Below are 72,089 nucleotides of genomic sequence, written 5' to 3' on the forward strand. Positions count from 1 at the left end.
ACTGATTTGCAAAAATAGGGTGCAGGGGACACAGGGCCATTCCACACTCCCGTGGGACAAACTGTGTGTTACACACGGCTTAGACACATGCCTGTGTGTCTACCCGTGTGGACAATTTGTAGGCTATTTTCCAAGCTAATTGCCACCCTTAATCACTCTTGCACTTAAGAAAATTTCATAACATGCAACATGTCATACTTAGACACTTAATACTCAACACCATAGCACATCACATCTTTATAATTTCATCCTATTGCACCTTTCCTTAATCACACCATTTGGAAACATTTTATACAAACTTCATGCAAATCAACTTAATTATCAAAATTTCAAGTTGCACATTTATAACTATTGTCATCTTAGGTTATTAAACCATTATTTATCTCATAGTATTTAATCCATTCATCTTCGTACATCTATCAAGAAATCATATTCCATAACATCAAGACAATATCTCATCATATATCCATCATACAACCATATAGAACATCATCAATGCATCAACACATGCATGCATGAACAATTAGATATTACAACCCAAGAATCAATCAAGAGCCATATCACATGACTATTACAAAATGAATCATCAACATCATAGGCCATCACAATTTGGCCAAATAGCATTACACATACCACAAAATGACCAAGTCCCTTACACATGCCATAATCAAAATAACAAATTCACTATACCCAATGTTCTTTTGATAGTGTGATCGAATGCTTTGACAACTTCCGATCCCCGAGCTAGCTTGACAGAGCTACAAATGATGGAAAAGAGAAGAGAGTAAGCATTTAAGCTTAGTAAGTCTACATGCAAATAATATGCAATATTAATAAACCATAATCATGCAAGACATAATAGCATAACCACAAAGATTATTCATCATTCAAGCATTCTAGCTCATTTATCAAGTGGTCATATATATATATATATATGAATATACTTTCTCGTCACATACCATCCTTTCACAAGGCATCCCTAATGAGTATAACGTACGTACCTGTACATATCCGTAACATATCAAATAACTTTACCTTCATTACAATATCATCTTGGGACTTTCATTGTGTCATTTATTATAATACCTATTGAACACTCGGAATACTATTAGATACATGGAGCCTTGCACATAAGTGCCACATAAACATATGTAGCCGAAGCTACCTCATATCATGCAATGCTCACCATGGAGCTATTCACGGGCTTGCTCATATAACCTATCGATCAAGGTGTAACTACACGGGCTGCTCACAAAAGTTGTCAGGTATCTGATCACTTAAGGATTACCTAGCCACTGGTAGGACACACAAGACCATTGACCGAAGCTCAATCAAATGTATCGCATCCATTATGAACTCGGACCACTCAACAAGCTCAGATGCTCGCATCCATAATGAACTCAAACTACTCAACGAGCTCGGATGCCACATATATCATGAAACTAGACCACTCAACGAGCTCAGACTTTTTAATTCCTAGTGACATGTACCTTGCATCCTAAACTATTCTTAAGGTTCAAACGGGGTTTTTCTCACTTGCACAATGCACCTCTATTGCACTTGCTCGTGACATCGTGGATAGTGACCATAAAATCATTCATGCTTACAATAGCACCATTAAACATAGCATACATAATAGCAATAGAATAATTATCACATAATGTTAACACAACATAACATACCACATTGTCACATTATTTACACATGTACTTACCTCGGTACAAAAATGATGGTAATCGAGCCTAATCGTTGTATACTTTATTCTTCCCTCGATCAAGACCCAGTTTACATTTTTCTTGATCTATAACACCAAATTTAACTTGTTTATTAATCACATTACGCAAATCAATCCATAATTCATGCTTTGGTAAAATTACCTTTTTACCTTATCTTTCCATTTATTTATAATTTAGTCCCTAAGCTCGTAAAATGAAATGCATACATTTTCTTGGTTACCCAAGCCTAGTCAAACCTTTACTATCTCATATCAGCCCATATTTTCTTTTATTTCACATTGTTACTACTCACTTTTACACTTTTACAAACAAGTCCTTTTTTTGGGTGTTTTCACTAAAAATCACCTAGTAAAAGATGTTTATCATGCATCAAACATTCATATTCCTCCATTAATCAACAAAATACATGCATGTCACACATGGTTCAAATTTCATACATGAACCCTAGCTCAAAATATAGCTAGAAATGGGTAGATCATGCTTCAAAGACTTCAAAAATACAAAGAACATTAAAAACGGGGCTAGGGAGCACTTACAATCAAGCTTGGAAATGTTGAACAAAATCCTAGCTATGGCTATTGAGAAATTTGGCTAGCACATGGAGAAGATGGATACATTTTTGCGTTGATTTTCCCTTTTTAGTCTTTTAATTACCAAATGACCAAAATGCCCTTAGGGTTTTTCTTTCAAGTTTTTCCTATGCATGCCATTTTTGTCCAAAATTATAAAAATTGGTCAAATTGCTAATTAGGACCCTCTAATTCATAATCTAAAGCAATTTCATGCTTAAAGCTTCTAGAATGCAAGTTTTACGTCTTATTCAATTTGGTCCCTAAAGTTCAATTAGAAATTTTATGCATAGAATTTCTTCATGAAACTTTCACATAAGCATGCGTTCATATCATAGACCTCATAAGAATCATATAGTAATTATTTCTATCTCGATTTTATGGTCCCGAAACCACTGTTCTGACAAGGCCCTAATTCAGGATGTTACATTACCATTGATGAATATGTATGTGTTTGATGTTTGATAATAGAAATGAATCGTTTTTGTTAAATAAACAACATTTTTTAGTGATTTTTGATAAAATTGTCAACAAGGGATTAAACTGAGAAATGTGATAAATTGTGTCGTAAATGTGTGAAATAATGAAAAGTATGTGCTGCTGTGATGAGTATAGGTGAAATTTGACTAGCATGGGTGTGGACTTAATTGCATGAAATTTTATTTTTATGAGCTAGGGACTAAATTGTAAAAAAGTTAAAATATTAAGGGTAAAAGTGTAAATTTGCCATAATATGAATTTTCAGACTGAACTGAATAGAATGAGTTTTAAATGAGTTAAATTTGATTATATAGATCAAGAAAAGCAACGGACGACTCTAGATCGGGGGAAAAGAAAGTTTTGGACTAGTTGATCCATTTCGTAGTTTTTGCGATCGACGTAAGTTCGTATGTTAATAAGCATTAATATAATTGTGTTGTAAATGACTTATAATTGAATTATTGATTAATACGACCTTACGAAAATGTTTGAAAAAGATTTGGCTACGTATGAAATGCCGGTTGAACTTTAGGAATAGATTAGGATACAAATGACATGTCATTAGGGGTTATTGCGTTTTGGGTGCTTGTCCGTACGTTCTACTAGTGGTTGAGTTTTTTGGCATTTCTTGCGGATCCTCCTCAGCTTGTGTGAACAGCACAGTGTAGCTACGTCTTGACCATCAGCTTGTGTGAGCAGACTCGGTGATAGCTCGAGATGAGGATTTACATATGAGATATGAGATTGAGATGGTTTCGACCATGTATTAGCACTTAGGGTGCGAGATTCCTAAGTAACCGATATTATTTCAAATGGTTCAATGGATATATTAATGAATTGGAAGAGTATGAAATTGATACAAAGTAGTACAGGTATGTACGTGAACTATACAATCATTTAATCGAAGAAATTTATGAAATTCATGTCTAATCTTTGGATTGAATATGTGTTAGGTTTTTGGATTTAATTTGAGTTGCATTATATGATGTTTAAGTACTTAAATTGTAGTTGAATGGTAAGTTTTCCTTATTAAGCATACAAGCTTACTAAGCTTTATAACTTACTCTGTTTACATTTCTGTGTTTTATAGTGATTTTGAAGCTTGCTCGGATTAGGAGTTGTTGGAGATCTCATCACACTATCCAGTTGTCATTTTGGTACTTTTGAACTTGTGTACTTCGGTATATAGCATGTATAGGTGTTGTGGATAATATGGTTTATATGTTTGTGATGTATATAGCCAATTGAATTGGCTTGTAAATGATACATGTAAAGATTATGTGTTTAGCCATGTGATTTTGCTTATTATGGTGACATGTATATGTATAAATGGCCCTTTTGTTATATGCCTCATAATTGCTATGTGAATGCTTATTGTGAATTGATATTTTGAGTACCAAATGGTTGAATTATGAGATATGGTATGCATGTGGTTTTAGGCAAAAATAATGCATAGTAGAAAGTGACCATTTAGGTGATTATTAGATGTGAAATTGGTAAGAAAGTGAATGGTTAATTGTGATACTTATGATCCTTGTAGTTGTTGGTATTGATATTGCCTGAATTGGACTTGGTTGTGGATGTTTTGAATGCCTATTGAAGATAGAGTTATATTCTATTTGATGTGTTTAGGTTGTTGCATATTTTGGGTGAAAAATGTGGATTCAAATATAGTCTATTTTTGTCCATACGAGCAGAGAAACGGGTGTGTGTCTCAGCCGTGTGTGACACACAGTTGGGTGAGACGCTCGTGTGTCCCCTGGTACTTAATTTGAAAATAAGCCAGTAGCTCCACACGAGCCAACACATGGGCGTGTGACTTGGCTGTGTGGCATAAGTTAGTGTACCCTACAGTTTTAGCACGGCCTAACACACGACCTGGCACACGGGCATGTGAGGCCATTTCGAAGGGTACACAGGCTAGCCACACGGGTATGTGGTTGGCTGTGTAAACCAAATCAGGGAGTTACACGGGGTAGGACACGGGGTTGGGAGACAACCATGTGGTCCTATTTCGAATGTCCACACGTCTCGTGTCACGAGCGTGTCTTTGGTTGTATGAAACACACGTGCGTGCGTCCCCTATGTTTTGATAGTTTTTCTATATTTTTCCAAAAACATTTTGAGGTCTCGGTTTAGTTCTGAACCATTTTTAATGCAAGATTTGGGCCTCAAGGGCTCATATTAGGGACAATATGATCGATTGCGAATGGCTTTTATTTGGATGTGAAAAATGTATGAGAAATGTATGTTTGTTTAAGTAATAAGTCCGGTAATACTTTGTAACCCTATTCCGGCGATGAATATGTGTTAGAGGTGTTACATTTATTGGTATCAGAGCTATAATTTAGTCGATTTTTAGACTAATTAGCATATGTGATTCTAGCTGTACATGCCATATATAACCTATGATAGTATGATATCTCCTGATAGTCTTAAATCATGTTTTCATATAGTAATGTATCCCAATCGAGCAGTTGTTGATGATGTAAAAAGTAATACGCCAGCCTCCGTTCACGTAGCAACACCGTCTAAATTAAGACCTGTGTCTGAGAGTCAGGGAGGAGAGGCAAAGAAAGCTGTAGCACCCCTCGCCCGTATCCCTCAACGGAAAAGGTTTCGAGGTGTTACCCGACTTAAACTCAGTCAATCACACAAAAACCCTGCCGAAAATTTTCAATCTATTTAAAACCTTTCTTTTCACATGTAATATGTCCCATATATGGGCTTACAAGGCCCAAAACATTACTAGCCAAGATAAGCCAATTTACATAGCCAAAACACTTTATCAATACATTTAAAACCTTATACATGCCATAGACTCGAAATACTAGGATTTACTTACACCAATAGCGTGAGCTCGACAGTGTGATAATATCTCCGGCGAACTCCAACCCGAGCAAGTAACTGGAGCCAACAATCTATAAAACAAAGGAATGTAACAATGGAGTAAGCTTTCATAAGCTTAGTAAGTTTTAAGCAATGCAAACAAAAAAACGCAATTATACTTCGATTAATCAATTTTTCAAGAGGCCATATTCTAGGTATATTGCCATCTGGCCGAATACATACACACACATAATGCACGTTCAGCATTCTTATCACACTTAATCTGAATTCGTATAACATAATTAAATCACATACTTTCACATACTTTCACATACTTTCACACCCTGACCCGGTGTATCATGATCACAGATATAGTTATAACATTTATTCACGTATGTATCACATTACACACTTATGATTCACTTCAAATCAAACTCACATATGAATACATAATGTGTACCTAGCCCACTTAACATATTGAATGTATTCATTTGTCAATCTAATACGAGGTACCTTAGTCTTAGATTTTTCTCTAATCACCGGCATTTCGCCTGCTAGGCTCGAGGCCCGATTATCATTTCACCGACATTATAGCCTGCTAGGCTCAAAGGCCCGAATAATCAAATCAACAAGTTCCATATAACATATTCATATCAATTAAGTATTAACATCATTCGAACGTATATAATTATACATCTCAAACACTTTTCTTTCATCTCAATTTCACATTTAGCATTTGATAGCTTATGCATAACATTTCACTCACATTCATTTCAAACTTATCATTCGTTTATAAAAGCACATTGCATATTTACCAACATAATTATACTTGCCATTAGGCCATATAAGCATGATACAATACACTATCATTTCATCTTTAACATTCGGCTAAACCCTTATCTTACAAGGAACACGAATTCACATAACATATCATTTCACCGGCATTACGCTTTGCTAGGCACGAAGGCGAATACACATCACCAAGACGAAGCACGCTAGGCACGAAGGCGAATATAATACAGACTGGGCTGCAGGATTTAACCGGATATATTACCAAAGACGAAGCTGCGGGATTTAACCCGATATATTACAAAGACGAAGCTGCGATTTAACCCGGATATATTACCAAGACGAAGCTGCGAAATTTAACCGGATATAATTCCAAAGATATAGCTCATGGGTCTTTAGGCGGATACACATCAAATATCATGCATATTTAATCATATATTAACACATCTCATTCAACATATCACATTAGTAGTCATTTGCAACACTCGAATGTAAGCTCCATATGAACACCATCAGTTACATTTCGGTTCAAAAGTCTTACATAAATATCACATATCCATTTCACCATTCAAACTTAACCCATAGTGACCATTCGACTATAAGTCATATACATAAATTATTTATCGCACAACTTAATTCAAGTAGAACCAAAAGGTCACGATTCACCTAATATATACCTATTGCTCACTGATTCGTACACAACCTTTCAAATTAGCAATTATAAGATGGTTCCGCACATAGCCCATCCTTATCGATAATTTACGATAGTTTTACCCTTACTTACATATATGTCATAGGCATTTTTACCTATGCTTCTCAATTCACATTCATGATTCAATTCCAATCGATTTAACATGCATAAGTACATATCGCATACCGAATAATTTACTTTACTGAAGCGAATCCACGTGTCGTATTAGCCCATAGTCTTATAGCACCACACTTTTAATAGTTTACCTTGTCGAAGTTCACATTTAATCACTTTAGTGCCAAGCCATATTCGGCTACCACAAAGGACTAATAATAATAATTTTATACACATCATGGTTTCCATTAGGTATTTAATAATCACAACTCGTGATATCTCCACCAGCACATATACGGCATAGTTTATTCATTGTAACACTCATTTAGTGCATCAAATTTCCAAATCCAATTCAACTTAAGCATAATAGCCATAATCGACATAGCCTTAAATCATTACATATTCGGCACATTAACTAAATAAAATTTACATTCCTTTTCCATATTAATTTAACTCTTGGGCATGTAAAAGGAATCAAGCTTAAACACTTAAGAACTTACCTTGAATGTTGCCGAACGATTACAACGGCTATTCGATTACTTTCTCTTTTCCCTTATCCGAATTTTGCCCCTCTATGCTCTTGAGCTTAAACTCAAAGATTTTAAACTAGTCATTATTCGACTATTCGAGCATCACTTTCAAAATATAATATATATATATTTGACTTTAACACCTACTGATCATAGTAAGCTTATAAGAAATCAATAAGCAACTCATTAACAAATTTTTGTCAATGTTTACCACATAATCATAATTTCACTGCAAGCTGTCTTCCTGAGCAACAGTCACTAAATCATTTATAAATGGAGCTACGAAACTCCAAATCAAGTGCCGTTAATTTTCCCTGAAAACAGACTCATATATCTTTTATCCATAAAATTTTAAGAATTTTTGGTTTGGCCAATCAATACCAGATTTTTCTTAAAGTTTCCCCTGTTTCACTGTCTCACTAATCTGACCACTCCTCACTACGAATAAATTTTCTCATTGTACAGAATTCAAAATATGTTCTCGTTTGTTTCTTTTGAAACTAGTCTCATTAATGAGTTTAAGCATATAAATTTCATCTTATTACCGTTTTTGTGCAATTTATAATGATTTTATAAAAACAGAACAGAGGATCTAGAAGTCATTCTGACCCTATCCCACATCACTTCAAATATCTCATTATCGGTAATTCTTTTGCTTACACGGTTTCTTTTATAAATTAAGATTTAATTACATAGTTTATTATGCTTCTAAATCATCTCCCACAATTTATGGTGATTTTCCAAAATCACGTTCTTCTCATTGTCCCAAGCGATTTATTACCAAATCACTCTTTCACACATATATATACCTTGCATGCATGTTATTTAAACATGTATATCACCAATCAATCATCACATATCTATGATTTTACTTAAGTATAATCTCCATTTCATCATTTTAAAGCACAAACATTACTCAATATTATCCAAGTTCACATTCGGCCATAATACACACAACATGTTAGCCAATTTTTCCCTTTAGCATCTAATGTACATGCATGCTCATTTGTTTGGCTCAACTTCACCTATCTTCCATTATTCATTAAAAGAGCATGAAACAACAACCATTTCCTTCATTTCCATTCATGACCGAATGCTCACAACACAACCAAAAATCAAAAATATGCTTCATGGGTTAAGGTAGAATCAAGAAGAACTCAAGAACATCAAAATAGAAGCGAACTACCATGAACTTACCTTGCATCTTCTCCCTCCTTAGTGACCGAATTTTTCAAGAGTTTCCTCCTCTCTTTTTCTCTAAATTTCGGCTATGAAGAACAAGAATAAACAAACCTTCTCCTTTTTTTTCATTTTGTTATTCTTATTATTCTTTATTCCTAAACATTTTCTGACACAAAATGGCATATATTATGTAACACCCCAAACCGGCTGGACGTTATGACCGGATCGATCGCCACATTGATGCGTTCAAAACATTCCGATTACTTAGTTTGGAAAAGCTGAGTTGGTGTTGTAAAGACACTTTTAAAGGTAGGTTAAAGTGAATAGAAGTCATGCACCGTAGGAAACCAGGGAAAAAGAGGAGGTGAGTCCGTCGGACCGCTAAGTACCAAGCTCTTCCGGATCCAATCCTAGACATGCACACCACCATTGCCACACTCTAACATCTCGTATAATTTTGAGAAAATCGTTTGATTATGTCCGTCTTAAGAAAATGTTTAAGTTGAAAACGTTTGTTTAAAATATTTATTTCCTTGGAAAAACATTTACTTTATGGAAACTTTGCGCGTCATCGTGATCTTTTAAAAATCAAGTAGTTTTATAAAACGAACCCTAGTGCTAACCAGTTTAATAATCCCCAAAATAAAAATAATTAAAAAGAGCGGCCTTATTACAACTTTAAACATAATAAAATAAAATAATCCAAATTAAATGCTAAACTTATTTAAAATTGGCAATCCATCTTCATGGCCACTCTGAATCCCGCCCACTCCAAGTCCACCAACTAGGGCTCACCGCAAGGAGGGAAGAGGAAGGGGTGTGTTTGGAAAACTCAGTGTATCTGAAACCCATCCAAAGCCCAATTCAGCTCGAGCCCATTGGGCCTAAGCCCTATTCAGATAACGATTACAAGAGGTCAAGCCCTTTTCGTAATCTGATGAGCAAGGTCTTAGCCCTTTTACATAACAACGTGGCCCATAGGCCCAGTTCAAGAACATGAGTATCAACATAATAATGAATGCAAGCCCATCCGGGAGACTACTCAACCCACCAACCGTTACCTTTGCCTGCACCAGCCCTACACACCATGTGGGGAATATCTCAACCCACCCAATTTAGACACCACAGTTGCAGAACGCCGCAAATTCGATCGATTGAGGCAAAGCCTCCAAGACGTGGATGAACCGCTTCGATACTTCCTCCATTAATACCCCAACCCCATGCAAGATATTAATAAAAGCATATCATGTAAAATACAACATTGATCAATCATGCGATTCACCAATTTAAAACCCTAGGGTATATCGATAATTTTGCTCTTTAGGGTAATTTGGTAATTTTGCTCTTTAGGGTAATTTCGTAATCTCGCCATGCACAAGCTAATTCAGTAATTTTTATCGGTTTTATGCAATTTGATTCCACCATCTACCTAACGAGCTAATTTGCCCATCTCTTACCCATATTAGTCCGTAAGCCCATTGGGCCCAGCTTTTGGCCCATCAAGCCCTTTTTCCAAATACGCTAAAGCATCACGCTGACGTGCTTACCACCTTGCAGTGCGGATCTAACAATTCCTCTATGACTTGAGAGCATTCACATACTTACATGACCATGAAATGCCGAATTTGGCATTTCGCTTTTGCCGAATTGAACTAAGAAAGGGTGTTCAGACACACGATTCATGACGATCGCTTCGAGATCCCTTTCGATGTCCTACAATTTATTAGCACAGTTCTTATTTACAAACCATAATCACTAAACCCCAAAACTTACTTATCCATGATCGAACCATATCCCTAAAACCTTTGAAACCTTACCTTTTGCCAAAATCGATAGTTAGCTCAAATCCGATTGCTCCAATGAACCACGCCTTAGATTCAACGCTTAAGAAGACTCTAGTCACCGAAAGAAAACATCGTTAAAGACTCTTAGAGCCATATGCCCAAATCGACAGCCTCCCTAATTTTAGGGACTTGACTTTTCTTAACTTTGCAAAATAAGAACAGATCCGAGATGATACGTACTTACCCTTACTCCCACTTGATTTCCACGCAATCTAGTGTAGATTTATCTATCAAACGACGGTAGAACTCGATTCCCCAAAGTCTTGAAGTTTCGCTATAAGCCCCAAATCTATGGTTTTTCGCTTTTGTGTGATGAAGAAGATGATAATGTGGGGCTACAACCTTGAAGTAGAATTGCGATCGAGATCTAGGATTAAGAAAAGATAATTGCAAATTAATAAAAACAAAAGAACATAGGAGAACCTCGGCTTTGAAGAAATCGGCACAAGCAATGATCACAGGATTTCGCTTTCATGGATTCGCAAAAGTATTGATGAATAGCAGATATGATGAATAGTTTTGAAGAAGAAGAAAGAAAAATAGAAGAAGAGGAATAGGGGAGGTGGTAGTTTGACTAGAGAGGAAAAGAGAGAAAAGAACAATCCTAAGGTGTAAAAGCGAAGAAAACGGCACCAACAATACCCTAAGTGCCAAATACTACCTCATAATCCCCCGCCGATTTTCCCTCTTCAATTCCCCCATTCGGCTAACTCCTAGCCTCATCCCAATCCTTAAATCTCTCCCTTATCACTCCTTAATCCAAGCAGCTTAAACCGATCCAACTCTCCTCTAGCGTAATCCACGAACTCCAACACTTACCCTCCCGCACTAAAAAATAAATGCATCTATTTGCCAACAAAGGAATCGAACCTGTGTCTTCCTCTATGCTCCACACGCCACCTTTTTAGGAGCTTAGTGGCGTCACCCTTGCCACTTTACCGAGCTCTTTTGTGTCATAACTTACGCAGTTCTTCTTAAAAGCCCACTTAACCAAATCTCCTATTCACTTAAAAATCCCACCTTGATATTTTACCGTGTTTAGCTTAGTCTTGGGCCTTCTAAAGGTCTACTAACACATTTAAACATAATTCCAATATTTAGAACATGAAAATTTCAAGATTTACTAAAATCACAAAACCCAAAAAATCCCAAAATCGTATGCTATAACTAATATTTTTTTCCTTTCCAATAATAATAATAATTTTATAAATATATCTAATAATAAAATTTCAAATATCAATAATACAAGAAATAATAATAATTTTCATAAAATTTTCAAACATACATACAAGAATATTTTTCTAATAATAATAATTTTATCTCATAATACTAATTAAAATTTCATAAAAATTTAAAATATCCGTAATAATAAATACAAGAAAAATTTTCTAGTGGTAATTTAATAAAATAATTTTTTTTCTCAAACGATAATATTTAAAACTTCCTAATTATTCGTGTTTTCTTCTATTCAATCCTGCACTCAAAACCCAACTCTTCTAGGCCCCAAATTCAGGATGTTACAACTCTACCCTCCTTAAAAAATTTCGTCCTCGAAATTTCAAACTATCAACTAACCGTATTACTCAAGTCAAACCACTATGCTTTCATCAAGACTCGATTAAAAATAATTCTTAGTACGACCCGAACATCTAATTACCAAAATAAAGAAACGCTTTATCGTGCACGCATACAACTCGTAACATATATTTAAATAAAATAAACTTGGCAATCCCGAGCTCGATGCTCCTTGGACCCACATCTACGACATGCTCTGTCTTCCTATGGCATTCACCGAATGACGTCTGCTGCGCTCTTGCAGATTGGATAGTTTGGTCGTGCCTTAACATGTTTCACGAACGAGGCTTGGTTTTCGAGAACTAGAATCCTTCCTTTTCTTACACTCCAAGCACCCCGCTTGAAGCGCTTCCCTAATTTCCTTAATTTTGTATCCAATACTTCCTCTACCACTTTCCTTACTAACTCACCAAAGGCCTCGGTACCAAGCTCCGAGTTACCGCTACCCAAAGTTGGCGACTTCGCACCCTCGTAATCCATATCAACATTCTACATTATTAGCATGCATACAATAACTACTAAGATCTCAATTCAAAAATTTCAGACTTTTTCATATGTTCTATGCAGAGATAGTATTTTAAAGTTTTTGTTTTTATAGAATCATAGCCTAGCTACAGCCTCGGTATTCTAGAGTTTTAGGGTTACCCTAGTTATAATGTCATGATATGGTCTCATTCTATCTACAATAATATCTTAATACAATGTAATATGAGGAATGTAAATACTTACAGACTTGGTGCGGGGATTCAGGTGTGCCACTTCGATCAATCCATAAAACCCATGTTTTTGTTTATCGAAAAAAGATTTGATTTGAAAACACTTTTATTTTAAAACTATTGATTTAACCCGCTTAACAAATAGAAAAATTGAACATCTTGAAAAATCGCCCTTTCCAAAATACCCTTCTTAGGCCTAATTTTTTTTTGAAAATATTTTGGACTTGATCCACACCGAGTTGTTGCAACCTAGGCTCGATACCACTAAATGTAACACCCCAAACCCGGCCGGGGCGTTATGACCGGATCGATCGCCACATTGATGCGTTCAAAACATTCCATTACTTAGTTTGGAAAAGTGAGTTGGTGTTGTAAAAGACACTTTTAAAGGTAGGTTAAAGTGAATAGAAGTCATGCACCGGTAGGAAACCAGAAAAAGAGGAGGTGAGTCCGCTTGATTGCTTAAGTACCAAGCTCTTCCGGATCCAATCATAGACATGCACACCACCATTGCCACACTCTAACATCTCGTATAATTTTGAGAAAATCGTTTGATTATGTCCGTCTTAAGAAAATGTTTAAGTTGAAAACGTTTGTTTAAAATATTTATTTCCTTGGAAAAACATTTACTTTGCGGAAACTTTGCGCGTCATTGTGATCTTTTAAAAATCAAGTAGTTTTTATAAAACGAACCCTAGTGCTAACCAGTTTAATAATCCCCAAAATAAAAATAATTAAAAAGAGCGGCCTTATTACAACTTTAAACATAATAAAAATAAAATAATCCAAATTAAATGCTAAACTTATTTAAAATTGGCAATCCATCTTCATGGCCACTCTGAATCCCGCCAAGCTCCAAGTCCACCAACTAGGGCTCACCTGCAAGGAGGGAAGAGGAAGGGGGTGAGTTTGGAAAACTCAATGTATCTGAAAACCCATCCAAAGCCCAATTCAGCTCGAGCCCATTGGGCCTAAGCCCTATTCAGATAACAAGATACAGAGAGGTCAAGCCCTTTTGAATCTGATAGCAAGGCCTTAGCCCTTTTACATAACAAGTGGCCCATAGGCCCGCTTCAAGAATATGAGTATCAACAGAATAATGAATGCAAGCCCATCTGGGAGACTACTCAACCCACCAACCGCTACACCGCCTGCACCAGCCCTACACACCATGTGGGAATATCTCAACCCACCCAAATTTCTACACACCACAGTTGCGAAGAACGGCACTCAAATTCAGTCGATTGAGGCAAAGCCTCCGATCGTGGATGAACCACTTTCAAGATTTCCTCCATTAATACCCCAACCCCATGCAACAGATATTAATAAAAGCATATCATGTAAAATACAACATTGTTCAATCATGCGTTCACCAATTTAAAACCCTAGGGGTATATCGGTAATTTTGCTCTTTAGGGTAATTTGGTAATTTTGCTCTTTAGGGTAATTTCGTGATCTCGCTCTCGCATAAGCTAATTCATAATTTTATCAGTTTTATGCAATTTGATTCCACCATCTACCTAACAGCTAATTTGCCCATCTCTTACCCATATTGGTCCAGTAAGCCCATTGGGCCCGCTTTTGGCCCATCAAGCCCCTTTTTCCGAATACGCTAAAGCATCACGCGAACGTGCTTACCACCTTGCGAAGCGGATCTAAAATTCCTCTATGACTTGAGAGCATTCGCATACTTACATGACCATGAAATGCCGATTTTGAATTTCGGCTTTTGCCGAATTGAACTAAGAAAGGGTGTTCGTACACACCGATTCATGACGGCTTCGAGATCCCTTCGATGTCCTACAATTTATTAGCACAGTTCTTATTTACAAACCATAATCACTAAACCCCAAAACTTACTTATCCATGATCGAACCATATCCCTAAAACCTTTGAAACCTTACCTTTTGCCAAAATCGATAGTTAGCTCCGAATCCGATTGCTCCAATGAACCACGCCTTAGATTCAACGCTTAAGAAGACTCTAGTCACCGAAAGAAAACATCGATTAAAGACTCTTAGAGCCATATGCCCAAATCGATGACCTCCCTAATTTTAGGACTTGACTTTTCTTAACTTTGCAAAATAAGAACAGATCCGAGATGATACGTACTTACCCTTACTCCCACTTGATTTCCACGCAATCTAGTGTAGATTTATCTATCAAACGACGGTAGAACTCGATTCCCCAAAGTCTTGAAGTTTCGCTATAAGCCCCAAATCTATGGTTTTTCGGCTTTTGTGTGATGAAGAAGATGATAATGTGGGGCTACAACCTTGAAGTAGAATTGCGGTCGAGATCTAGGATTAAGAAAAGATAATTGCAAATTAATAAAACAAAAGAACATAGGAGAACACGGCTTTGAAGAAATCGGCACAAGCAATGATCACAGATTTCGGCTTTCATGGATTCGCAAAAGTATTGATGAATAGCAGATATGATGAATAGTTTTGAAGAAGAAGAAAGAAAAATAGAAGAAGAGGAATAGGGAGGTGGTAGTTTTGGCTAGAGAGGAAAAGAGAAAAAGAACAATCCTAAGGTGTAAAAGCGAAGAAAACGCACCAACAATACCCTAAGTGCCAAATACTACCTCATAATCCCCCCCGATTTTCCTCTTCAATTCCCCCATTCGGCTAACTCCTAGCCTCATCCCAATCCCTTAAATCTCTCCCTTATCACTCCTTAATCCAAGCAGTTAAACCGATCCAACTCTCCTCTAGCGAATCCACGAACTCCAACACTTACCCTCCCGCACAAAAAATAAATGCATCTATTTGCCAACAAAGGGAATCGAACCGGGACTTCCTCTATGCTCCACACGCCACCTTTTTAGGAGCTTAGTGGCGTCACCCTGCCACTTTACCGAGCTCTTTTGTGTCATAACTTACGCAGCTTCTTCTTAAAAGCCCACTTAACCAAATCTCCTATTCACTTAAAAATCCCACCTTGATATTTTACCGTGTTTAGCTTAGTCTTGGGCCTTCTAAAGGTCTACTAACACATTTAAACATAATTCCAATATTTAGAACATGAAAATTTCAAGATTTACTAAAATCACAAAACCCAAAAAATCCAAAAATCGTATGCTATAACTAATATTTTTTTTCCTTTCCAATAATAATAATAATTTTATAAATATATCTAATAATAAAATTTCAAATATCAATAATACAAGAAATAATAATAATTTTCATAAAATTTTTCAAACATACATACAAGAATATTTTTCTAATAATAATAATTTTATCTCATAATACTAATTAAAATTTCATAAAATTTAAAATATCCGTAATAATAAATACAAGAAAATTTTCTAGTGGTAATTTAATAAAATAATTTTTTTTCTAAACGATAATATTTAAAACTTCCTAATTATTCGTGTTTTCTTCTATTCAATCCTGGACTCAAAACCCAACTCTTCTAGGCCCCAAATTCGGATGTTACAACTCTACCCTCCTTAAAAAATTTCGTCCTCGAAATTTCAAACTATCAACTAACCGTATTACTCAAGTCAAACCACTATGCTTTCATCACAAGACTCGATTAAAAATAATTCTTAGTACGACCCGAACATCTAATTACCAAAATAAAGAAACGTTTATCGAACACGCATACAACTCGTAACATATATTTAAATAAAATAAACTTGGCAATCCCGAGCTCGATGCTCCTTGGACCCACATCTACGACATGCTCCTGTCTTCCTATGGCATTCACCGAATGACGTCCGCTGCGATCTTTGCTGATTGGATAGTTTGGTCGTGCCTTAACATGTTTCACGAATCGAGGCTTGGTTTTCGAGAACTAGAATCCTTCCTTTTCTTACACTCCAAGCACCACGCTTGAAGCGCTTCCCTAATTTCCTTAATTTTGTATCCAATACTTCCTCTACCACTTTCCTTACTAACTCACCGAAGCCTCAAGACCAAGCTCGAGTTACCGCTACCAAAGTTGGCGACTTCGCTACACCTCGAATCCATATCAACATTCTACATTATTAGCATGCATACAATAACTACTAAGATCTCAATTCAAAAATTTCAGTACTTTTTCATATGTTCTATGCAGAGATAGTATTTTAAAGTTTTTGTTTTATAGAATCATAGCCTAGCTACGCCCTCGGTATTCTAGAGTTTTAGGGTTACCCTAGTTATAATGTCATGATATGGTCTCAGTTCTATCTACAATAATATCTTAATACAGTGTAATATGAGGAACAGAAATACTTACAGACTTGGTGCCGGGGATTCAGTGTGCCACTTCCTGATCAGTCCATAAAAACCCATGTTTTTGTTTATCGAAAAAAAGATTTGATTTGAAAACACTTTTATTTTAAAACTATTGATTTAACCCCGTTTAACAAATAGAAAAATTGAACATCTTCGAAAAATCTGCCCTTTCCAAAAATACCCTTCTTAGGCCTAATTTTTTTTTTTTGAAAATATTTTCGGACTTGATCCACAGCCGAGTTGTTGCAACCTAGGCTCTGATACCACTAAATGTAACACCCCAAACCCGGCCTGGACGTTATGACCGGATCGATCGCCACATTGATGCGTTCAAAACATTCCGTATTACTTAGTTTGGAAAAGTGAGTTGGTGTTGTAAAAGACACTTTTAAAGGTAGGTTAAAGTGAATAGAAGTCATGCACCGGTAGGAAACCGGAAAAGAGGAGGTGAGTCCGTCGGACCGCTTAAGTACCAAGCTCTTCCGGATCCAATCATAGACATGCACACCACCATTGCCACACTCTAACATCTCGTATAATTTTGAGAAAATCGTTTGATTATGTCCGTCTTAAGAAAATGTTTAAGTTGAAAACGTTTGTTTAAAATATTTATTTCCTTGAAAACATTTACTTTATGGAAACTTTGCGCATTGTGATCTTTTAAAAATCAAGTAGTTTTTATAAAACGAACCCTAGTGCTAACCAGTTTAATAATCCCCAAAATAAAAATAATTAAAAAGAGCGGCCTTATTACAACTTTAAACATAATAAAATAAAATAATCCAAATTAAATGCTAAACTTATTTAAAATTGGCAATCCATCTTCATGGCCACTCAATCCCGCCAAGCTCCAAGTCCACCAACTAGGGCTCACCGCAAGGAGGGAAGAGGAAGGGGTGAGTTTGGAAAACTCGATGTATCTGAGAAACCCATCCAAAGCCCAATTCAGCTCGAGCCCATTGGGCCTAAGCCCTATTCAGATAACGATACACAAGAGGTCAAGCCCTTTTCGAATCAATGCAAGGCCTTAGCCCTTTTACATAACAGTGTGGCCCATAGGCCCAGTTCAAGAATATGAGTATCAACAAGAATAATGAATGCAAGCCCATCCGGGAGACTACTCAACCCACCAACCGCTACACCGCCTGCATACCAGCCCTACACACCATGTGGGAATATCTCAACCCACCCAAATTTCTACACACACAGTTGCGAAGAACGCTCAAATTCAGTCGATTGAGGCAAAGCCTCCGACGTGGATGAACCACTTTCATGATTTCCTCCATTAATACCCCAACCCCATGCAGCAGATATTAATAAAAGCATATCATGTAAAATACAACATTGTTCAATCATGCGATTCACCAATTTAAAACCCTAGGGGTATATCGGTAATTTTGCTCTTTAGGGTAATTTGGTAATTTTGCTCTTTAGGGTAATTTCGTGATCTACGCTCTCGCATAAGCTAATTCAGAATTTTATCGGTTTTATGCAATTTGATTCCACCATCTACCTAACAAGCTAATTTGCCCATCTCTTACCCATATTGGTCCGTAAGCCCATTGGGCCCGCTTTGGCCCATCAAGCCCCTTTTTCCGAATACGCTAAAGCATCACGCTTAACGTGCTTACCACCTTGCAGTGCGGATCTAAAATTCCTCTATGACTTGAGAGCATTCACATACTTACATGACCATGAAATGCCGAATTTGAATTTCGCTTTTGAAATTGAACTAAGAAAGGGTGTTCGGTACACCGATTCATGACGATCGCTTCGAGATCCCTTTCGATGTACTACAATTTATTAGCACAGTTCTTATTTACAAACCATAATCACTAAACCCCAAAACTTACTTATCCATGATCGAACCATATCCCTAAAACCTTTGAAACCTTACCTTTTGCCAAAATCGATAGTTAGCTCGAATCCGATTGCTCCAATGAACCACGCCTTAGATTCAACGCTTAAGAAGACTCTAGTCACCGAAAGAAAACATCAGTTAAAGACTCTTAGAGCCATATGCCCAAATCGACAGACCTCCCTAATTTTAGGGACTTGCTTTTCTTAACTTTGCAAAATAAGAACAGATCCGAGATGATACGTACTTACCCTTACTCCCACTTGATTTCCACGCAATCTAGTGTAGATTTATCTATCAAACGACGGTAGAACTCGATTCCCCAAAGTCTTGAAGTTTCGCTATAAGCCCCAAATCTATGGTTTTTCGCTTTTGTGTGATGAAGAAGATGATAATGTGGGGCTACAACCTTGAAGTAGAATTGCGGTCGAGATCTAGGATTAAGAAAAGATAATTGCAAATTAATAAAACAAAAGAACATAGGAGAACACGGCTTTGAAGAAATCGGCACAAGCAATGATCACGATTTGGCTTTCATGGATTCGCAAAAGTATTGATGAATAGCAGATATGATGAATAGTTTTGAAGAAGAAGAAAGAAAAAATAGAAGAAGAGGAATAGGGGAGGTGGTAGTTTCGGCTAGAGAGGAAAAAGAGAGAAAAGAACAATCCTAAGGTGTAAAAGCAGAAGAAAACGGCACCAACAATACCCTAAGTGCCGAAATACTACCCTCATAATCCCCCTGCTGATTTTCCCTCTTCAATTCCCCCATTCGCTAACTCCTAGCCTCATCCCAATCCCTTAAATCTCTCCCTTATCACTCCTTAATCCAAGCAGCTTAAACCGATCCAACTCTCCTCTAGCGAATCCACGAACTCCAACACTTACCCTCCTGCACTAAAAAATAAATGCATCTATTTGCCAACAAAGGAATCGAACCTGGTCTTCCTCTATGCTCCACACGCCACCTTTTAGGAGCTTAGTGGCGCCACCCTTGCCACTTTACCAGCTCTTTTGTGTCATAACTTACGCAGTTCTTCTTAAAAGCCCACTTAACCAAATCTCCTATTCACTTAAAAATCCCACCTTGATATTTTACCGTGTTTAGCTTAGTCTTGGGCCTTCTAAAGGTCTACTAACACATTTAAACATAATTCCAATATTTAGAACATGAAAATTTCAAGATTTACTAAAAATCACAAAACCCAAAAAATCCCAAAATCGTATGCTATAACTAATATTTTTTTCCTTTCCAATAATAATAATAATTTTATAAATATATCTAATAATAAAATTTCAAATATCAATAATACAAGAAATAATAATAATTTTCATAAAATTTTCAAACATACATACAGAATATTTTTCTAATAATAATAATTTTATCTCATAATACTAATTAAAATTTCATAAAAATTTAAAATATCCGTAATAATAAATACAAGAAAATTTTCTAGTGGTAATTTAATAAAATAATTTTTTTTCCTAAACGATAATATTTAAAACTTCCTAATTATTCAGGTTTTCTTCTATTCAATCCTGGACTCAAAACCCAACTCTTCTAGGCCCCAAATTCAGGATGTTACAACTCTACCCTCCTTAAAAAATTTCGTCCTCGAAATTTCAAACTATCAACTAACCGTATTACTCAAGTCAAACCACTATGCTTTCACTGCGCACTCTGATTAAAAATAATTCTTAGTACGACCCAGAACATCTAATTACCAAAATAAAGAAACTCTGATAATATTTAAAACTTCCTAATTATTCAGGTTTTCTTCTATTCGAATCCCAGACCCAAAACCCAACTCTTCTAGGCCTCAAATTCAGGATGTTACATATTAATTTGTGCCATACCTATGCCATAACTTCAATAAAAAATTTTGCACACGTTGTCTACCATTAACATCATGGCCGACCACTACACAAAAAAATGGGGAGTTTGACATGCAAATCCTCCTATTTTGTACTACCATTTATTTGGCCATTACAAATTTGCCTATAGCATTTTCAAAAATTTTCACATAGGTCCTATTTCATAATTTCACTCACAAATGGCAAAATCAAAGCATGAGATTTTCACACATGCACTTTCATATGTAATAATCACAGAATATAACATTTAATTATTTTTGTGACTCGGTTTTGTGATCTCGAAACCACTTTCTGACTAGGGTCAAATTAGGGTTGTCACAACTCTCCCCCCTTAGGAATTTTCGTCCCCGATAATCTTACCAGAAGAAATAGTTTCCCCTCTAAAAACGTTTTCACAATATTCTTGGAATCACAATTTTCCATTATTCACATGTATCTCTTTTACCAAAATCCGAACTTTGGTCTACAAGAATGATCACATCATAGATACTTTAGTCACTTCATCAAATAAAACCTTGCACATGCAAACCCCATCTTACCGATCTTTTCTCGTCAGATGATAAATCATAATCCAATAAGATCTCTCTTAGAAAATAATAAAATTTTTGATTCAATTTGGATAGAAATTCTATCTCACAACCACTTCTATAATATCACTGATTTCTTTTATTCCATATATTTTTATAATCTATTACAACTCAGATAAACAAATATTTCACAATCGGAGTTCATATAAAGATCCTTTACATAACCTTTAACCCATTTGTATACTTATTCCATATCAGAACAATAATAACATTAACAGAAATCTTATATGTCCAGATATCCAAAATCAAATAACGGTTACTCTGAACTCATTTTGAACTATCACATCTCATATACTTTTATAAGATGGAATACCCTTCAATAGAAACAGAAGAATAACATCGTATGAATTTATCCTCGAATTTATTCCGATCATACTACAATAAAATCTTATAATAATAACACTAATAAGGGGGTGGGGTCATTAAGCCTCAAAAGGAACTTTCATTTCTCTTACTCAAATTACCAATAATGTCTTATCAAGTTTCCACATTTAGTATTGATCACTGGTCAATATTTATCAAATCGGAAAACATCTTATGGTTTTGAGTACATCGCTTACTTGATGCCATAGTCCAACTATGGTCTTATACTAGCTCTGCTCTGCCCGTGTTGATGCCTATTCCCGATAGGTCTTACACTAGCACTCACTGGGCTGTGCCGATGCCTATCCCAGATAGGTCTTATGCTTAGCACATGTCGAGTTGATGCCACGTCCCCGATGGGTCTTATACTAGTTCATCTGTCTCGTGTATTGCCATGGTCCAACCATGGTCTTTTCCGTCAATTCATTAGTGAACGACCGTACTCATTCCCTTTCAATTCCATCATATCACAATATATCACAATAAGTTCAATAGCATTTTCGGATCAATTAATAATAGCTCGGTTGGAACACATCATTACCTGAGCAAAACAATTTATAAGAGCCGGGAGATATCACACTATCACGCTTTACTTACGCCATGTATAGCTAGACTCTTATACTTGCTATGTTAGTCTGAGAACCGACTAAACCATAGCTCTGATACCACTAAATGTAACACCCCTCGCCCGTCTCCCTCACCGGAAAAGGGTTCGACGTGTTACCCGACTTAAACTCAGTCAATCACACAAAAACCCTGCCGAAAATTTTAATCTATTTAAAACCTTTCTTTTCACATCTAATCTGTCCCATATATGGGCTTACAAGGCCCAAAACATCACTAGCCAACATAAGCCAATTTACATAGCCAAAACACTTTATCAATACAAGCCACCAACTTTGGCTAACTTATAGTATCACATACTCAACATTTAAAACCCTATACATGCCATAGACTCGAAATACTAGGATTTACTTACACCAATAGCGTGAGCTTGACAGTGTGATAATATCTCTGGCGAACTCCAACCCGAGCAAGTAACTGGAGCCAACAATCTATAAAACAAAGGAATGTAACAACGGAGTAAGCTTTCATAAGCTTAGTAAGTTTTAAGCAATGCAAACAAATAAACGCAATTATACTTCGATTATTCAATTTCTCAAGAGGCCATATTCTAGGTATATTGCCATCTGGCCGAATACATACACACACATAATGCACGTTCAGCATTCTTATCACACTTAATCTGAATTCGTATAACATAATTAAATCACATACTTTCACATACTTTCACATACTTTCACACCCTGACCCGGTGTATCATGATCATAGATATAGTTATAACATTTATTCACGTATGTATCACATTACACACTTATGATTCACTTCAAATCAAACTCACATATGAGTACGTAATGTGTACCTGGCCCACTTAACATATTGAATGTATTCATTGGTCAATCTAATACGAGGTACCTTAGTCTTAGATTTTTCTCAAATCACCGGCATTTCGCCTGCTAGGCTCGAGGCCCGATTATCATTTCACCGGCATTATAGCCTGCTAGGCTCAAAGGCCCGAATAATCAAATCAACAAGTTCCATATAACATATTCATATCAATTAAGTACTAACATCATTCGAACGTATATAATTATACATCTCAAACACATTTCTTTCATCTCATTTTCACATTTAGCATTTGATAGCTTATGCATAACATTTCACTCACATTCATTTCAAACTTATCATTCGATTACAAAAGCACATTGCATATTTACCAACATAATTATACTTGCCATTAGGCCATATAAGTATGATACAATACAATATCATTTTATCTTTAACATTCGGCTAAACCCTTATCTTACAAGGAACACCGAATTCACATAACATATCATTTCACCAGCATTACGCCTGCTAGGCACGAAGGCCTGAATACACATCACTTGTAATACCCCTAACCCGTTTCCATCGCTGGAATGGGTTATGAGATATTACCGAAGCAAATACTTATTCGTAAAATTTCCATGCATTTACTTCTATCATCTTCATTGCGTTAAGTTCATCTTTAATAATGCATAATTCATTATACTCCCATATACGATCCTTATTCATACATAGCCAGAACACATAGTTAATCATTATCAAGTTCAATCAAAACTATTACGTAAGTTTACATCATATAACAACCATATCATACGATTGCATGTTATGTTCAGACATAACCAGATGACCCATTATGCTATCTCAATTTAGATACTAAGATCATATAAAATAGCCACGTTGCAATTAATCACTTATATAAATGTGTCATAATCGAACCACCCCAAAAACACATAGTCAACATTTCTTAGCATTATCAACCCTCAAGCATATGTATAATTTTTATAGATATATATATGTTTATCATTCATTAATAGCATTAAACATTATAGCCAAGACAAATTATACAATGATTAAATATAACCAAATTCAAACTTAGTATTTAAGCCATATTCGCATGGCTAGAAGTATACATATCAAAGTTCAAGCAAATACATATTAGCCTATACATGCCAAAATGTTCACATAGACCAACTAAGAAGAAGGTACAAAAATGTTGCAAGCTAGTGTGATGACTTCGACAATGGTCTCGAGCACACAAAATGGATCGAAGAAATCTAAATAAAAAGACAAGTAAACACACCAAATGAGTATTCAACTCAGTAAGTCATAAGCAATATAATACATTCCATTGATAAAAGATCATAAGAAAAATAATGTAAGATCTATTACTCCATCCATACCGAACTATGCCATAATTACTTAGATTATTAGTTCAATCTTAAGCCAAGTCCTTCTACCCAATCAAATATCAAAATAACCCAATTAATCTAGATCTATTTCCTCAAAACATGAAACAATGATGCACTAGATAAATTCATACATATACATTTCATGTCTCAAATTTGATATTTTAGTTAATAGTTCTATCACTTTATTCTTTTCCTGCACATATTATATTATCAACCAAATTCGCACACATAGGGCCATACTAAACTGCACACATAGTGCCTGAAATTTTCACTCATGCATCGACATTCAAATCTGCACACATAGTGCCATTTAATTCCAGACACATAGTGCCAATGTTAACTCGTTATAGTAAGGCAATTTACTTAATTCAAATAGCATATAAAATTTGCACACAAAGTGACATTTAATTCCGCACACATAGTGCCAATGTTAACTCATTATAATAAGGCAATTTACTTAATTCAAATAGCATATAAAATCTGCACACAAAGTGACATTTAATTCCGCACACATAATGCCAATGTTAACTCATTGTAATAAGGCAATTTACTTAATTCAAATAGCATATAAAATCTGCACACAAAGTGACATTTAATTCCGCACACATAGTGCCAATGTTAACTCATTATAATATGGCAACTTACTTAATTCAAATAGCATATACGGTCACATTAAAAATATATATATCGCTTTAAAAGAACACCTAACAAAATGTATTCTTTCATGAGTCACTAGTATTATTTATGCACAAACTAATCAACCTTACAAAATGCTTAAGGACTTACTTTGTGTTGGGTAAAACAGTTCCAACTCGGCTACTCGATCTTCTTTGCTTTGCCCTTGCTTGATTCCCCTCCTTTAAGTTCTCTAGCTTAATCAAATAAATTAACTAGTTTAACCGTCTTGCTAGATATTTACATCAAAATATTAATGATTTTATATCATAAGAAACACATGGTAAAATTTTATCTTTCTACCTTATGCTTTTGAGTTATTCGACTAATAACCATATAATATCACCTTACTATCAATAATCCAATTACACATACATATATAACACATATATATTTGTATATACGGCAACCACCCTTGCTAATTTCTCACATATATAGTCTAATAAGTTTCATTACATTTTACAACTGTAATTGTTAAGACATTAAAACTTCAACAAATATTCATCTATTACCTCGAGGCTGAATGCATCGTCACTTCTCAACATAACATTATCTCAAAGAGGTTTACATTCAAATATATATATAATCATGAATCAAACTCAACTTATAAGCCAACATCACTCATTTAGTCGATTACATATAATCAAAGGTAATATCACAAATGGGCATACCTATATAGTCGAATGTGCAAAAATTAAATTCAACATCACATATGTACTTAATTAGATGGCCAAATATACAATATCAATTATAATATCATTTTTAATTCATTTACACACATAGTTTCATCTCATGAACACTTGACCAAATTTTTCCTAAACTAGCATAGCTTCACATCTATTTATAACATCATATAAATCCACATATATCTACATATCTACCCTAATTTTCTTTCACCTTTCTACTATTTCCGTTCACAACATCAAAAGCACCATACTCTTAGCATTTACCTCCCTCTAACCGTATGCCATTTAGTCACCTATTTAGGTAGAAAATTAACATATGGGATATAATAAGACATTGGCTACTAACTAGATTTTCATAAAAATTTAATAAAATTAACATGAGTCCTACCTTAATCAACCCCTTAGGATGGCCGAATGTCTTAGAAAATTTCCTCCTTCTTTCCCTAGCTTACGACATTTGCAAGAGGAAGAAGATGAATACTTTCTCTCCCTTTCTTATTTTATTCATCTTTTTCCTATTAATTCCTTTCTTTAATTTATTTTAACCATTTACTAATATAAAAAAATTACAATAAAATTCAACTTAGTGGAAGAAGCATCATTACTTGGCCAGCCACTACTTGAATTTTGGGCAGTTTGACATGCAAACCCAAGCTTTCTCACCTTGTTGTTATTTGATCCTTACAATTTACCTATCATCTTTTCTAAGTTTCTCAACTAAGTCCTTTCAAGAACATTCACATTCCTAAGACTAAATTAAAACATTAAATTTTCATACACACACTATCACACATTATATATATACAATAAAAATTAAAGTAAATTTTTATGACTCAGTTTTGCGGTCCCGAAACCACATTCCGACTAGGGTCAAATTAGGACTGTCACAACTCTCCCCCACTTAAAAATTTTCGTCCCTGAAAATCTTACCTGCGAATATATTCTGATAACGTTCTTTCATAGATTCTTCAAGCTCCCAAGTAGCTTATTCAACCCCATGCTTAAGCAATAGTACCTTCACTAATGATATTTTTTTATTTCGTAATTCTTTTACTTCACGTGCTAAAATGCGAACCGGTTCTTTTTCGTAACTCAAATCAGATTGAATCTCGATCTCAGATGGATTAATTATCTGCGATGGATCGGATCTATAACATCGAAGCATCAAAACATGAAAAACGTTGTGAATCTTTTCAAGCTCAGGGGGTAAAATCAATCGGTATGCGACTGGTCCAACTCGTTCAGATATTTCATATGGCCCGATGAATCTCAGACTCAATTTTCCCTTACGGCCAAATCTGAGCACCTTTTTCCAAGGTGAAACTTTAAGAAACACTTTGTCTCCAACCTGATATTCAATTTCTTTTCTTTTTAAATCCGCATACGATTTCTGACGATCCGAAGCTACTTTCAGACTTTCACGGATCGCCTTTACTTTCTGTTCAGCATCTTTAATTAAATCAACCCCGAAGATTTTACTTTCACTAAGTTCGGTCCAAAACAACGGTGTATGGCATTTACGACCGTACAAAGCCTCGTAAGGTGCCATCTTAATGCTTGATTGAAAACTATTGTTGTAAGCGAATTCAATCAAAGGCAAATACCTTTCCCATGAACCACAAAACTCTAGGATACAACATCTCAACATATCCTCGAGTATCTGAATTATCCGTTCAGATTGACCATCAGTCTGGGGATGAAAAGCAGTGCTAAAATGCAACTTGGTACCCAATGCTTCTTGCAATTTCTTCTAAAATCACGATGTAAATCTCGGATCTCTATTCGACACAATAGAAATAGGTACTCCATGCAATCGGACAATTTAGGAGACGTATAATTTTGCCAATTTATCGAGTGAGAAATCCGTACGGGCAGGGATAAAATGAGCAGACTTCGTCAATCTATCAACAATAACCCAGATTGAGTCTTTCTTACTCTGTGTCAACGGTAAACCAGATACAAAGTCCATCGTTATTCGATCCCATTTCCTTTCGGGTATCATGATCGGTTGAAGTAATCTTGAAGGCACTTGATGTTCTGCTTTCACTTTTTGACATATCAAACACCTTGAAACAAAGTCAGAAATATCTTGTTTCATACCAGGCCACCAAAATTGACGTTTCAGATCGTTGTACATTTTTGTACTCCCCGGGTGGACTGACATTCGACTACTATGAGCCTCGCTCAAAATCATCGAAATAAGTTCAGAATTTCTTGGAACACATAATCGACTCTTGAACGTCAAGCAATCATTATCGTCAATCTGAAACTCTAAGTCCACATTTGAAACACATTCAGCTCGTTTAGCAACCAATTCATCGTCGACTTTCTGGGATTCAAATATTTGATGAATCAATAATGGTTTGGCCTTTAATTCTGCTACTAGCACATTATCGGATGAAATGGATAGGTGAACATTCATCGCTTTCAAAGCAAATAGTGATTTACGACTTAAAGCATCGGCAAACACGTTAGCCTTTCCCGGGTGATAATCAATGACGAGTTCATAATCTTTCAACAACTCAAGCCAACGTCTTTGTCACAGATTCAAATCTCTTTGAGTCATCAAATATTTGAGGCTTTTGTGGTCCAAATAAATATTACACCTCTCACCAAACAAGTAGTGTCACCATATTTTCAAGGCGAATACAATGGCTGCTAATTAAGGATCATGGGTCGGATAGTTTTTCTCATGCGGCTTTAATTGCCTCGACACGTAAGCCACAACTCAACCTTCCTACATCAACACACAACCCAGCCCAAGTAAGGATGCATCACTGTAAATAACAAACTCTTACCGGATTACGGTCAGTACTAGCATGAGCTTCGCTTAAGCAGTTTTTAATCGGTCGAAACTTTTCTGACATTTTTCTGACCATTAAAACTCAACATCTTTTTGAAGTAGTTTCGTCATCAGTGTAGCTATCATCGAAAAACCCTTTACAAACCGTCGGTAGTAACCAGCAAGTCCCAAAAAGCTCCTAACTTCAGTAACATTCCTCGGAGGCTTCCAATCGAGTATGGCCGAAATTTTCTTCGGATCAACTCTAATACTCGATGCGGATACTACATGTCCCAAAAAGCTAACCTCTCTCAACCAAAAATCGCATTTACTGAATTTCGCATATAACTGCTTGTCTCGTAAAATCTGTAATACCAATCTCAAATGCTCGGCATGTTCAGTTTCATCTCGTGAATAAATCAAGATGTCATCTATAAACACAACCACAAACCGGTCCAAATATTGTCTGAAAATTCGATTCATTAAGTCCATAAATACCGCAGGGCATTAGTGAGCCCAAATGACATCACCAAGAACTCATAGTGACCGTATCTCGTTCTAAAAGCAATTTTGGGTATGTCTGAGTCTCGAACTTGCAACTGATAATAACCCGATCTCAAATCTATCTTTTAAAATACTGTTGCTCCCTTTAACTGATCAAACAAATCATCAATACGTGGTAACGAATATTTATTCTTTATTGTTGCTTGATTCAATTGACGATAGTCGATGCACATTCTCATGGTTCCATCTTTCTTTTTCACGAATAATACTGGTGCACCCCAAGGTGAGAAACTCGGTCGAGCAAAACCTCTATCCATCAACTCTTGCAACTGAGTTTTCAATTCTTTCAATTCCGTTGGTGCCATACGATACGGAGCTATCGAAATTGGTGTGGTACCAGGTGCAAGTTCGATGCCAAATTCTACCTCTCGAACGGGTGGTAATCCCGGTAACTCCTCAGGAAAAACATCTGAATACTCACAAACCACTAGTACTGATTCAAGTTTCTTTTCTAACTCTTTGCTATCAAGTACGTACACAAGATATGCTTCACACCCCTTTCTCACATATTTCTGAGTGATCATCGAGGATATTATTGCTGGCACTCCCTTCAAGTCAGTAGACTCAACTCGGACTATCTCATTATTTGCACACCTCAAATCAATGGTCTTTCTTTTGCAATTCACCACTGCATCATGTACGGTCAACCAATCTATACCAAGAATAACATCAAATTCACCAAACGATAAAAGCATCAAATCGGCCAGAAAACAAGAATCTCAGATTATCAGAGGGCATTTCTTACACACTTTGTCAACAAGTACATATCGACCCAAGGGATTTGACACTCGAATTACAAACTCAGTAGACTCAACAGGTAGAGTCTTACTGGATGCTAAAGTCTCACATACATATGAATGAGTAGAGCCAGGGTCAATCAATGCAATCACATCAGTATCAAAGAGAGTGAAAGTACAAGTGATAACATCAAGAGAGGATGCCTCCTCTCGTGCGCGGATGGCATAAGCTCTGGTAGGAGCACGAGTCTCAGATCGAACAGCCGTATCAGAAGTCCCTCTCTGACTACCACCCCTACCTCCTGTAATTCTCAGTGGTCTACCTCTAGTCATTGTACCACTAGGTCTCGCACCTTGCATCTTATTTTTCTCGTCAAGTTCCGTGCAATCTCGAATGAAATGATCCTTCGAACCACATCTGTAACAGGCTCTGTTAGTAGACTTACCCCAACATTCACCTACGTGTCGTCTTCCACATTGTGGACATTCAGGTTTTTCTTGGCGATTGTTACCTATACTAGCAACCGAAGTAGCTCGAGAGTCCGTTGATGGTCGCTTTCTAATAGAAATTCCTGCAGTTGTCTTCGATTTATTAGTATCGTCCTTGAACTTCTTTACAGCCGAGAATGAAGTTTTACCTGTCGATCTTTTACGAAAGTCTCTATCTTCAAATTCAGCTTTCTTTTTCTCCTTTCCAAGTTCTTCAGCCTTGCAAGCTCATTCAACTAGTGTTACAAATTCTTTTATCTCTAAAATACCCACTAGTAGCTTTAAATCTTCATTCAATCCTTCTTCAAATCTTTTACACATGGCAATTTCATCAGCTACACACTCCCGAGCATATCGACTGAGTCTTACAAACTCACGTTCGTATTCGGTTACTGTCAAACGGCCTTATTTAAGCTCCAAAAATTCTTTACACTTTTGATCGATGAACCGTTGACTAATATACTTTTTTCGAAACTCCGTCTGAAAGAAATCCCAAGTAACTCGTTCCTTCGGGACAATAGTAATCAAGGTTCTCCACCAATAGTAGGTCGAGTCTCATAACAAAGATATGGCACACTTTAAACACTCATCAGGTGTGCAAGACAGCTCATCAAAAACCCGGATGGTGTTATCAAGCCAAAACTCGGCCCTTTCAGCATTATTAGTAGCTGTGGCTCAGAATTCCTCAGCCCCGCGCTTCCTAATCAAATCCACATGAGGTTTACTCAGCCTCACAGGATCAGTAATTGGTGGTATTATAGGCACCTAAGGCAGATTATTTAAATTCGGGAATAGTTGAGCAGCCGGGTTAGTTCAGGCATATTGTATGACCCACTCGTTCATCATGGTAAAGAAGGCTTGTTTTGCCCCATCATCTTGATTATTCGCTGATAATTGAGGTTCAACAGGCGGTGTCCCTTGCGCAGGAGTAGCCGCTACACTTTCAACGTCATCCACTAAGGTTCTCTCTAAATTGGGTTCCATTTACTAATCAAAACAATAATTCCAACCGTCAAAAATCATCACACTATCAAATACTAACATTAAGGCATGTATAGCTAGACTCATACGCGCTATGGTAGTCCTAGAACCGACTAAACCGTAGCTCTGGTACCAATAAAATGTAACACCCCTAACCCGTTTCCATCGCTGGAATGGGTTACGAGATATTACCGAAGCAAATACTTATTCGTAAAATTTCCATGCATTTACTTCTATCATCTTCATTGCGTTAAGTTCATCTTTAATAATGCATAATTCATTATACTCCCATATACGATCCTTATTCATACATAGCCGGAACACATAGTTAATCATTATCAAGTTCAATCAAAACTATTACATAAGTTTACATCATATAACAACCATATCATACGATTGCATGTTATGTTCAGACATAACCAGACGACCCATTATGCTATCTCAATTTAGATACTAAGATCATATACAATAGCCACGTTGCAATTAATCACTTATATAAATGTGTCATAATCGAACCACCCCAAAAACATATAGTCAACATTTCTTAGCATTATCAACCCTCAAGCATATGTATAATTTTTATAGATATATATATGTTTATCATTCATTAATAGCATTAAACATTATAGCCAAGACAAATTATACCATGATTAAATATAACCAAATTCAAACTTAGTATTTAAGCCATATTCGCATGGCTAGAAGTATACATATCAAAGTTCAAACAAATACATATTAGCCTATACATGCCAAAATGTTCACTTAGACCAACTAAGAAGAGGGTACCAAAATGTTGCAAGTGGGTGTGATGACTTGACGATGGTCCCAAGCACACAAAATGGATCAAGAAATCTAAATAAAAGACAAGTAAACACACCAAATGAGTATTCAACTCAAGAAGTCATAATCAATATAATACATTCCATTGATAAAAGATCATAAGAAAAATAATGTAAGATCTATTACTCCATCCATACTGAACTATGCCATAATTACTTAGATTATTGGTTCAATCTTAAGCCAAGTCCTTCTACCCAATCAAATATCAAAATAACCCAATTGATCTAGATCCATTTCCTCAAAGCATGAAATAATGATGCACTAGATAAATTCATACATATACATTTCATGTCTCAAATTCGATATTTTAGTTAATAGTTCTATCACTTTATTCTTTTCCTGCACATATTATATTATCAACCAAATTCGCACACATAGTGCTAATTAAGCTCGCACACATAGTGCCATACTAAACCGCACACATAGTGCCTGAAATTTTCACTCATGCATCGACATTCAAATCTGCACACATAGTGCCATTTAATTCCGCACACATAGTGCCAATGTTAACTCATTATAATAAGGCAATTTACTTAATTCAAATAGCATATAAAATCTGCACACAAAGTGACATTTAATTCCGCACACATAGTGCCAATGTTAACTCATTATAATAAGGCAATTTACTTAATTCAAATAGCATATATAATCTACACACAAAGTGATATTTAATTCCGCACACATAGTGCCAATGTTAACTCATTATAATATGGCAACTTACTTAATTCAAATAGCACATACGGTCACATTAATAATATATATATCGCTTCAAAAGAACACCTAACAAAAGGTATTCTTTCATGATTCACTAGTATTATTTATGCACAAACTAATCAACCTTACAAAATGCTTAAGGACTTACTTTGTGTTGGGTAAAACAGTTCCAACTCGGCTACTCGATCTTCTTTGCTTTGCCCTTGCTTGATTCCCCTCCTTTAAGTTCTCTAGCTTAATCAAATAAATTAACTAGTTTAACCGTCTTGCTAGATATTTATATCAAAATATTAATGATTTTATATCATAAGAAACACATGGTAAAATTTTATATTTCTACCTTATGCTTTTGAGCTATTCGGCTAATAACCATATAATATCACCTTACTATCAATAATCCAATTACACATACATATATAACACATATATATTTGTATATACAGCAACCACCCTTGCTAATTTCTCACATATATAGTCTAATAATTTTCATTACCTTTTACAACCGTAATTGTTCAAGACATTAAAACTTCAACAAATATTCATCTATTACCTCGAGGCCGAATGCATCGTCACTTCTCAACATAACATTATCTCAAATAGGTTTACATTCAAATATATATATAATCATGAATCAAACTCAACTTATAAGCCAACATCACTCATTTAGTCGATTACATATAATTAAAGGTAATATCACAAATGGGCATACCTATATAGCCGAATGTGCAAAAATTAAATTCAACATCACCTATGTACTTAATTAGATGGCCAAATATACAATATCAATTATAATATCATTTTTAATTCATTTACACACATAGTTTCATCTCATGAACACTTGACCGATTTTTTCCTAAACTAGCATAGCTTCACATCTATTTATAACATCATATAAATCCACATATATCTACATATCTACCCTAATTTTCTTTCACCTTTCTACTATTTCCGTTCACAACATCAAAAGCACCATACTCTTAGCATTTACCTCCCTCTAACCGTATGCCATTTAGTCACCTATTTAGGTAGAAAATTAACATATGGGATATAATAAGACATTGGCTACTAACTAGATTTTCACAAAAATTTAATAAAATTAACATGAGTCCTACCTTAATCAACCCCTTAGAATGGCCAAATGTCTTAGAAAATTTCCTCCTTCTTTCCCTAGCTTACGGCATTTGCAAGAGGAAGAAGATGAATACTTTCTCTCCCTTTCTTATTTCTTTCATCTTTTTTCCTATTAATTCCTTTCTTTAATTTATTTTAACCATTAACTAATAGAAAAAAAATTACAATAAAATTCAACTTAGTGGAAGAAGCATCATTGCTTGGCCGGCCACTACTTGAATTTTGGGCAATTTGACATGCAAACCCAAGCTTTCTCACCTTGTTGGTATTTGATCCTTACAATTTACCTATCATCTTTTCTCAGTTTCTCAAGTAAGTCCTTTCAAGAAAATTCACATTCCTAAGACTAAATTAAAACATTAAATTTTCATACACACACTATCACACATTAAATATATGCAATAAAAATTAAAGTAAATTTTTACAACTCGGTTTTGTGGTCCCGAAACCACATTTCGACTAGGGTCAAATTAGGACTGCACATCACTGGCACGAAGCCTGCTAGGCACGAAGGCTCGAATACACATCATCTGCACGAAGCCTGCTGGGCACGAAGGCCCGAATACACATCATCGGCACGAAGCCTGCTAGGCACGAAGGCTCGAATATAGTACCAGCACTAGGCCTGCGGGACTTAACCCGGATATGTTACCAGCACGAAGCCTGCGGGATTTAACCCAGATATATTACAGCACGAAGCCTGCGGGATTTAACCCGGATATATTACCAGCACGAAGCCTGCAGAATTTAACCCGGATATAATTCCAGCATATAGCCTGCGGGTCTTTAGGCCCAGATACACATCAAATATCATATATTAACACATGTCATTCAACATGTCACATTAGTAGTCATTTGCAACACTCGAATATAAGCTCCATATGAACACCATCATTTACATTTCGGTTCAAAAGTCTTACATAAATATCAAATATACATTTCACCATTCAAACTTAACCTATAGTGACCATTCGACTATAAGTCATATACATAAATTATTTATCGCACAACTTAATTCAAGGAGAACCAAAAGGTCACGATTCACCTAATATATACCTATTGCTCACTGATTCGCACACAACCTTTCAAATTAGCAATTATAAGATGGTTCCGCACATAGCCCATCCTTATCGATAATTTACGATGGTTTTACCCTTACTTGCATATATGTCATAGGCATTTTTACCTATGCTTCTCAATTCACATTCATGATTCAATTCCAATCGATTTAACATGCATAAGTACATATTGCATACCTGAATAATTTACTTTACGGAACGAATCCACGTATCGTATTAGCCCATAGTCTTATAGCACCACACTTTTAATAGTTTACCTCGTCGAAGTTCACATTTAATCACTTTAGTGCCAAGCCATATTCGGCTACCACAAAGGACTAATAATAATAATTTTATACACATCATGGTTTCCATTAGGTATTTAATAATCACAACTCGTGATATCTCCACCAGCACATATACGGCATAGTTTATTCATTGTAACACTCATTTAGTGCATCAAATTTCCAAATCCAATTCAACTTAAGCATAATAGCCATAATCGAAACATAGCCTTAAATCATTACATATTCGCACATTAACTAAATAAAATTTACATTTCCTTTTCCATATTAATTTAACTCTTGGGCATGTAAAAGGAATCAAGCTTAAACACTTAAGAACTTACCTTGAATGTTGCCGAACGATTACAACGGCTATTCGATTACTTTCTCTTTTCCCTTATCCGAATTTTGCCCCTCTATGCTCTTGAGCTTAAATTCAAAGATTTTAAACTAGTCATTATTCGACTATTCGAGCATCACTTTCAAAATATAATATATATATATATATATATATTCAAATTTCACACCTACTGATCATAGTAAGCTTATAAGAAATCAATAAGCAACTCATTAACAAATTTTTGTCAATGTTTACCACATAATCATAATTTCACTTTGCAAGCTGTCTTCCCGAGCAACAAATCACTAAATCATTTATAATCGAGCTACGAAACTCCAAATCATGTTCCGTTAATTTTCCCTGAAAACAGACTTATATATCTTTTATCCATAAAATTTTCAGAATTTTTGGTTTGGCCAATCAATACCAGATTTTACTTAAAGTTTCCCCTGTTTCACTGTCTGACTCCTCACTACGAATAAATTTTCTCATTGTACAGAATTCAAAATATGTTCTCGTTTATTTCTTTCGAAACTAGACTCATTAAGGAGTATAAGCATATAAACTTCATCTTATGACCATTTTTGTGCAATTTACAATGATATTATAAAAACAGAACAGAGGATCTAGAAGTCATTCTGACCCTGTCCCACATCACTTCAAATATCTCATTATCGGTAATTCTTTTGCTTACACGGTTATAAGAAACTATACTCATGAAGCTTTAATTACATAATTTATTATGCTTCTAAATCATCTCCCACAATTTATGGTGATTTTCCAAAATCACGTTCTATCTCTTGTCCCAAGCAGATTTATTACCAAATCACTCTTTCACACATATATACCTTGCATGCATGTTATTTAAACATGTATATCACTAATCAATCATCACATATCTATGATTTTACTTAAGTATAATCTCCATTTCATCATTTTAAAGCACAAACATTACTCAATATTATCCAAGTTCACATTCGGCCATAATACACACAACATGTTAGCCGATTTTTCCCTTTAGCATCTAATGTACATGCATGCTCATTTGTTTGGCTCAACTTCACCTATCTTCAATTATTCATCAAAAGAGCATGAAATAACAACCATTTCCTTCATTTCCATTCATGATCGAATGCTCACAACACAACCAAAAATAAAAAATATGCTTCATGGGTTAAGGTAGAATCAAGAAGAACTTAAGAACATCAAAATAGAAGCAAACTACCATGAACTTACCTTGCATCTTCTCCTTCCTTAGTGACCGAATTTTTCAAGAGTTTCCTCCTCTCTTTTTCTCTAAATTTCGGCTATGAAGAACAAGAATGAACAAACCTTCTCCTTTTTTTTCATTTTGTTAATCTTATTATTCTTTATTCCTAAACATTTTATGACACAAAATGGCATATATTAATTTGTGCCATACCTATGCCATAACTTCAGTAAAAAATTTTGCACATGTTGTCTACCATTAACATCATGGCCAAGCACTACACAAAAAAATGGGGAGTTTGACATGCAAATCCTCCTATTTTGTACTACCATTTATTTGGCCATTACAAATTTGCCTATAGCATTTTCAAAAATTTTCACATAGGTCCTATTTCATAATTTCACTCACAAATGGCAAAATCAAAGCATGAGATTTTCACACATGCACTTTCATATGTAATAATCACACAATATAACATTTAATTATTTTTTTGACTCGGTTTTGTGATCCCGAAACCACTTTCTGACTAGGGTAAAATTAGGGTTGTCACAAAAGCCTTCTTCCAAATGATGAACGAATGGTTCACTGAGTTTATCCAAATGAACTCGCTGCTCAACAACTTCCACCTTCACCTATTCCCGAACCGGTTCCCATAACTCCTCAAGGTTTGGAACCTTTACGTTTGAGTAAGCCACTTGTGGATAAAATTCAAAAGTATGGGGCTGAAGGGTTTAGAGCTATAGTTGATGATGATCCTGAGAGAGCTAAGTTTTGGCTTGAGAATACGATCTGGGTATTTGATGAATTGTCTTGTACGCCAGCAGAATGTGTTAAATGCGTTGTATCACTTCTGAGAGATACTACATATCAGTGGTGGAACACTTTGATATCTGTGGTGTTGAGAGAATGAGTCACATGGGAATTCTTTTAGACTAAGTTCAGAAAGAAATACATAAGCTAGCAGTTTATCGATCAAAAGCGCAAAGAATTTCTAGAACTAAAACAGGGTCGTATGACTGTGACCGAGTACAAAAGAGAATTTGTAGGACTAAGTAAATACACTCGAGAATGTGTCTCCACTGAGGAAATTATGTGTAACCGGTTCAAGGACGGGTTAAAGGAAGACATTAAACTTTTAGTTGGAATTCTGGAATTGAAAGAATTTGTTGGTTTGGTCAATAGAGCTTGCAAAGTCGAGGAGCTTAGCAAAGAAAAGAGAAATTTTGATTTTGAGGCAAGAGATTCGAGAAAGAGGTTAATGAGTAAACCCTATCATTCTTTTTCAAAGAAATCAAGGGATTTGTATAATCGTTTGAATGCTTCAGTGGGGTATTCTAATAGAGATCGTGGGAAACAACACACGAGTCCAAAAACTCACGCTACCTTAGTATCGAGCATTGGTAGTGTCAGAACCAACAAACCTGAGTTTCAACAATGTGGAAGACGGCATTTTGGAGACTGTTGGATGAATGATAAAACTTGTTTTAGATGTAGCTTGCTAGATCATTTTATTCAGGACTATTCTGAGTTACCTGAGAAAGACAAATTTTAGAATACAAGACCGAGCAATACAATTGCATGAGGGAGACCAGCTCGAAATACTAGAAATGTAACTAGTAGCAAAGGGGAAACAAAGGACTCTATGTGAGATCTGAGGCTTGAGCACCAGCCAGAGCTTATGCTATTCGCACTCGCGAAGATGTGTCACCACCAAATGTTATCACCGGCACATTTTTTCTCTATGACACTGATGTAACTACTTTGGTTGATCCTAGATCAACTCATTCATATGTTTGTATGAATTTAGTGTCTAGTAAGAGTTTACCTGTTAAGTCAACTGAATTTGTGATTAAAGTATCGAACCCCTTAGGCCAATATGTCTTAGTTGATAAAGCTTGCAAGAATTCTCCTTTGATGACTCAGGGTTACTATTTTTTGGCTGATTTGATACTTCTACCGTTTGATGAATTTGATGTGATTTTGAGCATGGATTGGTTCACTCTGCATGATGCTGTTGTAAACTGTAAACGAAAGACGATTGAGCTTAAATGTCAGAATAGTGAAATTCTTCATATTGAATTTGATGATTTGAGTGGTTTGCCTATTGTGATATCGACGATGTTAGCTCAAAAATATGTGAGGAAAGGTTGCGATGCTTATCTTGAGTATGTACTGGATACAAAAGTATCTGAATTGAAGATTGAATCAGTGCCAGTGGTTTGTGAATATCCAGATGTGTTTCTATAACATCCTGAATTAGGATCTAATGGGAATAGTGGTTTCGAGACCACAAATCTAATTGGAAATAATTATTTTTATGATTATTATAAGGCCTATGATATGTTTATATGTTTGTGTAAAAATTTCATGAGGAAATTTTATGTCTGAAGTGCTTAATTTGGCTTTAAGGACTAAATTGAATAAATTATAAAACTTAAGTTCTAGAAGCTTCAAGCATGAAATTGAATTGAATTATTAATTAGAGGTCCTTAAAGAGTAATTTGACCAAGTTCTAAAAATTTGGACAAAAATGGACATGGTTAGGTAAAATTTCAAAGAAAGGCATTAAGGGTATTTTAGTTATTTAGTAATTAAATGAATTAAAAAGGGAAAACAAAACAAAAATTTGTTCATCCTTCTTCCTCATGGCTGAATGTAGCAAGGGGGAAGCCATGGTTAGGGTTTTCAAGCTTCTAAGCTCAATAGTAAGTACACCTGAACCCCATTTTTAACGTTTTATGCATTTTTGAAGTCCCGGGAACATGATCTACTCATTTTTACCATTAGTTTGAGGTACGGTTTTTTGAAAAATTGACCCATGCATGACATGTTAGTATTTTGATGTTTAATGGTAGAATATGAAAGATTAATGCTTGATAAACATTTTTTACTAGGTGATTTTTTCATGAAAACACCTAAAAAGGACTAAAATGTAAAAGTTTTAAAATGGGTACTAAATGTAACACCCCATACCCGTATCCTACGCCGGGGTAGAATACGAGGCGTTACCTAACTTGAACTCATACTTACAACCAATTCCTAGTCTTCATGACATGGAAAGTTTGAAACTTTCTTAAATTTATCAATATATTCTTAATATGGGCTTATGAGGCCCAGAACACATATCAGAAATCATTCGGGACCAATCTGGGTCCTTTTTCCAACCATAGAGAAATGTCACTTGACATAGGGGCACACGCCCATGTGGGAGGGGCACTACACCAGTGTGAGCATTCCAACATGGCCGTGATGATGGCCTGTGTGTCTCACACGGCCTAAGAAAGACAGGGATAGACCCATGTTCTCCGTCCGTGTGCTAGGTCATGCCCTTCACACGGCTGAGACACGCGACCATGTCTCTGCCCGTGTTTTTACCACCATGCATACTGACTTGAAATCCTTTACTTGTAGGGGACACATGGCCGGACCACACGCCCATGGGATAAACCGTGTATCACATACGGCCTAGACACACGCCCATGTGCTTACCCGTGTAGACAATATAAGGCTATTTACCAAGCCCCATTGCCACCCTTACATATGTAGTTCTATACAAATGCCAACCAATACCAAAACAAGCATAATTCCTATAACCAAATCAGCCACAATAGACATTCATTCAACCATGATAATGCATCTTTTATAAAATCAAAATGAATGTTAGCCATTACTCAAGGCTTAATACAAATTGAAAGAATTCCAACCCAAGCCAATACATATGGGCAAACCTCAATGACACAAAATAATAAATTCTAAGTCCTATACATGCCATATTCAAAAATATAAATCCAACTATACTGAATGCTTTAGTTGATAGTGTGATCGATATCTCAGACTTCTGGTGATCTTTGAGCTAGTTAGCCGGCACTGTAAGAAAATAAAAAGGGAAAGGAGTAAGCATAACAGCTTAGTAAGTTGCATATAAGTAAGTATACAACAACAATTTATCAATAATCAACATGCTCATAACACCAAGGTAGGCATAAGCATAACTTACTCATTACCATCCATACAAGTCACATATTATACATTGAGCTCATATCTCATACGTACCAATTAGGTACCTATACCACTCACAACATGGTTATACTTTTCTTATTAGCTTAAGAACATAACTTTCACTGTTGAACCATTCGAAATACTATCGTATATTACATAAGCCTCAAGCATAGGGTAAGGTGTCGATGCCATGTCCTAGACATGGTCTTACACTGGCTCATATCTCAAGTCGATGTCATGTCCCAGACATGGTCTTACACTGGCTTTCACAATCTGGCCGATGCATGTCCCAGACATGTCTTACACTAGCTCACAAACGAATGATCCAAATGTCATAGCATGAATATCCGATTTACTTCCTAAGGCTCCAATAGAAATTCTACTATCTCATTTATCATTATACATTCTCAATTTCACAATCAAGAAAGTTATGCTATAATAATTCAAGCACATATAATTAACAATGTAGTTGTATTATTTACATACAACTTCCTCGGATTACAAAATGTGGCGACTAGCCAATTTAGTCGGTTTGCATGGCTTTCCCCCGGTCTAGGTTCAGACTCGGTATTTCTTGATCTATAATAACAAAATGCACTTATTAAGTCACTTTATCAACCTAAGCACTCAACAATTCACAATTGGGCTAAATGACCATTTTGCCCCTAGACTTTTGCAAAATGACCATTTTACCCCTCGACTGAAAAATCAATTTTTATCGAATTTCTTTATTTCCCAAGACTAGCCGAACCTTTTTGACTCTTATAGCAACCCCAAATTCCCACTATTTCACACATTTATTATCTATTTTACAACTTATGCACATTAGTCCTATTAGGTGTTTTCATGTTAACACATTTCAGAAAAGTTGTTTATAAGACACCCAAGACTCATTTTCTTCCATAAAATTTCAAAAAACACCCTAAATACTCTTATGATCAAACCCTAAACTCTTAATCATTTTGCAATATAGACCCCTCATTTGAAAGCTCGTGCTTCAAGGTTTTCAAAAATGCAAAAATCTTCAAGAAAACTCATTAAAATCACTTACTTGTGAGAGGAATAAGTTGCTCCAAATTTTGATGTCCAAAACCCTTAAAAATGGCTGAAAAATTGGTAGAATGAAGGGAGAATGAAAGAAAAATATGATAGCTAGGCTTAGGTATTATTATAATACACCTTATGTGATCAAATTTCACCTAATGTTGACTTTTCAACCTTTCCATCTTCCATTGCGGGCCATAACCTTTTTACTGGCCCAATTTCACTTTAGAAACCCCCAATTTATGATACATGGCAAGTTGGCACCGTTAATTATCAATTTAAGACTTGTACACTTTATGCGATTTAGTCTTTTTTTGCAATTGGGTTCACAAACGTTAAAACTAGCTCACCAAATTTTTCATGCACTATTATAAACATACTACGAGTCTATTTTAATAACAAAATAATTTCTCTAACTTCAAATTTTTGGTCCTGAGTCTACTATTCTGACTAGCCCCCAAAATCGGGTTGTTACATTTCTTCCCCCTTAGGGATTTTCGTCCTCAAAAATCTTACCGGTGAATAAGTTCGGGTATTGATCTCTCATAGTCTCATCGGGTTCCCATGTGGCTTCCCTGACTCCATATCTATGCCCCAAAACTTTCACAAGTGCTATACTCTTATTTCTCAAATGTTTGACTTCCCGAGATAAAATCTTGACCGGCTCTTCACCATAAGTTATGTTCGGATGAATCTCAACCTCTAACGGCGTAATAACATGTGAAGGGTCCGATCTATATCGACGTAGCATAGACACATGAAACACATCGTGAATATTTTTCAATTCCGATGGCAAATCCAATCGGTAGGCAACTGGTCCTCCTCTTTCGGTAACCACATAAGGTCCTATGAAACGAGGACTCAACTTGCCTTTTCTACCAAATCTGAGGACTTTCCTCCATGAAGATACTTTTAAAAATACCTTATCACCGACTTGAAACTCAATTTCCTTTCATTTTAAATCCGCGTAGAATTTCTGTCTATCCGAGGCGGCCTTCAAGCAGTCATAAATCACTTTAACTTTCTCTTCAGTCTCTTTGACTAAATTGACCTCGTGAATCTGACTTTCTCTAAGATTTGTCCAATATAAGGGCATTCGACACTTTCGCCCATATAAACCTTCATAAGGCGCCATCTTCAAACTTGCTTGACAACTTTTCTAATAAACAAATTCAACCAATGGCAAGTACTTCTCCCAACTACCTTGAAATTTGAGAACACAACACCGCAACATATCTTCTAAAATCTGAATCACTCTCTTCGACTGACCGTCGGTTTATGGGTGAAATGTAGTGCTAAAACTCAACTTAGTCCCCAAAGCCTCTTGTAACTTTCTCCAAAACCTCAAGGTAAATCTCGGGTCCCTATATGAAATAATCGAAAAGGACACCTCGTGTAGCCTCACGATCTCGAAATATACAAGTCGGCCAATCTCTCAAGGGAGTAGTCAGTACACACTGGTATAAAATGTGTTAACTTTGTTAGCCTATCCACAATAACCCAAACAACATCCTGTTTCTTCGGGGTTAATGGCAAACCCGTCGCGAAGTCTATCGTAATTCGATCCCACTTCCACTCGGGGACCGTGATAAGCTGAAGTAGACCCGAAGGTACCTGATGTTCAGCCTTCACTTGCTAACACACTAGACACTTGGAAACAAACTTTGAAATGTCTCTTTTCATTCCCGACCACCAGTACGTTTTCTTCAGGTCGTTGTACATTTTCACACTACCCGGATGGACGGACAAACAAACGGTATGTGCCTCATCTAAAATCTTCTAGATCAACTCGTTGTTCTTGGGTACACAAACTCTATCTTTGAACATTATACAACCATCGGTACTAATACAATTATACAACCATCGGTACCAATACAAAATTTAGAGTCTTTCCCCGTCTCGCATTGAGCTATTTTAGATTACAACTCTTCATCGCCCTTTTTAGTTTTGCAGATCTCTTGAAGAAATGTTGGTCTAGCTCTTAACTCTACTAAAACTGAACCATCATTAGACACGGCTAACTGAGTACTCATGGCCCTCAACGCAAATAACGATTTTCTACTCAAAGCGTCGGCGACTACATTCGCCTTTCTCAAATGGTAATCAATAATCAACTTATAATCTTTTATTAGCTATAACCATCGACGTTGCCGTAAATTTAACTCTTTTTGAGTCATCAAGTACTTAAGACTCTTATGATCACTGAACATCCGACACTTCTCGCCATACAGATAGTGTCTCCAAATTTTCAATGCGAATACGACAACAGCCAACTCTAAATCATGCGTCGGGTAATTTTTCTCATGTGGCTTTAACTGTCTTGAAGCGTAAGCTATGACCTTACCTTCTTGCATAAGCACGCACCCCAAACCATTCAAGAAGGCATCGCTATATATCACAAACTCCTTACCCGACTCCGGTTGCACTAACACTGGAGCTTCGGTTAACAAAGCCTTTAATTTCTCGGAACTTTGTTGGCACTTTTCTGTCCATTCGGAATTGACATCTTTCTATAATAGCCTCACCATTGGAGTAGCGATCATAGAAAACCCTTGAACAAACCTTCTATAGTACCCAGCCAAGCCCAAGAAGCTTTGAACCTCAGTCACATTCTTCGGTGGTTTCCACTCAACAATAGCCGAGATCTTGCTTGGGTCTACCCTAATCCCATCACCCGACACAATGTGTCCTAAAAATCTGACCTCCTTAAGCCAAAATTCACTCTTACTGAACTTTGCATACAATTTCTTGTCTCTCAAGGTCTGTAACATAGTTCTCAAATGCTCCGTGTGCTCACCCTCATCACACGAGTAAATCAATATGTCATCAATAAAGACCACTATGAACTTATCTAAATACGACCGAAAAATACGATTCATCAAATTTATAAACACCGTCGGGGCATTAGTTAAACCAAAGGGCATGATAAGGAACTCATAATGCCCGTACCTCGTCTGAAAAAGCAGTCTTCTGTACATCTTGCTCTTAATAACCAGATCTCAAGTCTATCTTGGAGAACACCATGGCTCCTTTCAATTGATTGAATAAATCATCTCTCCTTGGCAAAGGATACTTGTTCTTCACCGTTACCTTATTAAGCTATCTATAGTCTATACATAACCTCATCGACCCGTCTTTCTTTTTCACAAACAACACTAGTGCGCCCCACGGTGAATAACTAGGTCTTGCAAAACCTTTATGTATTAACTCTTGCAACTGTACTTTCAACTCTTTCAACTCTATTGGGCCTATTCTATACGGAGCAATAGAAATAGGTGTCGTGCCCGGTACCAACTCAATTCCAAACCCAATTTCCCTCTCTGGTGGTAGTCTGGGTAATTCTTCCAAAAATGCATCTATAAACTCACAAACCACTGGTACCGATTCTATCTTCAACTCAGACACTTGAGTATTCAACACAAAAGCAATATATGCCTCATATCCTTTCCTCAAATATTTCTCAACCGACATAGACGATATCACCACAGGCATTTTATTCAGTTCATTTGGTCCAACCCGAAGGTCATTCCCGTCTTCACATTTCAACTCAATAACTTTTCTCCCACAATCCACTACAACACTATGAGCAGTCAACCTATGCATCCCAACGATTACATCAAATTCATTGAACGGTAATAACATCAAGTTAGTAGGAAAATAATGACCCTTAATACACAGAAGACAATCTCTGCACACTTGATCAACTAGCACATGTTTGCTTAAAGGATTGGACACTTTTATTACAAACTCAGTGGATTCTACTAGCATGCTCATACGAGGTATCAATTCCATACAAATATAGGAGCGGGTCAACCCGGGGTCAATTAAAGCAACAACAGATATTTCATGGATAGAGAAGGTACCCGTAATCACATCGGGAGACTCTACCTCTTCACGGGCACGAATAGCATAAGTCCTTGCAGGCGCTCTACCCTCGGACCTCGCTGCAGCATCTCTTGGTACACCTCTGCTAGTAGCCCCGCTTCCAGGGTTCTTTTGTGGTCTACCCCTCAATAGGGCACTACTTGCCTTCGGCTTTTGCTTTTTCTCTCCCTCTTCCATTTTGGGGCAGTCTCGGATGAAGTGGTCTAGTGACCCACATTTAAAACACCCTCTTTCTTTACCTCGGCACTCACTGAAATGGCATCTGCCACATTGCCAACACTCTAGCCTATTTGGCCGAGTACTACTGACACTCGTGACAGAAATGGTCTGAGCTCTAGAAGTTGCGTTCTGCTAGTTCTTATTTCTATTCAAAAAACCCCACCGAAACATTCGATCGAGTAGTGAATTCTTTCTATCTCTTAGATGAGAACTGATGTGATTTCCCCATCTGTCTCTTCTTGGAATTTCGCGACTCAATAGCCATTTTCCGCTTCTCTTTTATTAGCTCCTCTGCGTTGCATGCTCTATCAATGAGCACTACAAATTCTCCCAGTTCTAGGATGCCAACAAATACTCGGATATCTTCATTAAGACCATTATCAAACCTCTTACACATAGTTGCTGCTATAGATACGCACTCTCGCGCATAATTAATGAGCCTCACAAATTCACGCTCATATTCTATCACTACCATTTGGCCTTGCTTTAGCTCTAGGAATTCCTTCCTCTTTTGATCTATGAATCTTTGGCTAATATACTTTTTTCAAAATTCTTCCTGGAAGAATTCCCAAGTGATTCTCTCTCGGCACAATGGAAACAAGAGTATTCCACCACTGATATGTCGAATCTCGTAGGAGTGACACTACACACTTCACACACTCTTCAGGTGTGCACAATAGTTCATCAAATACCCTAATGGTATTTTCCAACCAAAACTCTGCCCTTTTTGGGTCATCATTTATACTAGCCCGAAATTTCTCAGCCTCTTATTTCCAAATCTTATCCACTGGAGGTTTTTCCCTCCTAAACATGTCCACGCCTAGCGGAGCTACTAGGGCATACTGAGGGATCGGAGGAGGTGGGGGAGGTGGAGTGTTTAGGTTCACACGGACGAACTCCGTGTACCAAGCATCCATCATTTAGAGATAGGCTTCTCTAGCCCCTCTGCCTTGGCCTATAGTTACGGGCTCACTCTCAACTGGCGCGGTCTCTTTGGCGGAAGCTGACCATTACTCTCCACATCATCCGCCATAGATCTATCAGGATCCATTTACTATATGAAAATACAATTTATAATCGTCAGAAGTCGTCACACTATCAATATATAATTATGGCATGTATAGCTAGACTCGTACTCTCGCTAGGTTAGTCCTAGAACTGACTAAACCATAGCTCTGATACCACTAAATGTAACACCCCATACATAGTCCTAGAACTAACTAAACCATAGCTCTGATACCACTAAATGTAACACCCCATACATGTATCCTTCGTTGGGGTGGAATATGAGGCATTACCTAACTTGAACTCATACTTACAACCAATTTTGAGTCTTCATGACTTGGAAATTTTAAAACTTTCTTAAACTTATCAATATATTCTTAATATGGCTTACGAGGACCAAAACACACATCGGAAATCATTCGGGACCAATTCGGGTCCTTTTTCCAACTATAGAGAAATTTCATTTGACACAGGGGCACACGCCCGTGTGGGAGGGGCAACACGCCCATGTGAGCATTCCAACATGGCCGTGTTGATGGCCCGTGTGTCTCACATAGCCTAAGCAAGACAAGGACACGCCCGTGTTCACCACTCGTGTGGAATTAATTCTAAATGCACACCTATAGGGGTTTTCACATGGCCTGGCACACTCCCGTGTCTCTGGCCCATGTCCTTCATACGGCTATGACACGCCTTTGTCCTAGCCCGTGTGCAAAAACCTGGACATTCTATTTCTAACGTTAGCGATTCTTAGGGGCCATACGGCCAAGTCACACGCCCGTGTGCTAGGTCGTGCCCTTCACACGGTCGTGTCTCTACCCGTGTTTTTCCTATCATGCATACTGACTTGAAATCTTTTACGCGTAGGGGAAACACGGCTGGACCACACGCCCATGGGGTAAACCGTGTGTCATTCTCGGCCTAGACATACATCCGTGTGCCTACCTGTCTAGACAATATAAGGCTATTTACCAAGCCCTATTGCCACCCTTACATATGTAGTTCTATAAAATACCAACCAATACCTAAACAAGCATAATTCCTGTAACCAAATCAGCCACAATAGACATTCATTCAACCATGATATTGCATTTATTATAAAATCAAAATGAATGTTAGCCATTGTTTAAGGCTTAATACAAATTGAAGGGTTTCTAACCCAAGCCAATACATATGGCCAAACCTCAATGACACAAAATAATAAATTCTAAGTCCTATATATGCCATATTCAAAAATATAAATCCAACTATACCGAATGCTTTGGTTGATAGTGTGATCGATATCTCTGACTTCTAGTGATCTTTGAGCTAGTTAGGCAGCACTCTAACAGCTTAGTGAGTTGTATATAAGTAAATATACAATAACAATTTATCAATAATCAACATGCTCATAACACCAAGGTAGGCATAAGCATAACTTACTCATTACCATCCATACAGGTCACATTTTATATATTGAGCTCATATCTCATACATACCAATTAGGTACTTGTACCACTCACAACACGATTATACTTTCCTCATTAGCTTAAGAACATAACTTTCATCGTTGAACCATTTCGAATACTACCGGATATTACATAAGCCTCAAGCATGGGGTAAGGTGCTGATGCCATGTCCTAGACATGGTCTTACACTGGCTCATATCTCAAGTCGATGCCATGTCCCAGACATGGTCTTACACTAACTATCATCTCGTAGCCGATGCATGTCCTAGACATGTCTTACACTGGCTTACATCTCGAGGCCAATGCATGTCCCAGACATGTCTTACACTAGCTCTCGTCTCAATGCCGATGCCATGTCCCAGACATGGTCTTACACTGGCTCTCATAATGTGGCCGATGCATGTCCCAGACATGTCTTACACTAGCTCACACACGAATGATCCAAATGTCATAGCATGAATATCTGATTTACTTCCTAAGGTTCCAACGAAAATTCTACTATGTCATTTATCATTATACATTCTCCATTTCTCAATCAAGCAATTTACTATAATAATTCAAGTACATATAATTAACAATGTAGTTGTATTATTTACATACAGCTTACCTTGGATTACAAAATGTGGCGACTAGCCGATTTACTCGGTTTGCTTGGCTTTTCCCTAGTCTAGGTTTGGACTCAGTATTTCTTGATCTATAATAACAAAATGCACTTATTAAGTCACTTTATCAACCTAAGCACTCAACAATTCACGATTAGGCTAAATGACCATTTTGCCCCTAGACTTTTGCAAAATGACCATTTTACCCCTCAGCCCGAAAATAGATTTTTATCAAATTTCTTTATTTCTCAAAATTAGTCTAACCTCTTTGAATCTTATAGAAACTCCAAATTCCCACTATTTCACACATTTATTATCTATTTTACAACTTATGCACATTAGTCCTATTAGGTGTTTTCATGCTAACACATTTCACAAAAGTTGTTTATAAGACACCCAAGACTCATTGTCTTCCATAAAATTTCAAAAAATACCTTAAATACTCTCATGTTCAAACCCTAAACTCTTACTCATTTTGCAACATAGACCCCTCATTTGAAAGCTCATGCTTCAAGGGTCTCAAAAATGCAAAAATCTTCAAGAAAGCTCATTAAAATTACTTACTTGTGAGAGGAATAAGTTGCTGCAAATTTTGAAGTTCAAAACCCTTAATAAATGGCTAAAAAAATTGGTGGAATGAAGAGAGAATGAAAGAAAAAGATGATAGCTAGGCTTAGGTATTATTATAATACACATTATGACATCAAATTTCACCTAATGTTGACTTTTCAACCTTTCCATCTACCATGGCCAGCCATCACCTATTTAATGGTCCAATTTCACTTTTAAAACCCCCAATATATGATACATGGCAATTTGGCACCCTTAGTTATCAATTTAAGACTTTTGCACTTTATGCAATTTAGTTTTTTTTCGCAATTACGCTCACAAACGTTAAAATTAGCTCACCAATTTTTTCATGCACTATTATAAACATGCTATGACTCTAATTTAATAACAAAATAATTTCTCTGAATTTGGATTTGTGGTCCCAAGACCACTATTTTGACTAGCCCCCAAAATCGGGCTATTACAGTAAAAGTGTGATTGAGTGAAAATTAGGGGCTGCTATAGTAATGAAAATGGTTCAGCTAGGCTTAAAGAACAAAGAAATTGAATGAAAATCATTTTACGAGCATTGGGGTAAAAGTGCAAATATGTAAAAGTTTAAGGGTCAAAATGTATATTTGTAAAAGTATGATTTTTGGACCTATATGAATAATGTGACTAATTACTAAGCTAAATGTGATATTATAGATCAAGGAAAACAAGATTCAGGCTTAGAATGAGGTTGAACAAGGTTATGGACTAATTCGGAATAAGTAGTTGTACTCAAACCCGAGGTAAGTTCGTATGATGAAATAAGCAAGTTGTTAATGTTATTGTTGTTTATGGCTGAAATGTAAATTGGTATGTTAATTTAGTTGTGATGAATTGATTAGAATATGAAAAAGTGAAATGAAATGAAAGCTTTTACTATAGTGAGTAAACATAATTAACGTAATTTTGTACCATGTGTTTAATGCTTAAATTTTATTATGGAATGTGCTTTGATTATCCCATGAGTATGTGGTTGATGCTATGAATGGGAAATTGGTACTATTGTAAGCCTGAATGACATATGGCCATTAAATACGACATCACCAGCAAGTATGCCATGTGCAAGTGAGAAAGAATGAACCTTAGGAATAGTTTAGGATACAAATGACATGTCACTAGGAATTAAGCAATCTGAGCTCGTTGAGTAGTCCTAGTTCATGATACGTATAAGATTCTGAACTTGTTGAGTGGTCGAAGTTTGTGAGATATGTGGCATCCAAGCTCGTTGAGTGGTCCTAGTTCATTATAGATGTGAGCATCCGAGCTCATTGAGTGGTCTGGGTTCATGCCTGTGACTGAGTTCTAGGTAATGGTCTTGAGTGTTCTACCAGTGGCTAGGTAATCCTTGAGCGATCGAATACCTATCAGCTTTTCTGAGCAGCCCATGTAGTTACACCTAGATCGGTTACTATATGTGCAAGGTTCCGTGTATCCAATAGTATTCTGAGTGTCCAACGGGTATTGATATGTAACGAATGTGATGAGAGTCCTGAGAAAGGCATGTTAAGAGGTACGGTTATATGATATACTATGATGAGCATAGGTATGTACGCTAAATTCATGAGTACTACTTTGGTAAACGATGACATGTGATGAGGAAGCATATGTTTGTGTATATATGATAAATAAGTGAAAAGGGTTGAATGGTGAACCATCTCTATGCCTATGATTATGAATTTTGTTGCAATATCATGTTAACTTACATTGTGTAATTGAATAGGGGATCGATAAAATGATGAGTCCATGATCAATGTGACAATGAACTTATGTTAATTATTATGAATTTGCACTATAATAGTGTTGGACAGTAGAACTTATTTTGAAAATCCACCAAATATTGTGGAATTTGAATTATAAATTGAATAAGATGTTAGATTAAAGCTTATTGAGTCTAGTTTCACATAGAGGAAACACATTAAGCAAAAGAGTTTTATACTATGAGATATTTGAACTTTTGTGAGATAGAGTTAGGGTGATTTCGGGCTCCCCTATCTCCACTTTGGAAAATTACTAGAAATTGTAAAAAAATAATTATGGATTAAAATTTATATGAATAAGCCTTTAATGAATCTAGTTTCAATAGAAGTAGATGATAACATTATTCGAACCCCGTGTTAAGAGATAATTAATTTTTAGTGAAGAGAGGTCGAAACTGCCACACAGTGAAATGGGGACACTTTAAAGAATAAAATGTGCATATTGGCTTGATAAAAAATTATGAAAAATATTATGTATAAAGATATTTGAGTATAGTTTCATGTAAAATTCATGGATCTTAATTTGGAGTTCCTTAGCTCCAGATATAAATAAATTAGTAACTATGACTCAAGAAAACAGCATGACTAGAAAATAAGTAAAAGTGTAATTATGATTAAATTTCCATGGAATCATGTTGATAAATTGCTTATTATTTCCATATGGACTTACTAAGCTTTAAGCTTACTCCCTCCTTTCCATTTCTTTAGTGTTGACAGGTTAGCTCGGTGTTGGAGATCATCGGAGGCAACTTCACATTATCAATCTACCTTATTTGGAGTATTAATGGATCTTAATGTCTTCAAGTGAGTGGTATGTATAGGGACTTAGTTTTATGATAGATGCTATTATGATTAGCCATATGTATTGGCTTATATTGATTCATTGTATATATCCATGAGATGTAGCTTATAATGATTGTGGCTTGTAAGCCAAATTATCCATGATAAGTTCAATGCTTGTGATGCGATGATGTGTTTATGCTTGTGGGATATGTATGGTTGGTACTATGACATATATGCATGATCGGTGCTTCTTGACCAATCGAAATGGTCATAGCCACATGATAAATGTATAATATAGAAATATGTTGATAATGTTTGAACATGAATACTTGATGTTGATTGAAGCTACTTGATAAATTGATGGTTATGAAAGTTTGGTAAAAGTGGTCATCAAATGATAAGGTCAATTAATATAGAATTGTTGTGTCTAGGTTTGATATTATATGAGTACGTATAATAAATGAATGATAGCATGTTAAAGTTAAGAATGTACCTTAGTGAAATATGTTAAATAACTAAAATGACGCCATGATGTATATCTTTGATGTGTGTAAAGATGTGAGGGATTAATGGTAAAAAAAGGCTTGGAAAATAGCCTAAGTACTAGTCACACGGGTAGAGACACGGCCATGTGTCTCAACCGTGTTGAGGATACGACCTAGCACACGGGTGTGTGGCCTAACTGTGTGGTTAAATTTGTTTTGCTAACGTCATAAACAGAGAGTTACATGGCCTGAGGACACGGACGTGTGACCCTATTTCATGAAATTTCTCTAAGTTTTCCCAGAGCTTTGTAAAGTTCTTAGTTTAATCCTGAACCACCCCGATGCATGTTTTAGGCCTCGAAGGCCTGTATTACGGGTGAAGGGTGTTATAGTTTCTAGAAGAGTTACCTGGGTTGCCACCGATCAGAGAGGTTGAATTTGCTATTGAATTAGTACTGGGAACATCACCGATATAATTAGCTCTGTACAGAATGGCTCCAACAGAATTGAAAGAATTGAAAGCTCAGTTGCAAGAGTTAACAAATAGAGGTTTTACACGACCTAGTTTTCTACCCTGGGGTGCACTAGTTCTATTCGTAAAAAAGAAAGATGGATTGAGGAGACTGTGTATCGATTATTGTTAGCTTAATAAGATTACGATTAAGAATATGTATCTTTTTCCTAGAATTGATGATTTGTTCGATCAACTAAAAGGAGCAACAATATTTTCAAAGATTGATTTATGATCTGGATATTATCAGTTGCGAGTAAAAGATTTATATGTGCTGAAAACCGCATTCAGAACCAGGTACGGACATTATGAATTTCTTGTTATGCTATTTGGATTAACTAACGCTCCTGCAGTATTTATGGATTTGACGAATCGAATCTTAAGAACGTATTTGGACAAATTTATTGTTGTATTCATTAATGACATTTGATCTCTTCCCGAGATGAATCTGAGCATGCTGAACATTTGAGGATTGTATTACAAACATTAGGAGATAAGAAACTATTTGCTAAATTCAGTAAATGTGAGTTTTGGCTCAGAGAAGTTGGATTTTCGGGACACATTGTTTCAGCGGAAGGCAATAAAATTGATCCAAGTAAGATTTCAACAATTGTTGATTGGAAACCACCATGAAAAGTATCCAATGTCAGAAGCTTTCTAGGATTAGATGGATATTATCGACATTTTGTAAATGGATTCTCGATGATTGCTCCACCGATGACTCAATTGTTATAGAAAGATGTGAAGTTTGGGTGGTTTGAGAAATGCCAGCAGAGTTTTGAACAGTTGAAAGCACCGTTAACTGAAGCACCAATTTTAGTTCAACTTCAGTCGGGTAAAGAGTTTGTGATTTTTAGTGATGCGTCATTGAACAGTTTGGGATGTGTTTCGATGCAGGAAGGCAAAGTGATAGCTTATGGTTCCAGACAGTTAAAACTTCCTGAAAAGAATTATCCAATGCATGACTTAAAGTTGGCTGCTATTGTTTTCACATTGAAAATTTGGCGACATCATTTATTCGGTGAGAAGTGCCACATATTTTCCAATAATAAGAGCTTAAAGTATTTAATGTCTCAGAAAGATATGAATTTTCCACAATGAAGATGACTCAAGTTGTTGAAAGACTATGAGTTGGTAATTCATTATCATTCGGGGAAAGCGAATGTAGTCGCAGATACTCTGAGTAGAAAATCTTTGTTTGCTTTGTGGGCAATGAACACGCTGTTAACTTTGTCTGATGATGGTTCGATAGTAGTTGAGTTGAAAGATAAACTAGTATTTTTTCAAAAAATTTGCGAGGCTCAGAAATGAGGCAATAAATTGCAAGCTAAAAGATTACAATGCAAGTCAGCTACTGATTCAATGTATCAGATTGGATTTGATGATTGTTTACTGTTCCGTGGTAGAGTTTGTGTGTCAAAGAATTCCGAGCTTATTCAAAAAATTCTACATGAAGCACATAGTGGTTGCTTATCTGTTAGTCTGAGGATTACTAAGATGTACAATAATTTAAAATAGTTATACTAGTGGTCGGGCATGAAACGAGACATTTCAGAATTTGTGTCGAGATGCTTGGTTTGTCAACAAGTCAAAGCCAAACATCAAGTGCCTTCGGGACTACTATAGCAAGTGATGATACTAGAGTGGAAATGGGATAGAGTTATGATGGATTTCGTATCGGGGCTACCCCTATCTTTGAAAAAGAAAGATGCTATTTGGGTTGTTGTTGATCGACTGACAAAATCTGCACATTTCATTTCAGTACGTACAGACTTCTCACTTGATAGATTAGCTGAATTGTACATCTTTAAGTTGTCAGATTGCACGGGGTACCAGTTTCTATTATTTCAAATAGAGACCCAAGGTTTACGTCGCGATTTTGGAAGAAATTGCAAGAAGCTTTGGGTACACGATTGCACTTTAGTACATCATTTCATCCTCAAATAGATGGTCAATCTAAGAGAGTGATTTGGATTCTCAAAGATATGCTACGTTGTTGTGTTTTAGAATTTGAAGGCAATTCGGAAAAATATTTACCGTTGGTTGAATTCGCATATAATAATAGTTTTCAATCGAGCATAAAGATGGCACCGTTTGAAGCTTTATATTGTCGTAAATGTCAAACTCCGTTGTACTGGACTAAGCTTAGTGAGAAAAAGATTCACGGGGTTGATTTAATTAGAGAGACCGAAGATAAAGTGAAAATAATTTGCGACAGTTTGAAAGCAATTTTAGATCGATAGAAATCATATTCAGAATTAAAACGTAAACACATTGAATTTGAAATCGGCAACAATTTGAAAGTATCGCCGTGGAAGAAGATTCTTCAATTTGGTCGCAAAGGAAAATTGAGTCTGTAATATCCCGAATTAGGGCCTAATCGGAATAGTGGTTTTGTGACCACAAATCCAAGATAGAAATAATTATTTTATAATTATTTTGATGTTTATGATATGTGTAACACCCCGTACCCGAGTCCGTTACCAGAGTCGAACACAAGGTGCACACAGACTTAACTTAATTATTTTCACAGTCCATTTAAAAATTTCCAGACAAGCTGGTTACTGCATCACTGTCGCCTTAAAAATCATATCTTGAGTTTCAAAGCTCGAAAATCAGTTTCGTAATTTTTCCCTAAAATTAGACTCATATTTCCATCTACATATTTTTTTATAGAATTTTGGGTCAGGCCAATTAGTACATTTTATTAGTTAAAGTCTCCCCTGTTACAGGGATCGACTACACTGACCTTCGCGCATTACAACTTGGATATCTCCCTGTAAAGGGCTTCAATACTGATGCCGTTTATTTCTATAGAAACTAGACTCAAAGAGGAATCTATAAATATATGGAATGATGCCTAATTATCTCTGGGTAATTTATGGTAAATTTTCAAATTCGAAACAGGGGATCCAGAAACTGTTCTGGCCCTGTTTCACGAGAACTTTAATATCTCTTAATATACTATTCATATGATTGTTTTGTTACTTTCATATGAAAATAGATTCATCAAGGTTCAATTAAATAATTTATTCACTATTTAATTCTATTCCTGCAAATTTTAGTGATTTTTCAAATCCACACCACTGCTGCTATCAGCATCTGTTTTCAAGGTAAACTTTACCTATTTCGTGGTTTCCATGGACCAACTAGAGTTTTGTCATACATAGGTCCACATATAATCATATTTAGCCATTCCAATGGCTGATCATTTGCCCAACACTTCCATTCCAGTCCATAGTCACATCATGAAACCATACATATATACATAAACACAAATGGTCTAATGCCATACTCCACTTTTACGAGCCATTTTCGCATGGCTATACACGCATACATCACAAAATGTACTTGAAAAACAGCAAAGGGTAGTCCTATACATGCCATATCCAGAGTTCAACTAAAAGAGTACCAAAAGGGCTTTGATAGTGTGGATGACTTCGACTTCGATGATCCCGAATCCGATAGCTAACTAGCAAAATCTATAAAACAGAGAGCCAAAGCAACGGGGTAAGCATTTTTAATGCTTAGTAAGTCTCAAGTAATGAAATCAGCTTTGACTAAAGTATTACATTCACATAGCTAAATGAATCACTTTATTAATACACATTCTCATAATCATACTTACTTCACACTTCATCAACATATACACACACAAGGTATCAACCTATCTAAGAGCCGAACGTTCGTTAGTCGATTGAACGAATACTGTTTCAAACGAATCGACTTTTCCGATGCACATGCAAACATACCTTATCGTTTGGGTTTTTTGAGCGTATTAATTGAATTTATTGCAGCACAAAGCGCTCACCTTCAAACCAAGTTTCTTCGGAATTTAGCCGGATATAACCACAAGCACAATTGCCTTCGGGTCTTAACCCGGGTATAGCAACTCGCACAAATGCCTTCGGGTCTTAGCCCGGATATAACAACTCGCACAAATGCCTTCGGGTCTTAACCTGGATATAGCAACTCGTACAAATGCCTTCGGGTCTTAGCCCGGATATAACAACTCGCACAAATGCCTTCGGGTCTTAACCCGGATATAGCAACTCGCACAAATGCCTTCAGGTCTTAACCCGGATATAATCACTAGCATAAATGCCTTCGGGGCTTAGCCCGGGTATCATTCAATTGCTCACGCACACATATATCAATAATCACGACACATCCATATTTCATTTTCATTACTAAGGCTCAAACACAAAACATTTATCAAACCTTTCCAATTTCGGCTCAATAGCCACACACAAAGAGCATGATTTCAATTGACTTTACAACATAGTCCCTACGCACATTCGGCTATCTGCCATAATATGACAAATCATTTCAATATAATTCAAGTAGGATCATTACTCGAAGACTTACTTCGGACGTGGTCGAGCAATTTCGATGGCTATTCGATCACTTTTTCCTTCCCCTTATCCAACTGTGGTCCTCTAAGCTCTTGAGCTAATTCACACAAATTTAACTTATTAAAATCTCATTATGCTAGCTTATGGCCGAATATGACAAGGAGTTTAAATGGTCATATGGCCACCCTTTAGCTCGAATACACAATGGTCATGCACATTTTTAATTACATCAAGCAATTCAATACAATTCATTCAAACATTAAAGAGAAGCTCAAGGTACTTAGCCCATATATCCATTAGACATTAGAGTCACATGTGTACGAAATCACGAATCGAATTCAACATACTAGCTAATATTTCCCCCTTAGCCGAATTTTCTAAGTCAAGCTAAAGCCATCGATAGGCTACCTAAGGCCGAACATACACATCAACATATGTACTCATTCATGTGGCTGAACATACACATCTATGTTGAGGCCGATTGCAACACTTGATGCATTCTACAAGTATGGTCACTTGTATCGACTAAACACCATTTTGTTTCAAGTTAAAAACTAGGCTAATACACACATATACACTAGTAAATCAAACACTAACATTTGTACCTCACCTTACTACCATTTCTCATTCAAAAAACATGAACAACGACCATAGTTTTCTTTTACTTCCTACCATGGCCGAATGCCATACAACACCATACCATTTCAATTTTGGTCATGGTTGAACAAGGAACATAATGCCTCACTTAAAAATGCTAAAAAGAAGATTTAAGAGTCATCAATCCACTATCCCATGCATCATTACAAGCTTTACTTTTAGCATGCAAATGACATCCACAAATCCACCTTAGCCGAACATTATCTCCATGACATAGTGAAGATTTGAACCATGGGCTAGTTAGAACTCAAGCTAACTACTAAAACATGCTTGAATCTCATGGCACAACATCAAACTTACCTTAATAGTGACCTAGGATAGCCGAATGCTTCACTCCCTTCTTCCCTTTTTCCTTCAATTTTTCAGCCAAAGATGTTCAAAGATGAACACTTTTTTTTTTGTTTTCTTTCTTACCTTCACGGCAAGGGGGAGGGGGGGAGAAGCCATCACACACATTTTTTTCCATACTCCTTATTTTATTTATTCCAACATAAACCACTTACAAAACATGTTTCATGACATGTTTTGCCCATCCCCCTTTGTCATGGCCGGCCACTAGTTCTTAAATGGGGAAATTTGACATGCAAACCCCTCATTTTTTGCATGCATGATCAACTAGTCATCACACATTTCCCCATCATACTTTCAAAGTTTACTACTAGGTCCTTTCTAGTGAAATTCACATTTATAACTCTAAATCAAAACATTAAAAATGTCACACATGAGTTAACACATATTATAGGCATCGAAATAAATTTTAAATTATTTTTATGCCTCGGTTTTGTGGTCCCGAAACCACATTCCTACTAGGGTCGTTTTAAGGCTGTCACAATATGATTGCATGATTGTGTGAAAATTTCGTGATGAAATCCTATGCCTAAAGTGCTTAAATTGAAATTAGGGACTAAATCGAATCATTTGTAAAACTTGCATTCTAGGAGTTTTTAGTATGAAATTGTTTTGGAATATTAATGAGGAGGTCTTAAATAGCAATTTGACCAATTTCTAAGTCTATGGACAAAAATTGGACATGGATGGAATTTTTGGAAAGTTTAGTAGTAAAGGCATTTTGATCATTTAGTTATTAAAATGAATTAAAAACAAAATTAAAAGCCAATTTGTATCCATCTACTTCATTAGGCTGAAATTTCAAGGGTTCTCCATCCTTAGGGTTTTTTTCAAGCTTCCAAGCTCTATAGTAAGTGATTCCAAGCCCCGTTTTTAATGTTCTTTACGTTTTTGGAATCCCGGTAGCTCGATTAATCTTATGCTAGCAATAATTCAACCTAGGGTTCATATTTGGAAAAATACCCATAGGTGAAATTTGTGTATTTTGGTGTTTTATGATAGAATATGAAGTTTTAAATTATGTTAGACAACTTGTACTACTTGGTTTTAAGCGAAAACGAGTAAAATGGCTTAATCGGTAAAAATACCTAATAGTCATAAGTACATGTTAGAGTGTGAATTTGATGTTGCCATAGAAGGGAAAAATGATCAGCATGTCATAAAACATAATAATAAGGGATGAAGTTTAATTCCCGAGCCTAGGGGCAAAAGTGTAATTATGCAAAAGTTTGGGGGCAAACATGTAATTTTGCCAAAGTTCGTATTAAATGCTGTTTTGATGAATGTATGTATTAAATAAGATTAATTTCACATTATAGATCAAGAGAAATGAGATTCAAGTCGCGATCGAGGGAAAAACAAAGTTTACGAAGAATAGGCTCGATTGCTAATAATTTTATACCGAGGTAAGTTCATGTGTAAATGTAGTAACATAATTTTCATTTTAAGTAATTTAATGTTGTTTATATGATATGATGCTGATTATTATCATGAAATATTATGCTTTGTGGTTATTGTTGAATAATATGTAATTATGTGAATTACTTGATGAGATGAACTATCACGAAAGTATCGATTTCGATATTCCATGGAAGACGGAAAAGATGTGTGATCGAGGAAAACGCCTGTTTGAACCTTGGGAATAGATTAGAATACAAGTGACATGTCACTAGGATAGTTGAGTTCCGAACTCGTTGAGTTGAGTCCGAGTTCGTGAGATGTAACTAGGCATCCGAGCTCATTGAGTTGAGTCCGAGTTCACTTATGGATCCGAACGCCCGAGCTCGTTGAGTTGAGTCCGAGTTCACTTATGGGCGGGTTACATGGTAGCTTGGCTACATAAGTTCCGCAGGCTATTGAGTTTGTCTAGCTACGGGTATGACTGAGTCGACAATTTATTGGACAGTACGAGATTATCGAGAGGATAGGGCCAGTGGCATATCGGCTAGCTTTACCGCCAAAATTAAAAAAGATTCAAATTGTGTTTCATGTGTTGATGTTATGACGGTATCGATCAGACCCATCGCATGTTATTTCTCCAACAGAAGTTGAAATTCAGCCTGATATATCGTACAACGAAGAACCGATTAGAACGTTAGGTTGAGAGATTAAAATGTTAAGAAATAAAAGTATAGCTCTAGTGAAAGTTCTTTGGCAACGTCATGGCGTCGAAGAAGCTAAGTGGGAACCCGAGGAATCTATGAGAAAATAGTACCCTAACCTATTTTCTGGTAAGATTTTCGAGGACGAAAATTCCTAACGGGGAGAGTTGTAATAGCCCATTTTTAGTCAAATCAAAACAGTGGTTTTGGAACCATAAATACAAGGTTGAAATATTTATTTTATTACTATTTTGAGGTCTATAACATGATAGTATAATTGTGTAAAAATTTCATTAAGAAATTTTGTCGTTTGAATGCTCAATTTGATAAAAAGGTTTAAATCGCGTAAAGTGTAAAAGTCAAGTTCTAATAGATAAAAGGGGTCTAATAGCTATGTAACTTTAAAATGGAAGTTCTTATGTGGTAATTATACCATTGTTAATATGAGTGGAAAAAGATGGACATGAATTAAGTGTTTTATGTAGTTAATTAACAAGGTTAAATTAGTAAATTAATAAATAAGTTAAAGTAAAATGACATAAACAAAGATATCATCTTCTTTAGTTAATTTTTCCACCGAAAATAAGAAGAAAGAAACTCCATTGTTGTACTTGAAGGTTCGGCTAGGTATTAACCTTGCATGTAAGTGTCTTTTCATCCCGTTTTTAATGATTTATATGTTTCCCATTTTTAATGATTTATATATTTTTGGAGTTGTTGTAACTTAATCTAGCTAGCCCAGGGACTAATTTGTGAAACTGTTAAAAGTCTAGGGTTTTACCATTGATGAATATGTATGTGTTTTGATGTTTGATAATAGAAAATGAATGGTTGTTGTTAAATAAACAACATTTGTTAAGTGATTTTTGATAAAATTGTCAACTAGATATTAAATTGAGAAATGTGATAAATTGTGTCGTAAATGTATGAAATGATGAAAAGTATGGGCTGCCATGAGTATAGGCAAAATTCGGCTAGCATGAGTGTGGACTTAATTGCATGAAATTTCATTTTTATGAGCTAGGGACTAAATTTTAAAGAAGTTGAAATATTAGGAGTAAAAGTGTAAAATTACAATAATATGAATTTTCAGACTGAACTAAATAGAATGAGTTTTAAATGAGTTAAATTTTATTATATAGATCAAGAAAAGCAACGGACGAATCTAGATTGGGGGAAAAATAAAGTTTTTGACTAGTTGATCCATTTCGTCATTTTTGTGATCGAGGTAAGTTTGTATGTTAATAAGCATTGATATAATTGTGTTTTAAGTGATTTATACTTGAATTATTGATGAGTACGACCTTACGAAAATGTTCAACGAAGATTAGGATACAAATGACATGTCATTAGGGGTTATTGTGTTTTGGGTGTTGGTCCGTACGTTCTACCGGTGGTTGAGTTTTTTGGCATTTGTTGTGGATTCTCCTTAGCTTGTGTGAGTAGCAGCACGTAGCTACGTTTTGACCGTCAGCTTGTGTGAGCAGACCTGGTGATAGCTCGAGATGAGCATTTACATATGAGATATGAGATTGAGATGGTTTCAACCATGTATTGGCACTTAGGGTGTGAGATTCTCGAGTATCCGATATTATTCCAAATGGTTCAAAAGGTATATCAATGAACTGGAAGAGTATGAAATTAATACAAATTAGTACAAGTATCTACGTGAACTATACAGTTATCGAATCAAAGAAATTTATGAAATTCACATCTAATCTTTAGATTGAATATGTGTTAGGTTTTTGGATTTAATTTGAGTTGCATTATGTGATGTTTAAGTACTTAAATTGTAGTTGAATGGTAAGTTTTACTAATTAAGCATACGAGCTTACTAAGTTTTATAGCTTACTCTATTTACTTTTTCGTATTTTATAGTGATTTCGAAGCTTGTTCGGATTAGGAGTTGCTAGAGATCTCATCACACTATCCAGCTGTCATTTTGGTACTTTTGAACTTGTGTACTTATTTATATGCCATGTATAGGTGTTGTGGATAATATGGTGATATGTTTGTGATGTGTATAGCCAATTGAATTGGCTTGTAAATGATATTGTAAAGGTTATGTGTTTAGCCATGTGATTTGGCTTATTTTGGTATACTTGCTGATGTATATATGTATAAATGGCCCTGTTGTTATGTGGCTTATAATTGCTATTTGAATGCTTGTTGTGAATTTTTATTTTGAGTACCAAATGGTAGAATTTTGAGATATGGTATGCATGTGGTTTTAGGTAAAAATAATGCATAGTATAAAGTGACCATTTAGGTGATTTTTAGATGTGAAATTGGTATGAAAGTGAATGGTTAATTGTGATACTTATGATCCTTGTAGTTGTTGGTATTGCTATTGCATGAATTGGACTTGGTTGTGGATGTTTTGAATGCCTATTGAAGACAAAGTTATACGCCATTTGATGTGTTTAGGTTGTTGCATATTTTGGGTGAAAAAATGTGGCTTCAAACATAGTCTATTTTTGTCTACATGGATAGAGACACGAGCATGTGTCTCAGCCGTAGTGACACACGGTTGGGTGACACAGCCGTATGTCCCTTGGTACTTAATTTGAAAACAAGTCAGTAGCTCTACACGGGCATGTGACTTGGCCATGTGGCATAAGTCAGTATATCCTACAATTTTAGCACGGCCTAATGCACAACCTGGCACACGAGCGTGCGAGGCCATTTTGAAAGGTACATGGGCTAGTCACACAGGCGTGTGGTTGGCCGTGTGACCCAAGTCAGGGAGTTACACGGGGTAGGACATAAGCTAGGACATAGCCATGTGATCCCATTTCGAATGTCCACACAGCCTGTGACATGAGTGTGTCTCACACGGCCGCGCCACACAGGTGTGTGTCCCCTGTGTTTTGAAATTTTTTCTATGTTTTTCTAAAATTTTTCTAAGGTCTTGGTTTAGTTTTGAACCATTTTTAATGCATGATTTGGGCTTTGAGGGCTCATATTAGGGACAATATGATTGATTGTGAGTGCCTTTTATTTGGATATGAAAAATGTATGAGAAATGTATGTTTGTTTAAGTACTAAGTCTAGTACCCTATTCCAGTGACGGATATGGGTTAGGGGTGTTACATGGTTTCCGGTTGTTCATCGACTAGAAAAAGAAAAATTTCTCGAGTTAAAACAAGGAAACCATATTGTAGAAAAGTATGAACGAGAATTTGTGTAGTTAAGCAAGTATGCTCATAACATCATATAAAATGAGGAGGAAATGTGTATTAGATTTGATGATAGGTTGAATGATGAAATCCGTTTAGCTGTAGCAGCATTAAAGTTATGAGAATTTGTAGAGCTTTTTGAGCGGGCTTAGAAGGTGGAAGACATTTGTAAAAGAAATCGACATTCAGATTCGAGTTTTAGAGATTAAAACAAGAGAAGGTCATTAAACCCTACTAAATCATCTCCCTTGAAGTAATTTAAAAATGAAACAAGTCGATCAGCTGCTCCTTCAGGCTTTGTTAACCGAGAGAAACCAAGACAAAGCAATTTCCAGTCAGTCAACTCTCTGGCGACAAGTGTTGGAAATGTAAGACATGGGTAGAGAACCATTCCGATGTGTGATGAATGCAATAGAAGACATCTTAGAGAGTGTCGATCAAAATTGGGAGCTTATTTCTGAAATGATAGAAATGTGCAAGTGTACACAATCGCAACACCTAATAAGGTGACAAGTAAATGTCGAGTTATCATACCCACAGGGACTGTGAAAAGAATTATTTTTGAATGCAATTAAAAACATTTTGGTGAAGAAAAATATTTTGATTTGAGGAGGTGATTAAAAACTAAGATTTTTAACTAAATAAAATAAATAAAGAGAAAATAAAAGTTCCAATGCACGATTTCAAAAGATAATTTTAATCAAGATGACATAATTGTGTTAGATTAATTACATTTCTTAACTTAGAATTTACTAAACTCACGTTCATGTTGTTACGAATAAATCCAGAGCAACTTGGTAATTTGCTAACTTATGAACATACTCACCTACCAAAATCCATTTATCTCTTGACTATATCTCTATGTCAATTCAACTGATTAAACACATTTTAATAAGCAAATGTGTTAATGCACATACATACTAATGAAATTAAAAATAATCTCTTGTACGTACTCCATGCCAATTCAAACAATTATTTCAGTCTCATAAGCACATAAAAGATTTCCTACCTTGAAACAATTTAATCAAAATAATCTTGAAAGTTATGCGAGGCTAAAGTATCGTTAGATATCGTTGCTAATTTAACCGTTAGTTACCTTAGATTATTAAACATGTACTAATTAAGTATCGTGTCAATTGTAACACCCCAAACCCGGCCTGGAAGTTTGGCTCAAATCTGGTGTGTCACATTGAAGTGTTTTTCTAAAACCATGTTTCTATTAAAAACCCTTCTTAATAACTAAAAACTTATACCCTTTTTAAACCTTGTTCGAAAACCTCAGCTGAATAACATTCTTAACAACTTTGTAAAAATCTTGGCAGTTGCGGAAGCTTAATTTAAAAATAATTGCGGATATGTGATGTTTTGAACAACAGTAGTTGTTTTGGAAAACCGTGTTCTAATATTAGCAATTATAAGAACAATAAATAAAATTCCAAATTTGAAATCCAGAAAATTACAACGGCTTTACTACAACCCATATAAAAACATTTAAAAGTAATAATCAAAACTATAACATAAACAGTGTGTATGGCTTCCTTTGAGCCCCTCGCAGCTCCGATCCTTCCAAGGCTAGAAATTACCTGACAAGTTAATAAACGGGGTGAGTTTACGAAAACTCAGTGTGAAATCCCCTACAATATAAAAGGAACAGCCAGACATATAAAAGAATTAAAAGTCTGGTCCCAACCCTACTTACAGTTTCAGTATCAATTGGGCCTTAGCCCATTATAACAGACAGTACCAAATGAGCCTTAGCCCATTACAGAATAAGAAACATTATCAGAACTAGAATCAAAATGAGAATCAGAATCAGAATCAGAATCAGAATCAGAATTAGGTGACAGAATTAGAATTAGTATCAGGTAACAGAATCAGAATCAGAATGTGAATGCAATCCGAACCCAATCCATCCGTATACACCCCCGTACCAACCTTACACCATGTGGGGAGACAACTCGACCCACCCATCCACTACACACCACAAAATTTGCAGCATGGCTTCCAGAACATATATTGTGATAGAGTCACCAGATACAGATATTGTGGCAAAGCCACTTAACAGAATATGTGGCACAAATCCATCGATAATGGGTCTATAATTGGCACGAAGCCCACAATATCGATACGAAGCCCACAATAACGGCACACAGCCATAATCAGGTTGGCACAAATCCATATGTAGGTTGGCGCAAAGCCATAATCAGAATAATTTGCTTTAAGCCATCGGTAGCTGTACCATGTTAGGCACATAGCCATCAGCGACGGTAATATAGTTGGCACACAGCCTTGAGTAAATATGACTAACACAGAGTCGTTAATAAACATATATTGGCACATGCCTTAGGCAAATATGTTTGGCACACAGCTTTCGGTAACATGATCGACACTCAGCTATCAACCGGTCCAAAGTTGTCTCGGGCGACCCGTGCGACCGTATCAAATTAGTACGAATATACGGCTCTTAAGCCTTCGATGGATCCACAGTCGTCAAGCAACCATGCGATCCTAACAGATCAAATTTTCCTCCATACAAAATCCCAACCCATGCAACATGTTATGTATGTAGAATGTCATGCCCATATTTAAATCAAACAATCACAATCAAGTCATTCATATCACCAACCTATATTCACAATCAAATCTGTCAACCACACAGTCCAAGTCAGTCACTTGCCCACAAGGGCAAAACAGTCATTTAACACCCTAGGGGCAAAATGGTAATTTTACCCCACAAGGGTATCTCGGTAATTCTACCTTACAGGGGTATTTTGGTATTTCTACCCTACAAGGGTATTTCGATAATTCTACCCTACAGGGGTATTTCAGTAATTCTACCCTACAGGGGTATTTCAATAATTTTATAAATCGAGGGTAAAACAGTAATTCTATAAATTGGGGGTACTTTGGTAATTTTACAAGTCGAGGGTATTTTAGTAATTTGGTAAACTAAAGTATTCTAAACAAGGATAACAATAAGAATGGGCCTAAAGCCCATTCTCGGCCCAAATGGGGCCACACGAGCTAGAGTAGTGGGAAATACACACCTGATAGGAGATTGGAGTTAATCCGCGCTCCGAGCACTCTTAGCCGACGCCCAACCCAAAGAAGCACGACGTAAAGTGAAAGGGATCATCCAAGAAAGGTACCTTTACTCTCCGCATAGTTCTCTCTATTTAAAGCCAGCTTCGCATCCACTCTTATATTAGCTTCCCGATGTGGGATCCCTCCATCATCAGAGTTTAAATTCAACACCAACTCTTGCCGCCCCCTGTTAGCAAAATAAATGCTCTTTGATTGCCATGAGTTTCGAACCTTGGACCTCCTTGCCAACTCTATGACACCACCTTCCTGCCTCTTATGTGGCACTACTTTGCCACAAGACCACAAGGCTTTTTGTAGCACAATTTCTCCAACAATATTCTTAAGGCCTACCTACTACACCCAGGGTTTGATTCACCTTAATCCAAAATTTTTACTAGAGTCTAGGTTTGAACCCAGGACTTCTCCAACACTTCTCAACACACTTAACCACTAAAACAAGCCTTCATTAACGAAATTTACATGCACAACAAAATATTATAAGCTGCCTTCAACCGCTCCCATGTTCAAGGCCCAAAATTTTTAGGCCCAAATTCAGGGTGTTACATCAATTAATTATAATTTCAATCTGTTTAAATAATTAATTCATTAGTTACCTTACAATTGCAATGCAAGAATAACTTTGTCATGGTTTTACTTAACCAAACATCTTACCAAGGCCTATAACAACACAAACACAATTTTAATAAATTAAGTGGACAAAATGCAATCAACCTAACACAAATTAAATTTAAGCCATATTAACTAAATTAAATATTTCAACATCACAATTATTCATAGACATTTTCATAACAACAATAATAAAATTAAAAAGATAAGGAACAAGAATCAAATCTGGTGTTTCTCTGAGGCTTGACTAGTTTGCTCCGCTCCTCCTTCTCTGGTTGTTCTTGTTGAACTGAGACTTCCATGAACACTTGACTACTGCTCCATATGGTGGTTGAAAGACTCCTTTTCAAGAGGTGAAATTGGCAAGGGAACGGACAAGGAAATGAATAACAATAGAAGGGGATTGAAGAGAGAAAGTGAGAGAAGTGAAAGGATGAGAGGTTTTGAAATGTTTTTCAAATGAGCAGCCAAGGGGGGTTTTTATATGTTGAGTAGGCTACTAAAAAAAGCAAAAATCAGCAGCCATAGAGTCCCCTTATGGCCGACCACACATGTGGCAAGTTTGAAGGTTTGAAACTTACTATTTTAAGGTAGGGGCAAATCTAGGAAGGCATGATAAGTGGAGGGGTTTGAATGAAAATTCAAGGAGTCTTCAAGGGATGTTTTGCAAGCTAGATAATCAGCCAAACAAGCTGATTGGGTCAGCATGTGGGACAGTTTTAGGCAGCCCAGTGCTCAATCGGATCGGTTTTCTCTGTTGAACTCAACTGGGCCTCTTTTCATAATTAATTAATAATAATTTATTCAACTCAAAATAATTTGGATTAAAATTAAAATTACTTACATTATGAATTGATATTAATAATTTGGACCTTCTTAGGGTGAAAATTAATTCGCCTTGATGCTTTAAAATCGCTTCTCGGTTTTGTGCTTCTAGTAGTGTCTGCCAAACCATTTTTTGCCATTTGTGCAAATCTCTAGAAAATGATCAAAATTAATCAAAATTTATTAGAAAATTAATTAAAATTCAATATGTTAAAAATTTAAATTTAAATTTATTTATTTATTTTATAATTATTATATATTTTTTGACAAGAATTACTATGAATTTGCATGAATTTAAGGTAAAAAGGGCATGAAAAAGTATGTATATTTTTGTGTTTCCACACCCCCAAATTTAATTCATTGTGTGTCTCGACTAATGCACAAATTGAAAAGAATTTCTCAGAAACACCTTTGAAAAATTCCTTCAGGACAACATTCTTCCCAAAATTATGAATTTAGTATACTTATGCTCAAGAATAAGAATTTTGGGATTTTACGCTACGTAAGTTTACATAACATTCAAATTAATCTCAATTATTATTATGATAGCAAAAATAGACTAAATTCTTACTCAAGAAAGACATGTTAAATAACTACCAATATGATTTTATTCCCTTATTTAATATTAAGCTGCAATCATCAAGTTTATTTTATGCCTTCATATGTTGAGCATAGCAATTTCTCTCCACTAATGTAGGTAGCATAGAAACTTGAGTCAATAGGCCTTTTAAATAGGTTGTAACGTGGCTAGGCTACGGATAGGTAAAAGATAGATAAATTGTAACAGCTCATTTTTAGTCAAACCAAAACAGTGGTTTTGGAACCACAAATCTGAAGTCAAAATAATATTTTATTATTATTTTAATGTCTACAACATGACAATATGTTTGTGTGAAATTTTCATTAAGAAATTTTATCATTTGAATGCTTAATTCGATAAAAAGGACTAAATCGCGTAAAGTGCAAAAGTGGTGTTCTAATAGCTAAAGGTGTATAGTAGTTATGAAATAATAAATTAGAGGTCTTTATGCGGTAATTATAGCTTTATTATCATGAGTGGACAATTATGGACAAGCATTAATTGATTTTGTTGTTTTATAACCAAGGTTAATTTTGTAATTTGGTAAATAAGGTTAATAAAATAAAACAAAGCCAAGTATCATCTTTTATTCTCCATCTTCAACCAAAAATTAGGTCTTTGGAAGCTATTGTTGAGCTTTTACATCGGGTAATCTTTCTAGTTCAATAGGTGAGTGGTTTTTGTCCCCTTTTTAATGATTTCTATGTTTTTAAGATCGTTGCAGCTTAATCTAGCTAGCCTAGGGACTATTTTGTAAAAATGTTAAGTTTGGAGTTTTACCATAGATGAATATGTGAGTATTTTGATGTTTAATGATAGATTATGAATGTTTGATGATAGCTATACAAGTTTTGTTAAGTGATTTTTAGTGAAAATGCAAATTAGGGATTAAATTGTGAAATGTAGAAACTATGACGTTAAAATGTGAAATAAATGAAAAATATGGGCTGATATGTGCACTAGGAAAATTCGGCTAGCATGGGTTGGTTTTAAATTGCATGAATTTGTGATTTTATGAAATAAGGACTAAATTGAAAAATATGTAAAACATTAGGGGTAAATGTGTAAAAGTGCCTTAATGTGAATTTTGGACTAAATTGAATAGAGAGGTAATTAAATAAGTTGATTTTGATTACATATAGATCAATAAAAGTGACATTCAGATCTAGATCGGGGGAAAAACAAAGTACTCAACTAATCGACCTATTTCGTCATTTTAGCGTCCAAGGTAAGTTCGTATGTAATAAGTTTCATTCTAAATGTATTTTAAATGCTTTGATATTGCATAAATTATTAATATGAGACTATAGACATGTTCAATATTGATTTGACAGATGTGAAAATCCCAGTTGAGCCTTAGGAATATATTAGGATATGAGTGACATGTCATTAGGGGTTATTGTAATATTGTGATCCAAGTACTGGTCCTGTACGTCCTACCGGTGGCTAAGTATACCGGCATGTGTTGCGGTTACTTGACAGCTTGTGTGAGCAGCACCGTGTAGCTACATCTTGACCCACAGCTTGTGTGAGCAGGCCCGTTGATAGCTCGAGAGTGAGCATATATGTGATTTGAGATTGAGATAGCATTGGCTATATATGTGGCACTTTGGTGCGAGTTTCCCACGTATCCGATAGTATTCAGAATGGTTCAATGGGAAAATGAAAGATGTGGTTGAGCATGAGATTGATATGATATGGTACAAGTATGTACACGAATCGTATAAGCTTTAAATTGAGGAAACTTGTGATTAATCTTATGATTGAAAATATGAAAGGTTTGTTAGTTAATATGAGATATGTTCAATGTTTTGAACTGTGCATTTCTAGATAGATTAAATTTATTTCATACGAGCTTACTAAGCTATAAAGCTTACTTTGTTTATTTTTTCGTGTTTTGTAGTGATTTCAAAACTAGTTCAGATTCGGGGATCGTTGGAGACTTCATCACACTATCAAGCTAACATTTTGGTACTTTTGAATCTATGTTTTGGAATATATGGCATGTATAGGAACTTTGGTCATTTTGGTATATAAATTGTTGATGAATTTAGCCATTTGGTTTGGCTTGTAAATGTCTATGGTTTAGTTTGTATATATAGCCATGAAAGTTGGCTCAATTTTGTTGGTTTGGTTATGTATATGGAGGTGTGCATATTGGCTATGTTATGTGAATGAGTTGGCTTTGTGATGCTTATTGATAGACGGTATTGTGGATGTTAAATGGTTGAGAACTGGATTTCGTATGTTATGAGATTAAGCTAGATGATGCAAATTTGAAAGTAATCATATTGATGTTTGAAATTAGGAGATTTGATATGGAATTTAATGGTATATTATATCATTGTTGTGTTATGTATTGGTTGGAATTGAATGGTATGAATTGATTTGGATAGGAGTTGTTTTAAATGCCTAGTTGTGCTATGTTTCGTACCATTTGGATTGATGTAGGTGTGCATAAGTTTGAGTGACAAATTGGCTTGGTAAATAGCCTATTTTTGTCAACACAGGCAGAGACATAGGCGTGTGTCTCAACCGTGTGTGATACATGGTCATATACATGGTTGTGTGTCCCCTTCACACACGGGCGTGTGACTTGGCTGTGTGGCATAAGTCAGTATACCCTACAGGATTGGCACGGCCTAGCACACGACCTGGCACACACGGGAATGTGTGGCCATTTTTAAGGCACACAGGCTAGTCACACGGGCATGTGTAACAGCCGTGTGACCCAATTCAGA

The sequence above is a fragment of the Gossypium arboreum genome, chromosome 13, assembly GCF_025698485.1.
Source record: "Gossypium arboreum isolate Shixiya-1 chromosome 13, ASM2569848v2, whole genome shotgun sequence".
Classification (NCBI taxonomy): domain Eukaryota; kingdom Viridiplantae; phylum Streptophyta; class Magnoliopsida; order Malvales; family Malvaceae; genus Gossypium; species Gossypium arboreum.